General features: G+C 40.8%; 2 protein-coding genes across 2 annotated transcripts; both read right to left on the bottom strand.

Annotated features, from left to right (window-relative positions):
* Positions 1–17,322: 17,322 nt before the first annotated feature.
* Positions 17,323–20,628, bottom strand: FGF23 (fibroblast growth factor 23). Its single transcript, XM_013197209.3, has 3 exons — positions 20,262–20,628; positions 18,232–18,335; positions 17,323–17,760 (listed from the first exon to the last, which is right to left on the bottom strand). The coding sequence occupies exons 1-3, from the start codon at positions 20,482–20,484 to the stop codon at positions 17,323–17,325; spliced, it is 765 nt and encodes a 254-aa protein (XP_013052663.2). The 5' UTR covers positions 20,485–20,628.
* Positions 20,629–43,316: 22,688 nt separating this feature from the next.
* Positions 43,317–65,000, bottom strand: FGF6 (fibroblast growth factor 6). Its single transcript, XM_013197206.3, has 3 exons — positions 48,405–65,000; positions 47,519–47,622; positions 43,317–45,343 (listed from the first exon to the last, which is right to left on the bottom strand). The coding sequence occupies exons 1-3, from the start codon at positions 48,742–48,744 to the stop codon at positions 45,167–45,169; spliced, it is 621 nt and encodes a 206-aa protein (XP_013052660.2). The 5' UTR covers positions 48,745–65,000; the 3' UTR covers positions 43,317–45,166.
* Positions 65,001–72,089: the final 7,089 nt, after the last annotated feature.

Genomic DNA, 72,089 nt, shown 5'->3' with positions numbered 1-72,089 from the left:
TTTGTCCTGTAAGGCATTACATAATAAGAAGAACCGGACTCTTAAAGTTGGGTTGGTAAACTTAAATCAGAGGTGCATATTGAACTTCTGCATTGGTAAACCTTGTTGCTGATTGATCAACTGCTTTCTTTTATTTATAGGTAGAGAGGAAAACCTCTTCCTTATGGCTCTTATTTTCCAATTTGAGGCAGTTCATAAGTGTACAAGTATATCTGGGCACAGTTTTATGAGTAAGGTTGTTCCAGCAAAAAAGAAACCTTCATAATATATGATCCTGGAAAACTTAAGGTTTCTCAATAACACAAAAAAAAGCTTTAGTCAAAATGACTTTTATATAAGCAGTCTTTGTTCAAAACAAAGGTGTTCTTAAGTGTTTGGTTTCAGTGTTATTCAGAAGTAAAATTTTTTTGAATTCAGATTGTCACAGTAAAATGTTTAGAAAATAAATATTTTTTTTTCCCAGAAAGCCAGCCAACTGGAAAAACACTTGGTTACCTAGCCATTATTGAGATTATACATGAATACCACCTGAATGGTAAACTTGTATTTGTGAAATAAAGGGCCTGTTTCCAAAAAAAAAAAAAAATACAGATATGCCAGTGGTAGCTTGAGGAACTGCTCAAGACTCTTATTAAGTGTCCAAAGATTTTAAAAGAAATAGTTCCTGATTTCTTGTACACTGCATATTTCATTTAGTATGTCATATGGAAAAATGGGAATGTGGGCTTTTGCACAAATGCTTTTTGTGAAACGCATCTTTTTAGATGGCTCCTGAATACTAGATCATCACAACTGAAGAAGGTGGGCAAGTTTTAATTATGTTTACTAACAGAGTTTATGAAAGAGAGTAGAAGGAGAGTTCATTCTTAATTTGCTTGTCTCTGATAGTTCATGTTTATTTCAGAGAAGCTAGTTACATAGTGAGAGGCTATCCTATTGGTGCTTTAAATAGCTTGAACTTTTCTGTAATTGCCATGTCCTGAATTTTGTCAGCCATTTCGATTAATATTTCTTTGAACCAAAGTAACGAAGTTAAAAACGCACATCCTTCCACATCTAGGAAGTGACTGGGGACCCAATACACTTTCCTCCTAAAGTCAGTATGTTTTTTTGGGTGTTTTAAAATATGCTGGTGAGATGTGCTTTCCTTAGCCTAGAAAGGCTTCTTTTACTTTCTTGCTACCCCCAAGCTTAATTACATTATGCCTTTGCTGATGAGGTAATATCAGAAAATCTACTTACTGGTCAAATTCTTTGCTGCTACTTGTGTAATACTTTTCCCTTAGAGATTTTTGTCTCTATCTCTACAATATATTTTACCATCTTTAACGTATTTGCAGGTGTTTGAAATGTAGTCCCGTGCTGTTGTTGGACACAGGATACTGGCCTAGGTTATCCTATAGCCTGTCCAAATTGTGGAACCGTAGAATCAGATAATGGTTTGCCTTGGAAGGGACATTAAAGACCATCCAGTTCCAACCCCTGTGCTATGGGCAGGGACACCTCCCACTAGACCAGGTTGCCCAAAGCCCCATCCAGCCTGGTCTTGAACACCTCCAGGGATGGGGCATCCACAGCTTCTCTGGGCAACATGTTTCGGTGCCTCACCACCCTCTGAGTGAAGAGTTTCCTCCTAACATCTAATCTAAACATACCACCTCTTAGTTTAAAGCCATTATTCCTTGTCTTGTCACTACACCCCCTGACAAAGAGTACCTCCTCAGCTTTCCTGTTGGTCCCCTTTAGGTGTTGTAAGGCCGCTATAAGGTCTCCATGGAGCCTTCTCTTCTTCAGGCTGAACAACCCCAACTCCCTCAGCCTGTCTTCCTAGGAGAGGTGCTCCAGACCCTTGATCATCTTCATGGCCCTACTCTGGACTAGTTCCAACAGCTCTTTCTGGTGCTGGAGGCCCCAGAGCTGACTGCAGTGCTCCAGGTGGGGTCTCACAGGAGCAGAGTAGAGGGGGAGAATCACCTCCCTCAACCTGCTGGCCATGCTTCTTTTGATGCAGCCCAGGATACAGTTGGCTTTCTGGGCTGCAAGGGCATGTTGCTGGCTCATGTTGAGCTTCTCATCAACCAGCACCCTCAGGTCCTTCTCATCAGGGCAGCTTTCAGTCCTTTCTCTTTCTCTGTCCAGTCTGTATCTGTGTATATAATACAGCAATACTTTTTTTTCGCTGTTGTTACATTGAATGCATGCATTAAAAAGTAAATCAGTAATTTTGATAGCTTCTGAAGTAAATTCTAAACCTTTTATCTTTACATCTGTGTATAGTATTGGTCTTTTTAAGTCTTGAAATTGATGCTAAGGTTAAATCTTGTTTTTGTAAGAAAATCATTCTTGTACATTTGTACAGTAACTGTACAGTTTATTGGGGTAATGGGAAAGGAGAGTTGACGTTATAGATGGCTCCATTAGGAATACTAGCAGAACATAAATATTTGAGGGATTACTCAGTAGTGGAAAATGATGTTTTGTCTTTGTGAAATGCCAGTCTCTAATTAGCAGTGGGAGACAAGGCCTTAACTACAGGTTGGATTTTCAGTACTAGCTGCCAAGATGTAAGAGGGGCTGTGAAAACAGATTGAGCTATTAAAGAGGTTACTAGGATGATGAGAATTTCAAGTGATAAGGAAAAGTCACATTTTTAATACTTTTGTAGGAAAACAGAACTGAAATAAATGTCAGAAATATCTCAGCTTGCCCGTTTAATGGCCTTTAGTGAGCTCTGAGAGAACTGATGCTTATTTTATATTTATCTCTTAAACTGGTGAAGATTAAAATGAAAGCTGTCTTGGCAGCCTTTTCCAGTTGAACAACGGGAGAAGGAAAGGGTGACTACGGCAGTTGCCAAGATCAAGAAACTCAGTCCCCTCTTTAAGCTAATGTTTTATTTTGCTGTTTATTTGTTCAATGGTACTCTACTCCCAAGAAAGTGATGCTTCAAAATGTAGGGAGTCCCTTGTTCATGCTTAAGCATTGCTTTATGAGGCCAAGCTTGATGTGGAAAAGGTGACAGGAGAGACAAAGGTGAGTTCAGAGTTCCCTTATGAGTTCAAAGTTCCACTTATTCTTTAGTTTGGGCTCCAGCAACACCGTCTCCTAGCAGTTATGCTAAATGTCTAGCAGTCATCAGGCATGCACTTTGGCAGAGTGTGCTGATAGTATCACGGTTTCCTTCCTCTAAAGTAAAGACCTTTTTTCAAGATACTTGCTTTATTCCCACAGTTCTCTGTTGGTGTTGTTTTCCAGACATAGCGATGTCCTTGCAATAGTTTGGTTCTCTCTCTCTCTTTTTTTATTACAGAATTTAGATCAGATGCATTCTTTATCCAGGCTTTTGGTATTTCATGGGACTGCCTCAGATGCACAGCCCACATGCCTGGGCTTGAAATATGTCAAATTTTCCCTCGATGTGTCCCTCCTGTGAGCGCTTTGGCCATAAGCCTGAGGTTTTTGGATATATAGTAATCCCAGCAAATAACAGCTGCATGAGCACAAATCAACTGTGCAGTATGTGAACTGTTTCCCTGACATCTGTGGATATGACAAACCTGTGTGGATGATCTGTATGTGCGTGGTAAATCTAGCACTGTTCAGGCAGGTCTCATGCACTGAGATAGCTCTAATGTCACTTGTAAACATCTCTGGGATTCCCTAGCATGTAGAAGGCCATGTTTGAGTCTTAATATGTCCTACCTGAACACCAGAAGCTTGTAGTGGGACCCGTGAGAGCACAATCAGAGGTTAATAGCACAGGCCTTGAGAATACAGGCAGAGGGTGATACCAGGAGCCCCAAGGATAAAGAACATGAGTTGGGAATAGGTAATTACTTTCACTGAAGTAGCATGTTGAAGTCCAAGCAGAACCCATTTGGGAGCATGATGGGACATGCTAATCTTTTACAGCGGCACCAAGTTGGTTTATCAAGCCATAGCTAAACAGAAGTGTGATGTGGTAGACTTAGCACAGTTAAGTCATGTATGTAGCCTTGGAGACCTAACTGAATTCACTTAAATTAAAAGATGAGGTAAGGAAGATTTTATTTCAGAAAGGGAAACGTTGCAAAATTAGTGAGGTCAGCTTAATAGTTAAGAGCCTTAAATGGACATAATATGGAAGAAAGGGGAGAAAGTTCTGTTTAAATAAACTGAATGTAAAAATTACCTAGAACTTCTGTCCCAATTGTCAACAATTATGAGGAAGGTCTTTAGTCCCAATTAGATGAATAATCATTTCAGAAAGAGTTACTAATAGTGGGAAGAGACCCTATAAAGTGTAGGAAGAAAGCTGTATCATGCAGAAAGAGGTATCTTAGATATGAAATTATGAGAATTGGCATAATGCAACAAGTAGCAAAAAGAGCTTGAAATATGCATATATCTAAATATAGATCAAGGGAAGGAGTTTCAGAACTGTTGCAGCGTGTGGAATAGAGATTAGGTAGTTTTGAATTATATCTCCAAAATGCATTGGTTCATTTACAGTAGTGTTGAACACTAGTGTAAAAAAAAGATGGATAATGGGATTGAGGATAGGGAAAATACCACGTTTAAAGCCAAAAACTAAAGAATTTAGCATGCTTCTGTCAGGGGAAATGACTAATCTTTATTCCAGAATTCTGAAAGCACATTTAAAATTACATGTCTGAAAGCAAGAATTTTAAATAGATCTGTCAAGCTGGGTGTGGAACTGTATGACTAGAGAATAGGAAATAAAATATTTTTTATTAGAGAACAGAGGACAAAGTAATCCTACAGAACAGTTAGTTTGACCTTAACATCCAAAGCTTTAGAACAAATTCTGAAGAAGAATGTAATTACAAGCAGAGTGGTAAATGAAACCTGGGATATAATTAAATATGGTTTTGCCATAGGTAGGTCACATTAAACTGATAGTTCTTTGAAATAACTGATGTCTAGGCAAGGGAATAGTGATGGAATATGATCCAGGTGAATTTTAATTGAACACTTGATACAATGCAATGGTGTGAACCCTCAGCTCAACTGGAAAAAAATATATATATATTACTAGGGAAAGAAAGTGAAATAGGTATGCAAGCAATTTCCAGGCATATGATTAAGTAGTAACATTTGAGGTCAAGCACTGAGAGCCCCTCATGGGGCTTTTTTAAATGACTTTGAGTAAAAATATAGCAATGTGGAAATGTGGGGAGGCATTATTAATAAGTAAGTGGATCAGAATATCACGTAGGGGAAGAAATGATGAAATTGAGGAGTGGGGTTAAAGAAATGTCATAAAACCAGCTACAACAGACTGCAAGTTCATGCACTTTGAAACCAATGACAAGAATGTCCACTACGAGCTGGAAGTTGCTGAGAACAACAGAGGAGAATAATTTGTGTAATATAAATCTGACTTACTATGGGTAGTTGGTGGTGTTGCATTTAGAAAGATAAGCCTTATCCTGAAAGACGACTCCTTACCTTGACCAGAGACATTAATGCCATTGTATGAGCACTGATGAGATTGCACCTGCAACATTGATTTTTGTCACCTTTGAGGAGGAGGTGAGAAAGGTAACTCTACCTTGAAAATTCAAGCCAATGACCCAAGTTAAATCAAAACCCTTTTTTAATTAGATAAACACCAACAACTTTTCGTAAAAGTTTGCCTCTTATCAATAGGTCCGGGAGTTGGTGTTTAATGCATGGTTAGTTTTGGGAGCAGTGGGTAGACAATATTTTGCTCAGTCAGATAATGACAGGACTAGGGGAATGGTTTTGAATTAAAAGAGGAAAGATTTAGATGCGATGTTGGGAGGAAATCCCTAAATCCCTCACTCAGAGGGCGGTGAGGCACTGAAACAGGTTGCCCATAGAGGTTTTGGATACCCCATCCCTGGAGGTGTTCAAGACCAGGATGAGCCCCTGGGCAACCTGATCTAGTGGGTGGCATCCCTGCCTATGGCTATGGGGTGGGGGTGGAACTAGATAATTTTTAAGGGCCCTTCCAACCCAAGCCATTCTATGATTTCACATAAGAAAGCTCCTCTTTCTAAACTGGACCTTCCTAGGCAAGTTGCTTACCCTGAAAGCTAAGACAAGAATGAAATTCACTGATATGCAGATGAATATTACAAGTCTTGCATCTTGTTTACATGCTCAGAATAGGGTTGGAGGAGAGGCTTACTCTGCAGAAGGATTTCCAACAGTAAAGCATCAAAAACCATAGAAATTGAGGTTACCTTTAGTTATATTGCTGATCTTACTACTTCTTGTGTCTTAAAATCAGTTCTGAAAATATTTGTGCTGTGTCTAGGATTGTTCCTTTGCCTCAGCAAGTGGTCTCCTGGCTTATGCACCAGAGGTTGTTCAAATAAAGTGAAGAATTGTTGGGGATGAAGTTTTGCCCAGAGTTCTGGAACAGGTTTGTGCTTAGTCTGCTGTTTGCAGTGTGGAGCTTTCCCTTGCTTCAGCAAAATCACATTTTCCTCAATTAAGTTAATAATAAAATTCTCAGATTTCTGTAAGTTATTACCCAGATCAAGCATTTATCAATGCAAAGTAGAATGGGATGTGGTAGGTTAGTGAAGACTTGGAGAATTAAAAGAATAAAGGAAATACAAAAGGTCTAGTTGGGCTGTGAATCTAAATCTAATGCTTTAGGATCTAAAACAATGACAGGAGACTGAACCAGGTGTGAATTTTAATGCTTCGTCTTCCTCTGCTGGAAGGACAGCAACTCCAAGTAAAAAACTTCAGGGTTCTCGTATTTGATTGAGTAGCCTCATTACCTTCATTGGTATTGAATGAGGCCTGTGACTAGCAGGCTTTTTTATTTATGCTGCTCTTGTTTTTGATTAATAAAAATAAAACTTCATTCATCCCTGTGAAAATCACGTCTGCTTATGTGATAAGGCTGCAGAAATGTTTTTTGTCTTGCAACTTCAGCATAAATCCTCCCAAAAGCCTCTTCCTCCTAACTGTGGACTTTCTCAGAGGGTCTGTGGTGTTCTGAAAAGCACAGAATCAGGCAAGTAATCAAAAAAGGGAGTGAATCCCTGTTAGATCAAGGTAAGGGTGAAGACAAGGGTAGGGAAGACAACAGAATGGTGGGTGATGAAGAGAACTTAACCACAGCCTGCATAGCAGGCAGGAGAGCAGAAATAGTGGCTGCAGGAGCTTATGTTTCATGCTCCGCAGGTGTGACTCATGCTAGGAGGTACTTAGTGCTTCTTTATTAGTCCAGAACAGAGCCATGAAGACAATTAAGGGAGTGGAGCATCTCCCTTACGAGGAAAGGCTGAGGGAGCTGGGTCTCTAGCTTGGAGAAGAGGAGACTGAGGGGTGACCTCATTAATGTTTATAGATGTGTAAAGGGTGAGTGTCAGGAGGATGGAGCCAGGCTTTTCTCAGTGACACCCAGTGATAGCACAAGGGGCAGTGGGTGCAATCTGGAACATAGGAGGTTCTGCTTAATTATGAGACAAAACTCAATGCTGAGGGTGGCAGAACACTGGAACAGGCTGCCCAGGGTGGTTGTGGAGTTTCCTTCTCTGGAGATTCTCTGGAGACTTTCAAAACCTGCCTGGATGTGTTCCTGTGTGACATGATTTAGGTGTTCCTGCTCTGGCAGGGGGGTTGGACTAGATGATCTTTCAAGGTCCCTTCCAATCCCTAACAGTCTGTGATTCTGTGATTATACCTAAAGCAGTAACACCCTTTGATCTTGTGCTGGCAAGTCCACCAGCAGCCTAGCCCATACCAAAAGGAAACTGAGGGGCTTATCAATGTTTTGCAAAAACTTTTTGTTCTGGGCTTTATGCAACACTACTGTCTGTTATTATTATTAAACAAAGAATGAAGGAAAAATGTTGAAAGTCTTACAAGCCTGTTGCTGTATTCATGTTGAAAGTCTGGGAAGAGGAAAGGATTACAGGATTATTACTGAAGAGTAGTTTGTAAAATTACACAATTTGCATTCAGCAGTAGAGAGAATAGCTGGGGGCTGTGGAAGCGCCTAGCTTAATCCCCTCTGCTCCGCGCCCTTGCATCTGCGTCTGCTCTAGAGAAGAGAGCACTGGCCAAAGGCACTACGAGGACCTCTAGAGAGAAGGTAGAAGGTTACATCAAGCTACTGTAATTCCAAAACCCCACCCAGGCAAATGAAGTAGGCCACTTTATTTTTTTCTCTATAAAAGGGTACTTTAATGCAATACCAAATGTGAGATTCTGCCTGCTTTATTCTGGCATATCCATCTACTGGAAGCAGAGCCTGTACTGCAGACATTAATTTCATAACCCAATGTTGAGGTCACAACATGGACATTTGTGCATTTGTATTTCACTTTAAGTGGGTCCAGATTCATCCCAAACACTGTGGAACAGCTCAGAACATCAAATTTACTTTTTTTTTTTTTTTTTAAACCATCAGGTAATTACTTTTCCCTCTGGTGTATCAACTTAATTTTCCTCTGTGTTCAATAGCTTAGAAGAATTTTGCATCACACAGCACATCTGCAACTATCCTGTGATTTTCATCTAAATATTGGTCATTTATACTAAAAGGAGTCAAACCACAGAGAACAGTATGGACCTCAGCATGACTCTTATTTCGTGCATTCTTCTCAGCTGTGGTGATCTTGGATTGCAACAGATATTCCTGTCCATGTGCTCCTTATACCATAGTCCCTGACTACTGCACCCTTCTTGAATCTCTACAGCCTGCTGGTACTGATGCTGTGCGTTCCCTTCCTCAGATTTCCATGCTATTTCTCTCATTTCTGCTTTCCTGTCACACACTTACTTCATTCCTTCCTCCTCCTCTGCAAACTATTGTGCTCCAAAGGCAAATCCAGCTTGAAATTGTCGTGCTGTGACAAACTGCCAAGCTCTACGTAATACCGTGTGATCAGATGGACACCTGCCATTTGTCAGCCACTCCTCATTCTTCTCCTTTTTCTCCTTGTCTTTCACCATCATGTCAGCTCTGTAAGGAAGCAAGGGGTAACCTCACACCAGGGTGATCACGCCCTGTGGTCGATATGGGGTCAGGCTCCTTGATATCCTACTAAGCTGACAGCGTTTTTGCTGCAGGTGATAGTCTACACAGCAGTGGTATGTGGGGTCTTGTCCTACCAATATGCCCCGAAAGCACCCAGAGTACTGTAAAACCTGTGAAAATACTATCAAATATTTCAAGCCTGTAACAAAACTGTTTTAACTGATTCATACATGAGGAATAAAAACAGATGTAAACCACAGCCATAGGACATAGTCCTGAAGGAGCTGTTGACAAGAAACAGTATAAGCAACTGATGTCATCTATCCAGACTTGTGCAAATCATTTGACACAGTCCTGCATGGCACCCTTGTCTCCAATGTGGAGAGAAATGGATTTGACGGATGGACCACTCAGTAGAAAAGGAATGTGCTGAATAGCTGCACGCAAGGAGTTGCAGTCAACGGCTTTATGTCCAGGTAGAGATGAGTGATGAGTGGAAACCCCTCAGGGGTTTCTGTTGGTATTGGTATTAATTAACATCTTTGTTGGCAACTAGGACAGTAGGATTGACTGCACCTTCAGCAACCATGCAGACCATAGAATCATAGAACAGTTTGGGTTGGAAAGGACTGTAAAGATCATCCAGTTCCACCCCCCTCCCACTAGAATAGGTTGCTCAAAGCCCCATCCAGCTTGGCCTTGAACACCTCCAGGGATGGGGCATTCACAACCTCTCTGGGCAACCTGTTCCAGTGCCTCACCACTCTCTGAGTAAAGAATTTCCTCCTAATGTCAAATTTGAATCTTCCCTCTTTTAGTTTAAAACCACTCCCCCTTGTCCTGTCATTGTCTGCCTAAGCAAAATGTTGCTCTCCATTTTTTTTTATAACCCTCCTTTGAAAGGCAGCAATGAGGTCTGCCCAGAGCCTTCTCTTCTCCAGGCAGAACATCCCTAGCTCTCTCAGCCTTTCTTCACAGGAGAGGTACTCCAGCCCTCTGATCATCTTTGTGGCCCTCCTCTGGACACATTCTAACAGCTCTACAACCTTCTTGTGCTGGGGGCTCCAGAACTGGACGCAACACTCCAAGTGGGGCCTCATGAGGGCAGAGCAGAGGGGCACAATCCCCTCCCTCGACCTGCTGGCCACTCCTCTGTTGATGCAGCACAGGATGCAGTTGGCTTTCTGGGCTGCAAGCACACACTGGCTCATGTCGAGCTTTTCATCCACCAGAACCCCCAAGTCCTTCTCTGCAGGGCTGCTCTCAAGGAGTTCTTCACCCAGTTTGTACTCATGTTGGGATTGCCCCTACCCATTGCAGCACCTTGCACTTAGACTTGTTGAACCTCATTAAGTTCACGTGGGTGCACTTCTCAAGCTTGTCCAGGTCCCTTTGGATGGCATCCCTTCCTTCTGTTGCATTATCTGCACTACTCAGCTTGGTGTCATCTGCAAACCTGCTGAAGGTGCACTCAATCCCATTGTCTGTTGTTGATAAAGATTTCAAGAGTACCAGTCCCAAGACAGACCCCTGAGGGACACCACTTGTCACTGGCCTCCTCCTGGACATAAAGCCATTGACCACCACTCTCTGGGTGCAGCCTTCAAGCCTATCCTTATCCACTGAATGGTCCAACCATCAAATACATACCACTCCAATCTGGAGATCAGGATGTCATGTGAGACTGTGTCAAAGGCCTTACAGAAGTCCAGGTAGATGATATAAGTTAGTCTTCCCTTCTTATCTGATGTAGTCACTCCATCATAGAAGGCCACCAGAGTAGTCAGGCCCGTTGGGTTTGCTCAGCCTGAAGAAGGCTCCAGAGACACCTTATAGTGGTCTTCTGGCACCTAAATGGGGCCTATATGAGAGATGGAGAGGGACTCTTTATCAAGAAGTGTAGCAATAGACAAGGGGTAGTAGTTTTAAAGTAAAAGAGGGCAGAGTTAGATCGGATATCTGGAAGAAATTCTTAACCATGAGGGTGTTGAGGCACTGGCACAGGTTGCCCAGAGAAGCTGTGGATGCCCCATCCCTGGAGGTGTTCAAAGCCAGGCTGGATGGGGCTTTGAATAACCTGGTCTAGTGGGAGGTGTCCCTGCCCATAGCAGGGGGGTTGGAACTGGATGATCTTTAAGGTCCCTTCCAACCAACAGCATTCTATGTTATTCTAGTATTCTGTGATCTTATATGACTGTAAGAAAAACATAAGGGAAAAAAAAATGTTCTGCCTAAGATACGAAGATCTGAAAAACTACATTTCTTATCCACTGGCACACTCCTGCCTAGAACATTTTAGTGCTCTCCAGAGTGGGCTGCCAGGATCCAGCCTAGATTCTGGGGGGCTCTGTATCAGCAGCAATGGTGTTCACAGGAGGTTTGGATCTTCCTGTAGGACAACCCCACAGTGAGAGGCAGGGAGGGTAAGCAGCAGGGCTCCCTCCTTCCCCATGTTCTCACTGCCTTTATCATCTCTTTGCATCACCCCAGAGCCTAGGGGTCCTGTTCTGTGAACACTGTATGTTATGTTTGATTTGAAGCTACTTGGGACAACATGATAATCCATGGGAAGCATGTGGCACATTGACTCATATGACCTGACATGAGGCATGTTCTCTGTGCACATCTGTGTGACAGGTGGGAAAGTCAGGAGAAATACAGTTTAGATTAAAGCCACATTGGGTTAAATTTCCTTTCATCCTTACATAAGTAAATAGATGCTCCATTCCATTCACTGTTGTATAGAAGAAGATAAATCCACAGCTGAATTTATGTGGGAGCTTTTGTTCTATGTGGGCTTGTGAGTAATCAATAATGAACAGTGAGAAAAATGCTGTAAGACTAATTAGGTGATTATTGTGCCACGTTATCCTTCTCTGACACATCAAGGCTGAATTCTGCTGAGATCCGGAAATAACCCAGGGGGAACAAAAGACTGGGAACTGGCAGATGCCATAAACTACACAATATACCAGTGAGATGGTAAGCCTGAGGTGGGATGGGTTTCCTTCTCTGTGTCTGGTTTTAGAAAGAAAGTATGCATGGTGCTGCAAAAGGAAGGAAGGAACCGTGATGGGGGAGACGGTGTGAAAGAAGATTCTTTGAGAGCTGAAACAGTCACTGGTGAGTGCCTGTGGACATAGAATCACAGAATCCCTAATCCTCTGCCACACTATTCCTGATATAAGCCAGGATGCCATTGGCCTTCTTGGCCACCTGAGCACTGCTGGCTCGTGTTCAGCTGGCTATCAACCAATACCCCCAGGTCTTTTTCTGCCTGGCAACTTTCCAGCCACTCTTCCCCAAGCCTATACCACTGCATTGGGTTGTTATGACACAAGTGCAGGACCTGGCACTTAGCCTTGTTGAACACCATACAGTTGGACACAGCTCATTGATCCAGCCTATCCAGAGCCCTCTGCAAAGTCTTTCTACCCTCAAGAAGATTGTCAGTCCCACCTCACTTGTTATCGTCTGCAAACTTACTGAAGGAACACTCAATCCCTCATCAAGATTGTTGATAAAAATCTTAAAGAAAACTGTCCCTAGGACTGAGCCCTGGGGAACACCACTTGTCCCCCAGCTGGATATAACTCTATTCACAATGACCCTTTGGGCCCAGCCATCCTGCCATTTTTTTACCCAGCAAACAGTACATCCATCAGCAGCCAGTGAGCAGCCAGTTCCTCCATGAGAATGCTATGGGAAATAGTATCAGATGCTTTGCTAAAGTCTGAGTAAACACCAACCACACCTTTTCCCTTGTCCTGTAAGCATGTCATCTTATCATAGAAGAAGATCAGGTTCGTCAGATTTCCTCTTGGATTATAAAGGCTTCATTCTTCTCCCTGTCTCTTCCAGCTGAGTGGGCTGGGTACCACAAGAACAATTAGTCCTACTAATAAAGACTGATGCAAAGAAGGCATTAAGCACTACAGCCTTTTCCTCATCTCTCATCAATATATTTCTCCCCACAAACAATAAAGGATCTTTGTAGTCCTCCCATGTTGTCTGCAACCTTCTTCCAACTTTATTTTTCTTTCTGAGTTCCAAAAGAACTGCAAGGATGCTCTTCTTCCTCACCAGCTTGTCTTTTGGCACACAGGGACAGCCTGCTCCTATGCCTCCAAGATGTCATTCTTGAAGAATGTCCAGCCTTCCTGGATTCCTTTGCCCTTTAGAACTGCCTCCAAAGTGACTCTGTCAACAAGGTCCCTAAATAGGCCAAAAGCAGTCCTCCAAAAATCCAGAGTTCTGCTGACCACCTTCCTTGCTTTCCCAAGGATTGTGAATTTTTCATCTCCAGATCACTGTGCCCAAGATCACTTCCAGCCAACACACCCCCACAAGACCTTCCCTGTTAACAAACAACAGGTCAAGTGGAGCACCTTCCCTGGTTGATTCCCTCATCACCTGTGTGAAGAAGTTATCCTCCATACAATCCAGAAATCTCCTAGTCCATTTCTTCTTCACGGTATGGTTGCTCTGCAGCATGCTTCTTTTTATTTCGCTGTGCACACCTTACTGTGAATGAGCTCGAAGGGTCCCAAGTCAGTACTGAGATTTCAAATGTATGGGAAACTAAATGATACGAGCTGATTTTTTTATTAAGTTTCTATAAAGTTTCTCATGTGCTTCAATCCTTATTGAATATTTCTGCTGTGCTTCTTCCTCCTTTAAGTATACAGGCTTAAACTTATAGCAATGGGAGGAGAAAGGGGTCTTGGAGGAGAGAGGAGAGACCCCCACCTACCTGAGATCTCTCTCCCACTGAAGACCACTCTCTTCTTAGCCACAAAGTGCAACAGTACTGTGGTACATAGTAATGTGATGCTTCTCTTGGTATTGGCACCATGGAAGACGCAAAGGGTGCTGCTAATGACTATCACTAACACTGAATGTACAGTACAGAGAGCCACAGAGTGTCTGTGGCGAGGGAGCACTACAAGGAGATAATTTATCAGACCCATGGGCCCTTTGCCATTTTGAGGGTGTCTGTTAGGTCTTTGTGGGCCTGGATACCATTGCAGAAAGGGAGTATCTGCAATTTTTTCAATCTGTGACCTGTTTGCTGCAAAACAGCCTGATCATGGCCGTAGGAATGGAGAAAGAATACTTTGTATGAGCAGCAATAAGATAGAAGTAACAGTAATTTACCTAATGCCTTTTATTCTAAGATCGAGTCAGGATCACAAGCATTTCCCAGTAGGACTGAATTGCTAGACCAGCAGTTTTCCATTACTTTTGTGTTGCAGAAGCAGTTTCCCAGTAGAGGTGACAATCTCTTCACAGTCAGTTTAGACCCACTAAGGCTTTGTTTTTCTCATCATCTTTCACACAACTTTCACAGGTGTGGTGCATGAAACACCCAGGAACCTGTAATCTATGAAGCTGAGAATCACAGAGGACAGTAGGACTCACATTATCAGACACAGGCAGTACCATTTGTCCATTCAAGTTTTTTTCTGAATTGGGGACTTGAACAAACAATGCAAAATCCACCACTCTGAGAGAAGGAAAAGTTTATTGGTATTTTATAAAAGGAAATGGTCACTATAATACATTGTTATAAATATTTATAAATATTCTATGGGAATTCAGACCCACTCAAATAAATAAATAAATATTGAAATATTAAAATATAAAGTAATGCTTTCTTACTAGCTGGTGATGGCCAGCATCTCCTTTGAATAACTAATTCTTTTGACACATTTGCTACATTTCTTTGTAGTTACAAATATGTTTTTGATGCAAAAATTACTGTGCATTCACTCTTAGCATAGGGACTAAATCTCCTGGCTACTCGTGGAGTGAGCAACCCTTCTTTCTTTGTTACGATGCATGAATATAGAGATGGCATAAAGATATAACCCCACAGGATTTTGTCATTAAAGCTTGATATGGATTGAGACAGAATTTTTCATGATTAAAACTTGTAGATCTGTCGACTCGCAGTCCTGGAGAGCTCTCTGTAGCTTAAAACAATTTATGCAAAATTAAACTTTTGCTTGTGTAATTGCAGTCCAGAGTTCTCAAGGAGAAAAGCCAAGAAGAATGGTAAAGAAATCAAGTAAAAATATTAAACTAAAACACAAATAAAACAATACCTGTTCACCACATAAACAACAAGGTAGAAAGTCTTGTGGTATTTTGAACAAGCAAGAAAATACACAACTTATCCCCCTGCTCTTCAGTTCTCCCAGTCCATTAGAATCACTTATTTTCCTTAGAAACTAATTATAAATACGATGAGTTTAGAGGATGAAAAATAATAAATTGTGAGACACAGTTCTTGGTCTAATCCTAATCATTTGGATTGTCCTGTGCTCCTAGGTACTTGTATGAATTGAGAATCATGCCAAGTGGCAAAACTATTGTAGCAGCAGAATCAGGCCTTATGATTTTTCTAACATAACTACCTGGAGGTTGTAAATAAATAAATATTTTGTATGTATATCACTATATATGCATATATAAATAGGTTTTAAATGCTGTCAGTAGGACAGACCCTGTGCTAAATCCAGAATTTCCATGGAAAAAAAAAGAACTTAGTGGGTCTTACTTTGATCTTGTTACAGTGATGCAGTTCCAGTCACTTCAGTGAATTACTTCACCAGACAGTAGGAAGAACAGGACCAGAATCTAGCCTGACATCTTTTGTGTTATTGCCAAGAAAACTGGCCAAATGTACCATTTTCAGAATGGTATCAGACCGTTAAATATACTAAGTAAACAAAACAGAAGGTTCTGCAACTTGACAGAAAGCACATGCACAACAAAATGTAAAACCCTCCTCATATATCCACCACACTGGATTTTTGTCCAGCTGTTGATTTCTGATGCTATTGATTTCTGCTGGAGTACATCAAGAAAAGCTTTTTCAGAATTACTCAGATTTAGAATTCCAGGAAGATGGGATTAAAAGTAAAAGGAATAAAGGAGAAAAATAACTAAATATGTATACAATTTTCAGAGTCCTGAATATAGCTCCACTAAAACCAGTGAAGCTATACTGAATTCTACCAGTTAACAGTTTGACACCTAAATTACAACGAAAAGCTCTGCTCTGCAAATATCTCATCTTAACTAAAGATTTGTAAATGTCAAATGTATATATTGAGGTCATATTTTGACAAATAAACTTACCCATAACATATTCCAATCTAGATGTCTAAGTTTTGTCAACATTTAGAGATTTGATCATATTTAGGTAACTTCACTCTTACAGACATAAATCATCTGATACCTGCTCAGAATTAGAGAAAAACATTGATGCCAAACTTAGATTCTACTTTTCTAAATACACACCTCATTTTCACTTATTAGATGAGAGTCTTCATTAACTGTTAATAGTTTAATGTCTAAGAGGCATAATTTGCAGGGACTTTTTTCCCCAAAATTCAGCACTGTGCAGAGTTAAACACTGTGCAAAACAAAACAAAACAAAAAAACAGCCTGTCACTGTGAAAAAAAAACAACCCACAACCTATTTGACACACTATTGGTAATTAATATTTCTGTTACTTATCTCTCTGTTGGAAATATGCAAAATTAATGAATGTTTCTGCATTATATTTCTATAACACGTCATTACAGTTAAGTGAATAGAGAGGTGTGATAGAAAAGGACTTAAGAAATGGCGAAATCAGCTCTTCTTTTTCTAAACCTCAGCTTGGAATCAATATGTGTCAGAAATGACTCTTTCTACACAAAATTATTTGATCCTTGTTCTCCTGTCAGTTACTCCAGTTTTCCATGTGTGCTGTTTTTTTTTGTTGTTTGTTTGTTTGTTTTTTTAACACCAGAGTGGTCACTTTTTAGGCATGAAAAGAGATGAAGTTCCAATCTTAACAGCTAAAAATATATATCATAAGTTTTATATAATAATATAACACACCATTGGTTAGTTAGTCTGCTGTGCTTGCAAGTGAGCTGGTAAGAGGATTCTCTGCCTCTGCTGGAATCTCAGTTGCTCCAGGGCCCAAGTCTCTTCCAAGCTACATCAGTAATACAACATCAGTTTCCCATTCATTCCAGTGAATTTTGTTTCTCACTGATGCATACTAAAGGTAATTCAGACCCTAAAATATTTGGTTTCTATTCTTCTTTTTGAAAATATATCTTTTTTCCAGTAAAGCAGAGTGCAACTCTTTTTTCTTTTTTTTTTTTTCCTTTTTCTTTTTTTCAGTGAACTGTCATCTGTAAGGACAAAATTTGAAATAAAAGATTTTTTCCCAGTATCTTTCAGTTTTCTAACAGCTATCTTAAGAGTTAGAAATTGAGTGTGCTAGGCACCTCCTTTTGTCTATTATATTCACTCACGCACGTCATCAATTTGCAGGTGGCCCCAGTTATCTTGTAATATAAAAGCGAGGACTTGCGTACCTCCTGGCATCCATCATGGCATGTGGGTCATCTGGGTTGACCACATCATTCTGATTGATTCTCATGGGTTCCCTGGGCACGTGGGAAAAGTCTGTTTGTAGCTGCAGCTGAGATCCTAATGCAGAGACCTTTCTCTGTGGGACCAGGATCTGGTGAGGATCCATTGGATCAATATCTGCACTTCTAGTGTTTCTGTGGGGCTCAGGTGTGTTGAATCGAAACAAAGGGATTTCATTTCTCCTGGACAAAAACTGGGAGTACGGTGGTAGATTCATACCAGGGAAGAAAGCTTGTTTAACTCTGCCTAAGCTAACCAGAAAGTTGTGCTTGGGAGATTGGTACACATCATATCCATTTTCCAGTGTCCTATGGTTGAACACACAGTCCTCTTGACTGAAGTAGTGCTTAAAAAAAAAAAAAAAAGAAAAAAAAAAAGAATGACAACTGTGATCGAAGGCATTTGGTAAAGACAAGTGCCAATTAAAGATGGAAAGAGAAATGAGATCTTTCAGCAGGGTGTTTTCTTATCTGCCAGCTCTGTAAATCAGGCTCAGTTAAACGTGAATCTATTATGGATGCCTACATTTTCAACTTAGGTATTACTCAGATAACATTTCTTTCAGAGGGCTGCATTGTTTCAGCTACTCCCGACCTGTGGATCTACACTACAGCAAGATTGTAAGATCTCATTGGATCTCATTCTGCTCTCATTTATCCTGACAGGAATTCAAATTATTTTTGTCAGCCCTACAATTCAATACAATCAAAAAAGAAATTTTAATTTAAATGGCAGGTTGTCAGCTTTCTTTAGTCTGCATCCTCCTGCTGTAGTTATACAGATTTGCCCTAGCTGAGTCTTAGTAAAGGTGGCTCACCGATCCAAAGATGTTTCCTTTCATGTCCATGCATAGGTAGCGTCCACTCTTCACACCTGTGATTATTACACAGCCAGCACCCTCAGACTTGATCATTAAGGCACCTGTTTAAGAAAACAAAGATGTTAAATCCAGGACCCAGTTTGACACAGCACCCTTGCCTTACAGGTCCACAGAAATGGTGTCTGGAAGTGTCCTCTGAGGAGTCTGAACCCACTTCCCATGCGAATTGAGACTATTGTGCACCCTAGATATATCTGTGGCTTTGTCTGAGCCTTGGACAGCTCCCAGAGTGGAGATGCTACCACCTCTCTGGTTGCCCTGTTCCAGTGCTGCAGTAGAATCTCAAAGACATTTTTCTTCTAACATCCTAATTGAAGTCCCAAACCCCAGTCTGGGGCCTTTGCCCTTTCTTCTGTCACTGGCCATGACAGGGAGGAGTGTTGCAATACCAATTAAAGGGGGAAAAGTAACTTCACTTGATCCTCTCATCACAGTAGATGGTTTGTCATCTTCTCAAAAGGAGTGTGTTGTATTTGATTTGGTGCCTACTGCAACCCTTAGGTCCTACCCAGGAGAGCTGTATACACCCAGCCTCCGCCCAGTCTGTGCAGCACTTTGGACTTCTTATTTACCTGGCGTCTGAGTGGCACTGTGGTGACCTGACAGAGATTCAGTCACCTTCCCTTTCAGGACTTCTTTATCTGTCTGATTTCCACCTTCCTATTCTACCATTCCAAATATAGGTGGTTTTGTTTCATGGCAGAAATTGGCAAAACATCATATTTTGCTCGCTGTTATTGTCGACAATCTCTCCCTGGTTCTTGACCAACATACTTAAAAGTCAGTTTTATAAAACCTATAAATATGCAGGAAGAAGAGCAGCAAGACAGCACAGGCATTCTTACAAGTGTTTCATCAGTAATTCCTTACAAGAAAAAATAGTGAAACTTGGTCCTTTTTTCTCCTTAATAAATTACAACTTTTCAAAATACCTTTTTTTTTCCTTATATAATTCTACACAAATATCACAAGATATGTTTACATTTTTCATTGTGTTGGTGAAGAACATGCTATGTGGTAATGATATAAATGACTTTATGGTGCATAGCTAATTGTGATTTGAATGATGCTAGAAGAGAAGTAATTTTGGAATCCTATGAAATAACCCTGTGCCTTAAAAAAAAAAATAAATGTAATAAACAAATAAACAACAAAAGCAACAACATTTTTTAAGCTAGTTATGCTGTTTGGGCAGGCATTCAGCAAAGGATAGCTGAATTTTCCATGACAATAAACTGTGATAGAAGATTTTAGTTACAAAAGGGGATGTTTACTTCTCATGAACTCCAAAGGCATAACACTTCATTTATGACGGTCTGGCCTTCTGCAATTTCCCCCCATTTAATCAAATGTTTCATGCTTATTTACCCATGTTCTATGCACAGTTGTGTATGTGCCACGCACCTTCTTTGGACATAAGAATTTGAAGGTTGCCTTACAAACCAATTTCAAATAAAGAGAGCTACTGTTATATTTGAAAGGACATGACCTGGTTTTAGTATTTAGCAGCTCTCTACCCCAGAATAAAGATTCTACGGACACAATCAGTTCCCCAACCGGTACTGCAATGACTTTCTTCAGTAAAATGCTGTCACTGCAATGTGAAGTAGCTCTTTGGGACATATCACCAAATTCTAATAGGAACTTCCATAAGAAACTGTGGGTAAAATCATGCAGTGAAGGATAATTCAGGTCGTTTTTGCTTGAAGAGGATTACAACAACCATAGAAACGTAGTGCTCTGAGACAACAAAAGAAATTTCCCACCTGCTATATTTCTTTGAAGCAGTTGTATTTGTTATACAAAAGGAGCATTATAATTGTGTGTGTTTTCCATCCCATAGCTACACTCCTCTGTCCCAATACCTAACAAGAGGATGGAATTTTCTACAGGTAGCGACAAAGCAAAAGTCTTGTCCTCCCTCCCCTGTTCCCATGAAGACTGAGGGTCCATAGTAAGCTACTTACTGTATATGGTTTGATGAGGAACACCATCAATGTAGCCATCAGCATTGATTTGGAGATGGAAGCTGTTCCTCTCTGAAGATGTATACAGGTGCATCAGGCGATCTCCATTCCCCCAGCTGGGATTCAGCAGTGGAGAGGAGTTGGGAAAGGCGACTGTAGCCTTCAGGCTACAGAGTACAAGCAGCATGTGCTCCAGGCGGCTGTAGGGACTAGTCTGTGGCATGGCTCTCTGCTCGTAGTGGCTGGTTGGTATCTGAAACTTGATACTCCTCTGTGCTTCTTGCTTTCCCTTGTTTGCATGTGCCTGGAGTGAGAATTCTCGGATAGGTTCCCTTCTTCTTTGCAGGGGCTTATAAAGGGCAGCAAAATGACATCACACAGGAAAAACTTCTCCACATCCTTGATTTTTGTCAAAGCAACATTTTAAGTGTCCCAAAACCTCAAGGGAAGGAAAGCACGTAGGATCTCTGGGTAAGGTGCGGGGAGGAAAAATGTAAGGTTTCTAAAGACAGCTCACAAAAGCTAATCATATGTTCAAATGTTATCTACAACCCTGTGACATCTGAGAGCTTCCCACGCCCCTACTGTTAAATCCAGGAGGAGCACTTCACTGTACTTTCTGTGAAGAGAAGGGAATGGCCCTTTAAACTTGAGTTATCTTTTTTTTTTTTTTTTCTCAGAGATGTTTATTTAGATTCCCATCTCCCTCTCAGTTTCCAAATGACATTTTGATTTGGTGAAAATACCGAATGCTACTAAAAATTTCCACAGCTGTATCAAAAGCTGATATTAGGTTGGTCTGGACTTGATTCCCCTTTCATTGTAGTATAAGTTTAACAATGAGCTTTTGGACTGATATTTGTGTTTCCCCATTTAAGCAAGTGAAACTTGAAGTAAGTGGAGCCCATTTCAAATAAACTCTCCCTTTTATTTCTCCTATTTGAGTCACCTAATTAATTTGAAGTTGGCCAAACATTAGCTGCAAAACTAATTAAAAATTAGCTGCAAAACACTTAGAATCTTCAAGAACCTGCATTGCAAATCTAGCTGGCAGTCTTTTATAGAGCCATATTGGTTCGTATGGCCAGAAGATCTCAGATCTGAATCAAAACTAAAATCATTCATATTGTCACATTTTTATTACTTCAGGTACGGCAAGAAAGCTTGGAAGAACTACTTAGAGACATGACCAAACTGAAAAGTAATAAATGTAAAGCAATGTTAAAAAACACTCCAAGATATTAAACTTGCTTTTCAGTTGTCCTGCCAGCGTACTGTGGTTTTACAAAAAAATTTTCTGATTAAAAAATATATGGTTCTGTTTATTGTAAAAAAATGCTGTACTAATGGGAAACTGGATATACAGGTAAAACAATGATGATAGGAATAACAGGTCACGAAACTAGGCAGTGTTTAGATTTCTTTTTAAAATGAATATAGAACTGAAAAGAGTACTAAACAATAAATTGGTCACTTTTTTAAAGGAAACCCAAGGATTTTAAGTGTAGCAGTCTTAAGTTCACTAATTCCAAGCACAGATATCAGTGAGTTACTCTTTAGTTAGACACAGTGTGCAAAAATTTTAGTTCCATGAAGAACCTGTGGAACAGTGCCATCATCACAGAATACGTTATAGCTTGACACAACTGTAAAGGTTGATGTGATTTTTTTTTTTTTAATCAGCAAAATACTTCTGCCAAATACTTCTGTCACACCTGTGTAAATCTAGAAGCTTGCGTCATTGTATATACACCTGTGTAAATGACAGCATTTTTTAGCCAAAGTGTATAAGGGTCAAAGTGTATAAGGGTCTTAAGCTGAGTAGATTGACAAAACTGTCTTCACTGAGAGGCAATCTAGGCTACAAATCTTTCACTGGTTATAACATCTGAAATGCTTTGCCATTTAATTGAAAAAATAGCTTAGAAGGAAAGGAGGTGTTTTGTATGTTTTTTTTTTTTCCCCCTTTTTTTTTAAGTGATGCATCTGTTTAGTGTTGAAATTATCTGCTGAAGCTTTTCAGTCCAGCATTCAAACAAAAGTATTTTTTGTTTGTTCATTTGCCTTTTCCTCCCTTTCATTAGACTACCATGGAAATGTGGATATGGATACTTCAGAAGTAGTTGCAAGATTTTCCACAAGAGGCACATATAGGATCCTGTGTCCTCTTGGAAATTTTTGTGATTTTTTTGTTAATGCACTTTTTCTGGTTTGATATTTCATATTCATCGTGAAGTCTTCCTGTGTTTACCATTATGCACTCATCTGATCTCTCTCTGGTGTCTTAGCTACAGAGAAACGGTTCTCAGGAGTTTAAAAAATGTATTCAAGCCCTGTGGTAACACACAGCAGTTGTGAGAACCTGATTCTTTTTTTCAATGTCTCAAAGAAGCGAAGAGTTCTTTCATATGCTTAAATTGTTAGGCATTTTCAAAAGCTTCTTATAGAGTCAGCAAAACCCCTGAATTGGCTGAGTTGTGTATTAGCTGCTGGGCTAAAGTGAATATATTAAACTCTCTACTTTCGAGGGTGATAATGTAGGTTTTGCCTTTTCATTGACATTTCTGTTTTAAACCTATCAATGTACACTGTCAGAGATTTGTGCTTTTTTATTCCTGGTTGATTCGTTTATTTTTTCTTTTGGTATGCTGCTTAACTTCTCCTACCCATTCACCTGTTTGCTTGATTTTTCAGCTGCATCTGTTAGAAGTACTAACCACCTTATTTCTCTTTTATCATTATGCTGTTATATCAGTAGTAACAATATTTGTGCAACTTCCACCACATATATTGATATTGCTTTTTTAGCTCTCTGTATTGTTCTGAGATGTTTGACCAACCAAGACAGCTTTTGTCAGTGCCTACAGAATTAGCTTCAGTCTTAGATTTTTCTAGTTCTAGAGGAGAGAAAAAATGGAACTGAATTTGAAGACCAAAAACACTTCAGCAAACTTAGGACTGCTGTTCTTCTTGAGCTGCTTCTTTAATCCAACTGAATAATTCAGCTAGTGTTAAGTTTTGTTCAGCCGTGTCAATAGGCTAGTCCCTGCTCTGAGGAGCCTACACTTTTATGCAGATGGGAAGGAAAGTGGGTGCTCTGAAAACAACATCGTGAGCACATGTGGAGCTTAGGGTGTGCTGGTGGGAAAGAACAGGGCTGGCATATGCCTTAGAACAAAACGCAGTCGTTTCTACCATGAGGATGGCCACATCGTGCTTTCTACTCCTCACTGCAGGGATGCTACACAGCCAGTGTCAGGTGGCACGGGGATTTCCTTGGAAGCATCCTGCAAGGGCAGTCAGGAGACGCTGACATCCCAAGTTACCAGCTATCATGGATGCTGGGGACCACTAAGATAAAGTGAGGAAATTCTCACTTCGGAGCAAGATTAAAGAGAAGGGATGAAAACAGCAGGGCTCGGCTTGCAGGTGTTTGAGAAAATTGTTGATGCTCAGCACCTTACTGGGTCCCTTTCTCCTCCTTCCCTCTGCCATGCCTTCACCCCAGGCCTGCTCCTACTGCCTCCTTCCTGCAGAGGCAGCACGGGTTTGACTGTGCTAGGTGCCTCAGCTGTAACGCCTGAGTGCCTCACCGGTACAAAGTGTGCTCTAAGCGCGACACCAGCACATGCAGCAAACAGTAGACAGAAAACACTGGATATCTGTAAATGAACAAGATAACTTTCCGTCCTGAGTAAAGTAAATGTGTGGTGGAAAGTTCTGTAATTTAAGTAAATTATACACAAGACTGTAGGCAAAGGGAAGTCTGTTAGGTTCATGGGAGCATCCTAAACTCTGACTTCCCCTAGGTAAACGATGTCGTGTTTCAGCCTTAGGTATTTTTTTTTTAATCAAAATTTATGTGTTCAACTCTATAAAACCCTGATCTCAGCAGCTGTGTGTCATCTCTTCTATAGCTGCTACCAAAGTAACCCCTTTCCTTTATTGTTTACCGCTTCAGTCAACTGCAGAGGACTTTCAGGGGAAAGGCAAGCTTTTTATTACAAATTTAAGTTACTACAAATTATTTGCTCTCAGTTACCTTTTCCAGACACCTTGGAAGTGCTTTATGCACCATCAAAAATTTTCACATTAAAAAGAAGCTTTTTAAAAAAATCAACATAATGTGGTTGCCTTCCGGGACTCTCCTATAAGTAAAGAGGCATGTTCCCTCACAGTGCTAGACTACCTTGATCACGTAGGAGCACCTGTAGCACTGTTGCTTAATAAAGCATATTGACCCTTATTTAAACAGGTGTGTGGCTTGTCCCTTTGCAGAACTCTGGCTGTCTAGGGACAGAGGGATGTTGACCATCCCTATTCACAGTCAGCCTGTGCCCCTAGCTAGGAGCCACGTGGTAAGTGTGTGAGGCTGGGCAGGAATTGCCCTCGCAGTTCCCAGGTATCTCAGATGGCCTCAGAAAGCCTCTTGCTCTCTGCTGTTTCAAAGATTGCAAGGGAGTTTGAGTTGACAGATTTGAAACTACCTCTGCTTTTAACACTTTTATTTACATTGCATCACTTCAAAAAGGTGAGAAAAACTGGGGCCTCTTTTCCCTCCCTCCTCTTCCTAAAATCACTGTAATAACTGGCTCTGGGACAATCACATCTTCAGCATTGAAAGTACAAGGGTGGAGTGCCTCTGTAGTAGTTATTCTAGGAATAATGACGCACCAAGTCGACAGTATGTACAGTGGATGCTCTGTGAGTATGTGTATGCATGAGCCTTCGCCACAGACTTTACCCAGCATTGTTAAACACATCCTGAGGGACCTTATTTGGACATCCCATTCTTGTCACACTGCCCACGACTAAAGCAAACATCCTGGCCATCTTCACCTACGTGAAACAAATGAAGTAAGCACAGCCCACTGGGTCTGGGACCACAGCGTGTACTAGCAGTTTCTGCCATGTACTTCCAAATATATTGTCTTGGCTCTTCTATTTTTTCCCCTCAACCTTTTCTCTACATAGCAGACGTTTTCGAAATCCGTTTCCAGTTGCGGAAGTGCTAAGTCACGTGCGTCTGAAGCTCTGGAGCAGCTTCTTTGATGCCTGTGTCCACATGATGCAGGGTATATGGTCTTCATGAGGAGTGCCTGTTTTTTCCTCTAGCCTCTTTTCTTTCCAGTTAGACGGAAGGCTGGCATAAGCTTTCAGCTCTCATTCACAGTTCCCAAAGGGAGGTAGATTTTTACCAGTGGCTTTAGAGATTATGGGTTTTCAAAATGTAATGCTACAAAGATGGTCAGAAGCAGAAAGCCCCAGTACTTCACTATATTCTGAGGAGGAGGTCAATAAGAAATCAGACTTCCCAGTCTGTAAACATCCCAGATGGGCATTTGTGATGCTGTTTGTGCTGTTTTACTCTAACTGACTGAAATGAAGGGCCTCATTCCTCCCCCAGCTGAAATCATTGGCAGAGCTCCCAGTCAAAGCAGAACGAGTCCCTAAAAGGTTGTGTTTTCTGAACAGAGAGTGTTTCTGTCATTTTAAAGGGTCTGAATTTTCTTAGGTATTGCGGAATAGAGAGTGGTCCCAGTCTGAAATGACAGCTGCTGATACTCTCCATTTCCAACGAGATGCTTCCAGTTCCTGAAATGGAGTCTCTCAGGCTGTGGTATCTGTTCCTTTGGGGGTGGGAAGACCCTTCCGTATGCAGGGACCTGCTTCTGAACCTCAGGTCAGCACCTGGGCACAACCAACCCAGCTAATATTCCAGGTGGTAGGTAGATGAGAGGATGGACTTGGCCTAGGGTGAGAGACATCAGAAAAGTTGGTAGGGATTTGAGGGTGAGCCCCAGAACGGGAATATGTGGGAGGCAAGTGTTCAAAGTGAGCAGTACAAGTGTGAGGGGGTACACCGAGAAGGAGAAGGCAGAGAGCACAAAGACAGACCTCTTTTCATATTTGGCTGCAGGACCTGCTGCTCTTTCTCCATGAGCAAACTCTGAGGTGATCTGCTTGAAGGACACAGGTGGCCGAACTAGGTCTAGGTGTCCTTTCCCAGTGTCTTGTGGTAGTAACTTCTGATAACCTGTGGCTTGAAATACATATATATATATATATAATATATATATTTACTAAAGATATGTATTTTGATTCCTCAGTGTGCACCCTGTAATTTCATATAAAGTACCATAGCAGTGAAAGTCTTTCAAGTTAATGTTGTTCTGACACACATACTTGTAGTAGCTCTTGGGTGTTTTTTCTCCTCAAAACTAGACAGCTAAGTCATTTTGAGCTCTCACATGGAGATCTCTGCATGCTTCCACTGAGTGTCCTTGGATGGTTGCTCTTACTCGCTTCCTAGTCTGAATACTTATCTTCAGTTCAGACCACCCTCTATAAAACAAAATGCTCATGACCAGCAGTAAGAAACTGAAACATCTGTCCGTCCATCCCTTGTTTCACTTCACGTTCATTTCTTCCCAGGATACATCTTCGTTATTTCCTATATTCTCTACTACTCCAACTTAACTAAATACATGTTCTGGAGTAGCTGAGTACTCCAGGCAGTAATGCTCAGCCAAGAAAGCCTGAGCAGTCCAGGAATCCCAAGCAAAGCTGGAGCAGAGCTTTGTACATGTGAGACAAGACAGCAGAGTGCCATGGGCTGTGGGACCTGCACAGGTGGTCAAAAGAGCTCACCCGTGGGTGCAAACTGGGCTGGCTGTCGCTGGCAAGGAGGCAGTGAGGAGCTGAGGTGTGAGACGTGGCTGGAGGAGTAATAAAGCTGTCTTTGAGATACGCAGTTTTTAAGCTTAATTATAATTCCCCCATCCCCCACCTTCCCCCCCCCCCAGCACCCCCCCCCCCCCCCCCCCCCCCCCCCCAGATAATACAATAGCCTCCCTTTCATCTACTGGGGAGCAAAAACATACACAGCTGCCTCCAAAGGGCTCCTTTTGGATACACAATAGTTTAAAGGCTAGCGCTGAGCTCTTTGTGAAATGTTTTGCCCCCAAAGGCTGTTGGCTTTCACTTCCATTCTTCTTAGTACTGGAAACAAAATCAGTATAAATATAAATGCGCCCATGGAGAATCCTCCTTTTCCTGTGCCATTTTCCATACTTGATATAAAAGCATTTGGGTGCTCAGGGCTGAAGGGCTTTGTTGCTTGATGCAGTTATCACATTTAGTGTTTGATTACGGATGCTAAATTGAATTCAGATCCTCATAGCCAAATGCTACTGAAATAGTGTTGTTATTAAACTGGTCAAGGATTATTATTATTTTTTTTCCCCCTGCATATCAGCACACATGAAGTAGATAACTCAGTTTTCTGGATACTTGCTTTGAGGTGTGAACTCGTCTCTGTTGTAAAAACCTATTGGGGTTGCTGTCACTTAAGTTGGAGTCCAATGTTATAAAATGCAGTTTGCTAGCACAGCAAACTTTTTGTTGTCTTTGAAGAGCATTTGGATTCTCAGCTGCAATACAAGTTTACACTTGAGAAATGCATACTCTTGCACATGGGGCTAGGAAGGATGGAGATGGCAGCCTTATAAGCAGAAGCAAAAGTTTTAAAAGTGTTTGTGTTTTTTTTTTTAATGATAATTTCTTATTTTGTTTCTAAACCTGTTTCGGGGAGGAAAAAAATCAGCACACTATTCACAAGCCTTAAGGTTTCAGCTTTACAGCAACGATATTTGATCTAGACATAGCTGAAGGTAGTGTCTGGACTGCCCAAACTCACCATGTTATCTCTACAGATTTGCACCTGAGTTTTAGTGATTATGAAGGTTCTGATTTATATTTTTTTCCGGAAGAACAGCTAACATTTTAAAAATGGACCTAAAAATGGACCCAGCATCAGTTTGGTTTCAGATGTCAAGAAGCAAACAAGATCCTCTCAAAATTTAGAAGAAAAACTGATATTACAAAAGATTTTGACAAACAAATTTGAAATGCAACTATAAAGCATTTTTGAGTAGTGGTTGCAAACCGAACTAAGTAGCATTAGGTACTGAAAAGAGGAGGAATCAAAACTAAATAAACCAGGAACAGAACACACAATGTAATTTTTAATTTGGTCTAGAAAAAAAAAAAAAAGTAAATTAATGGATCCCGATGATCTCCATGAATAATGCTTTTTTTTTTTTTTTTTTTTTTTCAAATGGTCTTCTCTAACAGTCCTTTGTAATGGACAATTTCTGTACAAAAACTGCACATTAAAATCCATTAAGTTTCAGTCTATTATGGTAAAATATACTACAGAAGTTGCAAAAATGGAAATTTCACTTGGAGAGAAATTCAAAATTCTTCCCATAAGAGTGATGCAGCACTGGAGCAGATGCCCAGAGAGGCTGTAGCCCACAACCCTGGAGATATTCAAAAGTTGTCTGGGCAAGGTCCTAAGTGACCTGATTCAGCTTGGCAACTCACCATACTGTGATCTTGGGCTGGACTAGAAAGCTCCAGTGTCCCCTTCCCACCTAAATCTTTTTGTGATTCTGTGACATTGGGTATGCTAATGTATGCCATGACATTTAATGACAGCTTCAAATAATAGGATAATTTTCCTTTGTTATAAAGAAGACGAGAGTAGACAATAAATTGTGTTCTAACCTAGTTCTAAACTTACATCAGTCTCTTTGGTTCAGGGGTTTCATTCCATTGATTCTGCATTCTGGAAGAAGAGATGGAAAGGCTTAAGTCAAATAAATGACTGGAAAATGCAAAGAGGGAGGGGGGAGACCCTGAAACTGTCAAAAGACAAAATACGTAGACAACCTCATTGTCAGCCAAGGGCCTTTCTGCTGTGTGACAGTGATGACATGGCATGCGACTGATTTGGTTAGAATTGCTTCAACACAGTTCCATGTGTTGTTCTTTAGCTCTGAGACATATTTTTAGTGGGATCTCTTTGAAACTAAATGCTGGTTTAAGAAACATTTTTATTTTTTATTTTTTGTATAAGTTTTAAGAGTTATTTCTGAATCTGAAAACCTGAGCAGTAATTGATGAAAGTCATGACTGAGCAAATCATTGCTCTTGTACCCAGTATTTCTAATGCAGGGAAAATAGAAAGGCTTCACAAGCTACTGCAAGACTAATATACAGCTTTAGACTCCTTTATAGAAACATGAAGATCCAACTTCATGAACAGCAGGAAAAGATGTATAATAGTGACTTCATCTTTCTACTGGGAAAGTGCACATCAGTAGCACATAGGCAAGGACTAATTAGGTTGGATGGAAATCTGTCAAAGATGTGTCTTGAATGCTGTCCTGATTTGGGCTTTAAATCACAGAATGACTTTACAGGTAGATTTACACCTCTCTACAACCACAATATTTCTTCATGTTGCCTTCTCATCATGCTGCTGGCGAGGAGGAACTTGGTGCCCTGGATGCAGAGGTTCATCAGCTGCTGGGACACTGATCCTGCACCTGCCCCCTGCTGATCTTTAGCCATTTTCACAGCTGGCATGGTCTAGTGTCATGCCAGGGCTGGTTGGGAAATGCATTCTGTTTCAAAGAATAACAGCAAGCTGGTTTTTATCATCTTTATTGAAGTTTTGGCCTCTCACCAAACTGCTCAGTTTTCCAAAAACAAAGAATTGCTGGCTGATATGTTTTTTAAACTTAGAAATGTAACGTGGTTTTTTTTTTTTAATTAATTTTATTTTTTAATATTCTTTTTTTGCTTTTGTTATCTTTTCCTTTGCCCCAGTGAACCTTTTTACATGTCAGAGGCTGAGTAGCCCACTTGCCTAGCCCAAACATGACTGTGTGTCTGACACAGTGGTCCCTTCAAGACCCTTTGCTCCATGGTTCATTCACCTCTCTGACTTCACTTCTGGGGAAAGTGATGAAAATGAACTTAAAGGATGGAAACTTTAAAAAGGATGGAAATTAACTCAAGTTAGCACTTTGATGTCAGCTGATGACCAGCTCAACAAAAAATTGAAGTTGCGCAGAATACAAATATACATAAGAAATTTCAAACAAAAGAAATTTCACAGTAACCCAAGGGGCTTTTAGACCTGCATGTTGACTGTTATAGGGTTGTGAAAAATAAATTCTATTCAATATTACCCGTTTTCTTTTGAAATCTGCAAGTTTTTCATTAAAATCCACAATACATGTCCCATACATGTCATTTTCTTCGCAATGTGTTGTGTTTTGGTGAGTTGCCATGGACAGTCTGCAGCTTCTCTCTCTGAATTCTCTGATTCTGAAATTTGCCCTATAGTACAGTTTGTCTTTTACTGGCACATCCAGTATTGCTGACCTGCCTATCTAGGTAATGTGTCTCATCTAGAGAAGTATATTCAGTCTTCTTGTGTGCTTGCTTCTAGGGCCTCAGGAATACTAAAGATCCAGATATGCAGTCTCAACAAGAAAATCAGTTCATGCATTCATCCCCTAATGTACTGTGCTGCATAGAAGCTAAAGATAGGCTGACAGATTGCTTTGTTTTGGGAAAAAATCTTTGGTTTACTTAAAGTTTCCTAACATTGCTGTTCATTTAGCACCAGGATTTAGCACTTTTGCATAGGGTTAGCTACATGTTTATATTAAAGTGCAGAAGTACTTAACATTTCACAATAAGGGTCTCTGGATCAAGCCAGGCAAGATCATGAGGTTAGAGTCAAAGAATCTGCTTGTGCTACTTGTTATTCCCATCAGCTCAGCCTGAGATCTGAAGGCCTGGCTGCATGGAAACATTGCCAAGAGCCAAGGTAGGGTAAGGATCTGTCAAGTGCCCTGCTTGTATTTTGACCCTGGGGTAAATGTAAGCTAACTTGTTCCTCACTGGATAACTGAGATACTTAAAATGCTTTTGAAAAAAGATGATGATCTCACTGAATGACACCTATGCTAGCTATCATAACTACCTTCTATATATTTTAGCAGCACATCTCTTGTCCATTGAATAAACTGGAGGATTTTTATTGGCCTGGTGAGCTCTGGATCATGTCACAGATGGAGTAACCCCAGAAAAAAACAGGCTCTGATCACCTGGAATGACTCAGAATATATCAGTTCTCCTAAGGAATATTTAAGAGAAAGTTAAGTGCTTTTATCCAGGCAGCCCTGCAAAAATATAACTGCAAACAACTTTGTTGTTTTATACATTATCCCTAATGATTTCTCATCTGACGTAAGTTGGTATGGTTGTATTGTCCTTGGAGGAGCTATTCTAGTACTATGATTTCTGGCCCATGAAATCACAAGCACACAGTAAAATTCAGGACTGTAAACAGTTGAGTTAGGGGACAGAAATTTAGACCCAATCAAGGCATTTTACTCCACACCTTGTAACAAAAAATAACGAATTATATGCATGCATGCAATAAAGGATTGAATAATATGTTCTTCTCATGATCCAAGGGCACAGCTTGTTCAGCTCATCTGGACTTATTCGCCCCTTGGATTTTGGCCAAACTCTTTTCAGCAGACTATGTCTTCCAAAACAAACATGCTTTTGGGTTGAGCTGGATGCAGAGGTTGGCTGCAGAGAAAAAAAGAACTCTCTGCTTGTGGCTGCATACTTAGTTGTTTGTTTTTAGGATTTTTTTCCAGTGACAGCTCTTTCATCAGCCAGGATTGGTCACTGCAATTAAATGTACATCCAGTTTACATTATGTGTAATAAACCTAGAGATTCCCACACTGCTTGTCTTATCCTCACTCTCTTCCTCAGTTACCCAACAACTAGAAGAGATTCTTATTTCTTCTTTCAGTCTTGCATTCTGGCAAGGAAACCAAATATCCTCTTTGCTTCTGCTGAGTCATTTGTGACTCCAAACCTGAGGCACAAGAGTTTGCACTTGGGTCATTTTCCCAAAGAACAAAGTCCTCCTAAGTTAAATACCTGGGACGTAATTCTGTCCTTCTTTGGTTAAACTGATGCAGAACATTCAGCAAATGACACAAGTAAAACTAGGGGTGGGGGTGGGTAGAGAATAAAAAAAAAAAAAAAGAAAAAAAGGAAATGCAAAAGAGATTTGAGGCTGGTTTTTTGTTTGTTTGTTTGTTTGTTCGTTTGTTTTCCTTTTTTGAGCATAGCTTGTTACATGGCCATTACTGACCAGCATTCTTGAGTCACTGAAAGATCACGGCCTGCAAATTTCTGTCAAAGATCCTCTGCTTTCCTTAGCAACGGTGGGAGCAGAGCAGATCGTTGCTAACCCTCATGGGGACTGGATTGTTTCACAACAGTTTAATTTCTGTTTGCAAATTGCCTTATGAAATCCAGACACTAACCTCACCCCATTGTCATGCTCCTGCACTGAACTGTCTTAAATGAATGTCTGGTGATTCCCTTGAGAGGCTGGAGGGGGAATCCCCAGTTTATAGACTCTCTGCCTTTACCAGCCCATACCCTCTGAGACTCCTTAGTTTAAGCAAGACTATCAACCCAACCATTAAAAAAACAATGGCATATTGGGTTGCATTAGAAAAAGCATAACCAACAGATTGAAGGAAGTGTTTATTTCCCTTTTGTGAGGCCACGTCTAAAACGGTGTCTGGTTTGGGGCTCCATGTTGCAAGAGAAATGTTAACAGATGGGAGCACATACAGTGAAGATCCACTAAAATTTATGTGGACTGGAGAATGATACACAAGGACAGGCTGTTAGAGCTGGATTTGTTTGGCCTGGAGAAGGAAAGGGCTGAAATCTAGTTGGAGTTTCAGTACTTGAGGGGCAATATACAGAAGACGGAAATGATATTGTTAGTATGTGAAAAATAGATGGCTGAGGTAGTTGTCATACACCATTTAGATCTCGCAAAGGCTACTCCAGAATACTATAAACCTTTCCCTGTTGCCTCTTCAACTACAAATCTCCATGACGGACCTTCTCCCAGAGTTGTCTTTCTCCTCCATTTTTGGAACCAGAAATGCAATTTGTACAGAGTTGTGAAAATTCATGGTAATCTCTCTAATACTGCTAATTTCTGCAGAAACATTGTTTTTTAGAATGATGGTGATGCATCTCAATCCAGCTTTTACATTTGTGTCTCATATGTCTGTGCATGTGTGTGGCACGGAGTATCTGGAAAATGCTTTTTCTGTTGTGTGGAACACTGGATACTTTGCCAAATGCATCATCAGAAGATACTAAGAAGGAAATTTCTTTTCTCTGAAGCATCTGGCATAGAATCCTGCTAGGACACAACCACCAGTTTAAAAGAACGAAGCACATCTCTTTTCTGTGGATCACTCACTAGAAGTCACTGTGGTAAACAAGTGTCAGGGACCACTGTGGGCTGGGTCTGCTCTCTAGGGGAAGAGGAGATGAGAGCTGAGAGGAAAAAATAAAATAAAATAAAATAAAATAAAATAAAATAAAATAAAATAAAATAAAATAAAATAAAATATAATATAATATAATATAATATAAAAATATAATATAATAAATATAAATAAAAATAAAATAATATAATATAATATAATATAATATAATATAATATAATATAATATAATATAATATAATATAATATAATAAATCACAGGCATAGCAAGTCAAGGCCTCACCAGCCAGCAGCTGTCCCACAGTACCCAAGCTGGGGCATAGAGCAGACACAGAGATGGTGGCCAGGCGCAGACAAAAGCCCAGATCACAAGACACCATGGTGACAAGAAAGGTCTGGGACCTAGACCTGATCTTCCCATCAGAATCAGGTCCAGTGAAATCCAGGCAGGCCCATGTGGCGACAGTGCTGTGCTAAGGCCAGGCTGGGAAGTCAGCCCATGACTGGGGTAAAGATCAGTGGGTGCCATGGCTGAGCTGAAGATGAGCACTCTGCTGGGGCAGTTCAGACATGCAGTGTGTGATGCGTTTCTCTCATCCTAAGCTCTGCTGTTGTGACTAGGTAGGAGATGAAGACTGATCCTGCCAGCCTCACCGGGCAGCAAGACCATTGAGTGGGCAGTCCTAACCTAGTTCTGACAAGATATGCCCAGAATCATAGAATCATTCAGGTTGGAAAACACCTCTAAGATCATGTAGTGCAACTTTTAATCTAGTAGTGAAAAGTCCACCACTAAATCATGTTACTAAGTTCTACATCTACATGTTTTTTGAAGACGTCCAGGGATGGTGACTCAACCTTTTCCCTGGGCAGCCTGTTCCAATGCTGCACAACCCTTTCAGTGAAGACATTTCTCCTAATATTCAACCTAAACCTCCCCTGGCACAACGGGAAACCATTTTGTCTTGTCCTATCACTTGTTGCTTGGGAGAAGAGCCTGATCCTCACCTTGCTGCACTCTTCTTTAAGGTAATTGTAAAGTGCAGTAAGTCTCCCCAGAGCCTCTGTCATCTATTCTAGATCATTGCTAAAGATATTGAAGAGAACTGGCCCTAGTACTGAGCCCTGGGGGACACCACTAGTGACTGGCCTCCAGCTGGATTTAACTCCATTCACCACAAGTCTTTGGGCCTGGCTACCCAGCCAGTTTTTAACCCAACAAAGCATACACCCACCCAAGCCTTGACCTGCCAGCTTCTTTAGGAGAATGCTATGGGAAATGATGACAAAATCCTTACCAAAGTCTAGGTAGACTACAGCAAGTCTTTCCCTTGTCCTGACACCCTGTGTGTGTTCTGTTGGCAGGCACATTTGCAAGGCTGAGTTTAGCTGACCCACAGCAGACTCAAGGAATCCTGTTGCCTGTGCAGGACTTTCTTGATCTGTGAGAAACTGGGTCTAGCTCTCACCTTTGCTTTGGTTTCTCATTGTGGTTCCTAGAAGACAGGCTCTTCAGAACAGCTGGAGACTCTGAGACTCCCTTGACTTGAGTCTCCGGACTTGTACACCAAGATTAACTGAGAAGGAAAAGAGGACCAGGAAGCAACTAGGCAGGTCCCATGGGATTTCAGGATTGCATTCCAACCTCTTATCCTGCTCCTAGGATCAGTGCTGGGATCCTGTGCAGAAACTCACAGAGGCTGTACTTTGGGCTTAGATTAAGTACACCAGGCAAGCCTGGACCTGCTTCCTACCTTGATTATAGCAGCATAGGTAAGCTCAGGTAAGAGAGTTCATCCTGGCCCTTTCCTCTCAGACTGTCACAGACTCACAGAATCACACAACGGCTGAGGTTGGCAGGGACCCCTGGAGTTCATCTGGCCCAACCCCTGCTCAGGCAGGGTCACCTAGAGCAGGGTGCCCAGGACCATGTCCTGGTAGCTTTTGAAAATCTCCAAGCAGAGAAATTCCACAACCTCTCTGAGCAAGTTGCAACAGTCTGTCACTTCCTGTCGGATTCACTTTTAAAACAACAACAACAGCCAAACCAAAACAAAAAGGGTAAGCACTAAAATATCTCACGTATCTATGGTTTAAATTTGGTGGGTTTTTTTTTGTTTTTGTTTTTTTTTTTTTTTTGTAAAACAGAGAAAATATGAAACTATTAAATGAAACTTTGTTTTCTGCCATAAACTTTCTTGATCTGAAAAAAAAAAATGTCTGAAAACTTTTGAAAATCAAAATGTTTTCAGGTATCATCTTTCCAATGTACCCATTCATGTGTTCTAAAGAAAGTAAATATCTTATCAGAAAGTTTAAATTGAAAGTATATTTTTATTCCTTGAGCAAAAGATCTAGTTACACATTTTTATGGAACTCTACAGTATGAAACTACAGTACGAAACTCTACTGGACTCTATAGTGTGAAACTACAGTACCTGTCACTATTCTAGAAAAAAAATTGGTCTGGCTCAGTAGTTGGTAGAAAGTGGCTAACTTTTCTATGACATTATAAATTTTACTGGCGAGATAAATCTCTGCTTGGTATATTTCTTAACAGCATACTTCAAAATAATTGTTTCTAAGTGTATGAGTGACCCCTCCTGTTTTTTGTTTTTTTTTTTTTTTTTTTTTCTCGAGTTGTCGTTTCTGCAGGTGGCACACTGCCCCCTGGCATTCGGAGCATCAACATCTTCCCTGGGGCTCCTTGTGATGCAAAGAGCGTCTCTGGTAGCAGATGGACACTGTATCTATCATGAACACTTATGGCCCCACAGCACTATGTTAAATAATGTGCTCAGTGAGATAATGGAAGGAAATGTTTTCTCAATATGCTTTCAAATTTCTGCCTTCAATATAATTTGGAAAAGGATGATGTATTGTGCTTTCCTCCTGAAGGTGCTCCATGCTGCTAAACGGTATTTCTTGTCACAGGTATCTTCTGGGACAGCAGGGGTGTACAATCAACCTTGTCATTTTATGTCTTTTAAACTGTACCTTCTGGCATTGCTTTTGATGTGTAGGATCAGGCTTCACATTTGCAAAAACCTTGGTAAATCATCATGTTAGAAAAAATTGAGAAAAAGTAGTTTTCATGATCAATTTACACGTCTTGTGTTATGAAAAGTCATTCATCAGTAAGATACCTGAATCCCAAATACTGTGTTCTGTTGCATCCCAGTTAAAATTTTGACTTTCCTGTACATGGATGCAACAGATGCTGATACGCTGAAGGCCAGTCCAGGAGGTCCTAGCTTCCTTTTCTCCTGTGTCCAGGCTCATGGTACAGAACCTATGTCAGGTCTCTGACATCTCACTGCTAAATAACAGAATAGCCACCAGAGGGCAATAATAATAACCGCCAATAAAAAGAATGTAGTAATCAGCCTCAGGAGGTCAGACTTTCTGCCTGTCTCCATAGGTGTTACATGGCACGCATATATTGCAATAGCACTGCTGCTGCTATTTTCTCTGAAAGTGAGTTGGAGGTGTGCTGAAGCCAGGCAGTTGATGTACCCGTGTCCTCCTCTAAATCTTGTGTACCTACAACTGAGGCAACCTTGCATCCCTGAGTTGTCAGAAAGCTCTGAATTTTTTTATCTTCAGGGGACTGAAGCCTTCAGACAATTTCTGCAGCAATTTGTGTTGGTAAGAGTGAGTTCCAGTAGGAAAGCTATTTTCTGCTTGATGTACAGGCCAGATGTGGCTTGTGTCAAGACCTGATAGGGAGATGCTGCCAGCCCTGAGAGTGGCTTCCAGCAAAGCATGAGCAGCACTGATGACCCCTTTGAGACATTTCTCTGTGATTGAACTCTGTAGATGTGCTATCCAGAAGCTAATGAATAATGAGGCTATCACAGAGGCTGTTGGAGGTGGTGGATAGAGGGGATTCTCCCTGATGAAACCTCCCCTAGCTTTGAAGTTGGTCTTGCTTTGAGCTAGAGGTTGAGTGGAGTCCTCCAGCAGTTCCTTCCAGTTTAAATATCTCCGATTCAATGACCAGGATGTTTCCAGGGCAACACCTATATAAACCTGAGCTTTCATAGAGTAGGAAATATTTCCTGCTCTTTCATATATATTTATATATGTTTACTTTTAGATATCGCTACCATGGCTGAGCAAATTTAGCTGGCTTCAGGAAGGTGCAGTGCTCTCTGTTCTCACCCGCGCTGCTCACAGTGTGAACTTCTGTCAGTCAGGAACTACTGACAACACAGGGTCATGAAGCTAATGAAAACAGCACCTGCTGCCTCATATAGAGGGTGGGACATCAGAGAAGACAAAGTCCAAGTAAATGGGCAGATTATGAGCCTCTGCCAGTGGCTTCAGGCCAGGGGACGCTGAAGGCAGCGTGACTTGGGGGAGAGGGAGAGCGAAGAGACATACTGGGAGACTCTGCTCTGCTCTGCCTGCACGAAGAGACATTTCAGATAAGCAGTCATATTTTCAGTGACAGGTCAAAGAAAAAGAATTGGAGGGAAGAAGAGGCTAGTGGGCCAGAATTAGTGCAAGGAGCTCAGAGAGGAACACTTTATAAGCCATTTGATTAATTTTTCTGTTTCAATTACATTAGTCCTTGTCTGTTAAAACTTCTCCTTCCCTGACAAACATTCAGTGTCATAGGTGTACCCATTGGAACAGATACAGAAATACATTTCAAATGATCTGGAGAAGGAAGAAAATGATGTAAGTGGAGTAGAGCAGCTTTTTTTTTTTTTTTTTTTTCCCCTACTCTTCGTAGGGATTTGGGGCTTAGTCATCTTTTATTTTTTTTTTTTTTTTTCCAGAAAAATTCCCTGCAGATTTTTGGGCACCTGAGATGACAGGACACGAGGATAAGGGACCACCAGACCCATCTTTGCCTCCCTGGGCACCAAGGCACTCATCTAGGTGTTTCTAACCAGCTTCACAATTCAAAAGGCAAACTGTGATACAGGAGCTGAAACTAGCCTATTTATGAGGTGCTGTGAGGTGCTGTCTCATGAGCTGGCCATATGTAGCTTTTCCCTAGCCTCTGCAGATGAACTCCTTACCAGGTCTTTGAATTTTCTTTTTGCTGGGACTAGGTTGGTTTGTCCTGTTGTTTTCAGTTACTTCATGTCAGCTTTGTAGATTTTTCTGTTCCAACTTCTGCCTACAGCAACTGGCATTCAGAGCTGTTAACAAGGCACTACAGTAGCAGACAGAAGCGTTGCTTAATCCACCTGCGAAACGTAGTCCTCCCACAGGTGAAATTCAGCACATGCACTAAGCAACAATATGCAAGAAATTTATGAATATTTGTATGCAAAGGGATCTATTGCATGGGAGTGTATGCAGCCAAAATACAAATGCAGGAATGCCGTTTAGTGAGAGTGCTGGTGCTGATGTTCTCAGGCTCCTGAGGAAGGTCGATCAGCAAGCAGAACCTTGAAGACTTGGCCACTCTATGATACCTTCAGTGGTCTTCTATGATGGAGTGACTGCATCAGATAAAAGGGAAGACCAACTGATGTCATCTACCTGGATTTCTGTAAGGCCTTTGACATAATCTCACATGACATGCTCATCTCCAAATTGGAGAGAGATGGATTTGATGGGTGGACCATTCAGTGGATAAGGATGGGCTTGAAGGCTGCACCCAGAGAGTGGTGGTCAATGGCTCTATGTCCAGGTGGAGTCTGGTGACAAGCAGTATTCCTCAGGAGTCTGCCCTGGGACTGGTGCTCTTTAATATCTTTATCAGTGTCCTGGTTCCAGTTAGGACAGAGTTAATTTTCCCTGGTGGTCTAGTGGCTAGGATTCGGCGCTTTCACCGCCGCGGCCCGGGTATTGTGCATCACTTGTTTTCTTACACATTATTATTATTAATACTATTATCGTTATCACTATTATTATTATTATTGTTATTATTACATTCCTGTCTTAATAAACTGTCTTTATCTCAACTCACGAGCTTCACTTTCCCGTTTCTCTCCCCCATCCCAGAGAGGGAGGGGGGAGGGTGAGCGAACGGCTGTGTGGTGTTTAGCTGCCAGCCGGGTTAAACCACAACAAACAGTGACATGGACGATGGGATTGAGTGCACCCTCAGCAAGTCTGCAGATGACACCAAGCTGAGTGGTGCAGACAATGCAACAGAAGGAAGGGATGCCATCCAAAGGGACCTGGACAAGCTTGAGAAGTGCACCCACGTGAACCTTCAACAAGTCCAAGTGCAAGGTGCTGCACATGGGTTGGGGCAATCCCAACATGAGTACAAACTGGGTGAAGAACTCCTTGAGAGCAGCCCTGCAGAGAAGGACTTGGGGGTTCTGGTGGACAAAAAAGGCTCAACATGAGCCAGCAGTGTGTGCTTGCAGCCCAGAAGGCCAACTGCATCCTGTGCTGCATCAACAGAGGAGTGGCCAGCAGGTCGAGGGAGGGCATTGTCCCCCTCTGCTCTGCCCTCGTGAGGCCCCACTTGGAGTGTTGCGTCCAGGGTTGGGGGCCCCAGCACAAGAAGAATGTGGAGCTGTTAGAGTGGGTCCAGAGGAGGGCCACAAAGATGATCAGAGGGCTGGGGTACCTCTGCTGTGAAGAAAGGTTGAGAGAGCTGGAGCTTTTCTGCCTGGAGAAGAGAAAGCTCCAGGATGACCACATTGCAGCATTTCAGTACTCAAAGGGGGCTTATAAAGAAGGTGGAGAGCAAATTTTTTGATTGAGCATTGACAGGACAAGGGGGAGTGGTTTTAAACTAAAAGAGGGAACATTTATATTTGATGTTCAGAGGAAATTCTTCACTCAGAGAGTGGCGAGGCACTGGAACAGGTTGCCCAGAGAGGTTGTGGATGCCCAGTCCCTGGAAGTGTTCAAGGCCAGGCTGGATGGGGCTTCGAGCAACCTGGTCTAGTGGGAGGTGTCCCTGCCCACGGCAGGGGGGTTGGAACTGGATGATCTTTAAGGTCCCTTCCAACCCAAACCATTCTGTGATTCTATGATTCTATACCATGCTGGCTAAGGATTAAACAGTGCATTTGAACTAAAAAGCAGGCAGCAGATTCCCAGCTATTGATCTCTAATATCTTAGTGCCAGTTCCCAGACTGGGAAATGTATGCCTCTTCATTTAACTGAATGAAAAGCTGATTAAATGACAACATGGTAGGGTAGGGAGGGAGAGTAATCTTAGCAAATAATTGAAACTTACCAAATCACTGAAACATGTGCCCAGATTTGAGGGATAGTGAGGCCAAAAACCTTCAGAGGTGGCTGCAGGAAGTTGCCCTCCCAAATTAATTCCAAGCAAGAAGTAAAAAATAAAATAAAATAAAAAAAAATAATAATAATAATAATAAAAGATTCTTCCTTATTTAATGAAGTAAAGGATATACTGAAGAGCTTTAACAACAAGAGAGTAGCACTAGACCCTCCCCAGGAAAAAAAGCATGGGAATTTAGGCAGGTGAATATGATAGCTCATCTTTAGTCAGATTAGAGTTTTATTTTCCTTCTCTTCTGTGAAACTTCTCCTCAACAAGAATGATTTCCTTATGCCTTCCAAGGGAAGAAGTCTGAAGAATACAAAATTTTAACACAATTTTAAGTGTACAAATATGTTCTCTGGTTCTAGAGGTGAATTAAAACTGTGTGTTTTGTTTCTCTGTTTGAATATGGCAGCTCTGAAGTAAGGGAGAAAAAAAAGAAACACACACACAAAAAAAAAAAACAAACAAAAATAAAAATGACAACAACAACAAAACCCACAAATGTTAGATGGATTTGGAGTCAAAACACTTCCAAAAATGTATAAAACTTTATTTTATGAATACATTAAACTATTGTGCGCAGCACATACATATAAAAATAGAAGCAATTTCACAAACAATTGATTGGAAAAGTTTTGTGTTTCTTGCAAATTTACAGTCTCAATTATGAGCCCATATTGAGTCAGAATATGAGGTATATTTTTGTGACAAAAAATAATGCGAGAACTTTGGCACCATTTTACTGTGCAAATAAAATTTTGGAATTGCAATATTTAGTGAGGTATACATAAATTACTCTGCTTTTCCACTGTGTATGAATGTCCATATCTCTGCCTGTTTAGGGAAAAATGGATTATTTAAGAGCATGATGCAGTGGCAGTAAAGGCTATTTTCTAACAGAGGTGGATTAGGTCTTAAATTATCATGGGCTTTGCCTGTAGTGGAAGAAACTTTGAAAATAGGTTTCAAGTCCCTGGGAGAATATCATGTGCAAAATCTAAGCCACAAAGGCCCACGTGGTGAATTCATAACAATACTTTCAAAGTTTGCAGCTCATTTCATGGCTTTGTGCTAATGCACTCTGAGATGACATATGCTTTGAAAGGGACCACCAAAAAAACCTGTCGGAAATTGGTTTCTTAGCTCTGACTTGGGAAATTGTTTTACTTTCATGAGTTTGTCTTTACGTAGTCACATATCCATGGAACTGTTCTTTTGAAGATAGCCTTGCTTGAGTTTGCCAGATCATGCCCATATTCTCTCTATAACTTCCATATGATGCAAATTCAGCTTATGATTTTTTTTTTCTTCTGTACCAGCTCAATAAACTTATTCTGAAGTGTCTAAAGTGAGTGGTGGTCTTTCTAAGCCCTCCTTCCATGAAAATGACAACAGAGGAAGGAGGCGGAATTTAGCTAATTGAGCAAGAGGAAGAACAGAGTCCTGCTATTTTTGAGGCTGTGTAAATTCTTGAATTCTACCACAGTGAATTCTGCTATTGTGGGCTGCCCCTAGACTGCTTGCACATGCACTGCAATGTGTCAGCAGACATCTTAACTCCTCTAGTGAACGTAGCCAGGCATTCACTGAAGAAGAACCTCTGTCAAAGTCACATCCAACTAGCCTAAAACTGCACAATGCTGCAGTACCACACTAGTTGTGCTGGAGGGGCTTCCTGCCAGTTACCACACCTGACAATGTCATCGTTCATTCTTGTATTAATCATGGCTACTGACACTGCAGAACTTTTTATGGTTTCAGTGTTGACTTCAGTGTTGATCTGGCGTTATGATCTGGATACGTAATATGGACAAAGCAGTGGTGTAGAGTAACTCAGCAGAGTGAATGGTGAGAATTTCCAAATGCCGACCAAAACTGCATCCACGGGGGTCTGCAGTTCTTAAGAACAAGTTCAGCTCAGCTTGCCGCATCTAAACAGACTTCTTGTGACCTGGTCTATGTTTTTTTTGTTGTTGACCAGTATGCATAAAATGGAGTCAGTGAGTCTGATTCTCATCTTTTTATGCCAGCTATCCTATTACTTATCAGTACTGCCAACAACAAATTAATTCAAACTGTGTTGGTTTAAGAGGGAACAGACTTCGTCCTAACCTAATGACACTGGTGTAAGCTGTAATCAGAAACAAATGTGTCAGCATTCAAACTATGATTTCTTCTATGTCCATGCACTCTTCCACCCTTCTTCAAATTTCATTTCAGAAGACAATTAGGAATATAACACAAGAATACAGATTGTCAGCTAATGTATTTCAATACAGCTGTGGTCTGCCTATCAACACTATTAGGGACTCTATGTCAGTGTAACTGTCTGATATCAACCAAACTTTTCTTTGGGGCAATCTCCCCACTCAAAACATCCTACTTTTTCTCTTAAAATGATTTTTTTCCCAAAGCAAACTGCTGCACACATTGTAGATGAACAACAGGTGCCAACTTGGCTTCTTTCTACATACTGCAAGACCAGAAAATTAAGTGTAACTCCTACCCTTTGCCATATCCAAAATGTCCCCTTAATGTAATGTAAGCAGTGTTCCATTCTTTTTACTCTTCCTTTACACTGTGATCACCACTTACATTTAAGAAAAATAAATTCAAGTATAAATTACACAAAAGTAGTGGAAAATTGTATTATGTCCACAAAACAGTTGTCTTGACAATAAGTCAGAAAGTATGGCTGCAGATGCACCCTTGTAGGCACGCTCTTTGGGCCAAATCTTCTGCAGCTATAAACCGATAGTCCAGTTTGGCTGCTTTACTCCATCTGAGGATCTGGCCCTGAACAGTGTTTTTCTTACATGTCAGAAGGCTCAAATTCATTATGAATAGACACCCCCTGCAAATAGAATGGCATGTCAAGGCTGGACATAGTCACATTTTGGCTGCACATGGGATATTATCTTGCACTCAGATGTTCACTTCTGCAGCAGCACGGTCCATCTATGCTGAAAATGCTCATGCTCTGACATTGCATTGAATCTAGTTTCAAATTTAGGAGCACGCCATCAATGCAGGAATCCCAAGGCTTCTGGTAACTGACATTTATAGTGACTATTGACTTTGGACATCTTAAAATACTCTTTCAAAGACACAGAGAATCGTGGTATGGAAAAAGGTTGTCAAAATAGTAAGGCAAGGTTATGCACCATTTGTATGGCTTCTAGGAGAGATTTGGAGAATATTTCATATAGCTTGCCATGATGTCTTTGAATGTGATGCTTTGCAATTGACAGAAATTCTAATTATAGTTTAAATTCCTCTGCACCAACATTGGAATGTGTGCTTACAAAAATTCTTTCTTCCTCTGTACTTGGTACCTCAGTGAGGTATCATAGAAAAGAACCAAATATACTTAAAGCAGTAAATAGAATTGAATTCAAAACAGAGACATTTTCTACAATAACCCTTTGATGGAAGCTTTCATGAATTCCATACATCTTATATTATACAATTAAATAATGCATCCTGCAGACTGGTTTCAGTTCTTAAGAGATAAATATGGTACAGCTAAAAGTGAAAACATTGCTGTTAAATATTTATGATTGTATATGTGTATGCATATCAGAGCACCTGGGCATCTAGAGACTGGGATGACTGATGTGTTAAAAGTATGTAATTACTTAGATACACAAACACACATACCATGTCTATATATATATTTATATTAAAGATATACACTTCTATATTGGAGGTAGGTCTAAACTTAAGTAGCTCACAAAATGCCACATGGGTGGCATTCAACATCCTAATCTCCTGATGCATTTTGTATTTGGGACTCATCTCTGATATAGCCCATGGCCCTTCCCAAGGGAAATTGATTGTAGGTCTTAATTTTGCCAACAAGCCCATGTGAGGAGGTCCTGCAGAATTCCTTCAGAGAAAGAGGGACTCTGGGGGTAGGCAATTTGCTTGTGTGGAAACAGTTGTGGAATGGGCACCATCATGGTCAAAATAGTCTGAGGACTTCACAAGACAGGACACAAGTGTACTTGTAGAAGGGGAGGTGCAGGCAGATATTCAGATGGAGTAAACTGCTCGAAGTTCTGGTGAAGCAAATTCATCTGATGGTTTGGCCCATGATATGTAAACAACTCACCATGTAGGGTTTTTATCTGAGGTAATTAATATTAACTAGTAAATAATCAATGGTTGATTAGATAATTATCACAGCCATTCTATATCTTCCTAATATTTTTTCTCTTTGCACTCCAACTTGCATTTTTCTCTGTTCAGCACCAAAGGAGGCACACAGCCATGTAAAATTTGTACAGAGTAGAAGAGAAGCAGCATAATATTACATATGCCATATGATGAACCTAGTACAAATAATTTTCCCAAATATACACATATAGATTTTTTTTCAATGAACAGTATAAATACTTTACCTGGGAGATTATTCCCATGTGCAAAATGAAAGAGTTTTTCCTGGGATTAAGTCTTCTGCTTTGTTCATGTTCATATTCTTGGTAAAAAGTGGGTCACTGTCATAGCTGGAGAAACTTTATTTCCTCTCTTCACTCTCCCATGTTTGCTGAGTGCTATATAAGCACCGTGGTAAGCATTTGATTCATATGCATTGTAGTTATTGGGCAGCAAGGTTTCTTTGAATTTGCATTCATCTTGGAAAACAGCCTATAGAATAGGAAGGAGGGGGGGGGGGGGTGTGGGGAAAGGAGGGAGGGGGGTGGTGCAAGGAAGAGCAAAGCAGTTGTAATAAGTATTTTGGGAAGACCCAAGTCACTTTTCTTACTAGCATTTTTACCGAAGAAGAGCATGTTACAGTGTGCAACAGGTGGTGCCGTAGTGTCTGCATCCAACAATAAATCTCCCTCCGCAGTGCTAGTTTGGTGTCAGATGAACTCAGATACCACCTGCCCAGATAATGAACTGTGGACTTCCTGTGACAGATCAAGTTAATTCATCATAAATCATGGATGTCTCCATTTTCTTTGTAAGCAATAATTTGTCATCATCATGCCCTTTTGCCCAATTGATGTAGCTTTATTTCATACCTCCCCTCTGCAAGAGGTCCTGTCATTTATGAAAGAATTATATGCTGCCTGTCAAAACATTCAGTTCTCTCACAAACAGCAGTGTTCAGGGAGAACTGGTTGTTTGAATAAGGCATTTGAAAAAAGCCTTTGATTAGCACCAAACCTTCTTTTTTGTTACATCATTAGTGATGCTATATTTTGTTACATCTTTAGTGATGTTATATTTATCTGTTAGTGAGATATGATGTTCCAGCTTCTAAGCCAGGTAAACAGTTTAAGTTATCTTCATATGGTGTCACTTCAATCCAAGGAAATAGAGTTATCTGGGAGAGAAAGTGACAGGATAAGCAGGATACAAATGCAGAGCACCAAGGAAATTAAAAAAGAAAGCTGAATAATTCTCTGACATCAAATGTCTGGTATATGAGACACCACCAGTGCAGTTCTATTTGGGCATCTTTGTAATAAAACAATTCAAAGTTTATAAGAGTTTAACTCAGGGCATTGCATTGTGCAAGGGGGAATGCACGTCTATTTCAGCATTTAAAAATGTCTTTGAAAATAAGCAAGATTGAACAGAAACTGTAAAATATAATCCAAAGGAGCTCTGGATTTCTTTAGAAAGACCTAGCTAAGCAAAGCATTTGGGCTTCTGGCAATTCTAGGTGCTTGAAATCAGACATGAGTGAACTAATATTCCAAGAGTGGAACCTTAAGATGCCCCACTACCATTATCTGTGTGAGCAGGAAACAGCCAGATTAGTAATGGCTACGTGTCCTTCACAACATTTGGTATTTTATTAAGCAGTGAAATGCTTTGTTGAAATTACAGCTGTTTCAAAGGAACTGACTTTATTGTTTCTTGACAAAAAAAAAAAAAAAAAAAAAAAAGATTAGTTCTGTCAGTATCATTCATTATTGTGAGATGGGCTGGTTTGCTTATTGCCCAGAGCCAGACTCTCAAACGAGCTTCCTAACAGGTGCCTTTTCTACTCAGCGTTGAGACTGAGGACGCCTTGCTCAGGTCTCAGAGATTAAATTGCATTTAAAAAGCATTGCTAGCACTTTCTAGATGAGGATGATGGTGATGATGTTTCAGTATGACTTGCATACCATTGTTAATAGCTATTACTGTTTCTTCGCTCTTTGGGACTGATCCCACAAAACTGATCCTTAAAATAGCCCCAGTCACATATGTGGGCTCTGTAGGGTAGAGTTCCTATTTATTCTCCATGCTGTGTTTGTTTGTAGTAGGGAGAGGCATGTTGTCATGATTTTACTAACAGCAGCTAGCACTGATATAGCTCTAATTCTCTCTCTCTTACACGCTCATGTATGCGCATACAGGAGCACATTGTTACACACACACACTTTAGGTTCTAGCAGTTTTTCCAAAGCACACCCTTTCATTTTAAGTGTAATGAAGTGTTGGTATCAGCAGGATTCACTCTTACTACAACGTTTGCAGTGCTGAGCCCTTAGAAGAAGCTATCTAATTAATCTGTACTATTTGCAAAATGCATTCATTTTCCTAGGGTGCTTTCTGTACAGTGCTATTGGAAAGCTTTAAAATAACAGTCCACCAACAGACACAACACTTGTTGCACTGAATAACACTGATGACTCCAGGCCGGGTACATTCCCTGTAATTGAAAGGCTGTGTTCTCTGCTTGAAAGTAGAGATTTTCAAGAGGAAAAAATAAAAAACTAACAAACAAACAAACAAAACACCAAAACTCAGAACCTTTGCAGTTTTTGTTTAAGTCTTGAATTATTTATTTTAATTATTAAAATTATTTGCACTTGTACTCACCGTTCCATATAGCTTCCCCTTGTTGTTCATTGCAATGAAGAGAGTACTTTTCACACCGAACAGGCTAACAACACCTCTCTCTACAGTGGATATTTCAAAGAGACCTAAAAAATAAGAAGTTAATAGAAACATTATCACAGAATTTGTAGCTAATCAAAGGCAATTCAGATATGACTATTTTAAAACCCTAATGAACATAATTTTTATTAGAACTATGTCCCTAGTTGGGCATAATAAAAGTACACAGAAAAGATGATGTTTTTTCTATATGCCAAAGGATCTTATAATAATTCTTCCAGAATCATATTCATACCCTACAGAATACTTTTGCTCTTATATCTATCAAACTCTCTTGGACTTTTTAATATGTAACTTATTTTTATGTTACTGTTACTGTCTTCTATGAAAAAATCAAGTCCAAAGGACTAAAGCTTTTCCTTTAGTCTTATAGTTACAGAACAGCAGCCATAAGAACAAGCACACCAGGAACAGCAAGTCCCTTCCATTACTGAGTGTCCCAAATGTAGAATTCCAAAATCATTCTTTGGCTCTGTGAGCTTGGTGACAACCTCCCAGATTCAAAAGGCAAATGAGAAGGTGAGGAGTGAGCAAATGCAGCAGAGAGAAAGTTTTCAACCTGTTTTGTCTTTTCTCATCTGTGCAGTAAAGCAAAGTAAAAATAAATTGTATATAAATTTGTCTAAGCATTTGTGACATGTTTCAGCCTGGAGGTTTCTAATGTTTATTGATCCCAGAGACTTTTAAAAGGCAACAGATGTAGCACAGATTAGCAATAACAAGTAATAACATTTGCATTCTATGAAGGGTAATTACTAGAGTTCACAGCAATTAAGTGACATCTATTTCATTTCTGGATGCAACTCACTGTATTGGTTTTCATTGTGAACTCCGCTTATCCTTCCGTCTGGGAGGATTTGAAGGTGAAACCCGATGCCCACGTTGCAATAAAGCCTCCGCTGCCTCTTGATTCCTAGCAAATAGTCACTCTCCCAGTTCACATCTGACTTCTCCCCTGACATCCCAGCAATGGACCTGGACAACAGAGATTGCCATCCTCTTTCCAGCAATGTGCCATTAGTTCTGCTTACAACTGGATATGTTGAAGCAATCCCAGCTAAAAAAAACAGGAGAATGAAAGCAGACAACGTCCGATGAATGCTGGCTTTGGAGAACATAGTGATGAGAAGTCTTTGTGCAGTGGTCATCCGGTTCACCTCCTGGGCACGTGGTCAGAATTAATGGCCCTAAAAATACCGCCCTTCTTGTTTTTCTCCCTTCAGCATGGTGGCAGAAGCTTATTTTTGGAAAGCAAATAGAGATTGCTGACATGAAACTAAAGCCTGAGAGCAGTTGGGTTGGAAGCAGAGAGAGGCCAGCAGGACTCAAACTGGTGGGGACCATGTTTTGGAGGTCCTGCTCTCCGGTGGGCAGCCTCGGTTGTATTTGATTGACCCATCTTTATAGTGCAGAGGCTGTCCCTCCCCACTTCATCACTCTGACATCAACAGCTTGCCAGAGGTAAGCTTGCCATGGCTGTAACACTAACCTGCCGTCCTCCCAGGCTGGCTGGGGTTTGATGAGTGCTGTCATCCAAGACCAGAGGTAGGAGTGAGGTTTCATTGGCTGCGCAAAGCAAAGGAATCAAATTGGTTGGGCAGTCAGAGGCCTCGCAGGCAGCTTCCTTATTTAGAGAAGAAGGTGTAAAAACAGTCATGGACCTCATCAGAGAGCAATGAAGACTTTGCAGTCACTTCCTTAGCTGCATGATCGCTGGGTGTACATCAGGGTAGCTCAGCATTTGGGGAGAATTGGCTTGAAGTGGCCGTTTCTCTTTTAGTGCATGCCCAGCAAATCCAGGGCACCCTTTACGACAGCGGCCCATGCACTAACAGCTTTTCTGTGCCTCTAAAAGGAGTGCTCCTGCTCTGTTAACACAGAGGTAAGCCATGTGGAAAGTGGGGTTTGTTTCTACTGTTTTTACTCAAACATGCTTCTGCTGTTTGCAGTTGCAATTCTGCTAAGCCAGGCATGCAGGCACAAGCTTGCAGTTGCTGGTAGCAAGGGGACATTACTAATGTTCTTAAGTGTTTGTGGTTTTCACTGAGGTGACTTCCAAATGATCCCATTTATTTGTGAAGGACATGGGCCTTAATACAGTGAACAAATCTTGGATCTGTGCTGCTCTAGAATACATTTGCAGGTGTGCAATTGTATTTGCAAGACAGGGGCTTAGCAATGCATTAAAGAGAGAGGGAAATGGCCACTCCTTCCTACCTTTTCACTGTCTCTTTTCCTCAAGCCCAAGTGCTCCTTTACCTTTATTATTTACTTTTGTAAATGACAAGCATCTTCATTTTCCTCTTCTTCCTCAGACTGCCTTACTTATTTCCCCTCATATAATACACTAATACAGTAGGCGGTAGAAAATGGCTGAGATATCAGCAAATATTTTTGCCAATATGTCTGGCAGCTTTTCACAGCACAGAACTTGTGTTGTCCATGTCATTTGAGATGTCTGCATGCTACTAAGGAGAATACCTGGAAGTGCAGTGGAACCAAGCACATCAGGCATGACATACAGTTTCACATTCACTGGGCTGTAATATGAGGCCATGGACGCAGCAGACACACGAGCGATGGGGAGGAGATGGTAAACTTGAAGCAGGTGAGCAGATAGATTCGGTGACGTGTGAAATACTGATTACTCTCTTGAGAGGTGCTCAGCTATAAAAAGACTGGGAACCACTGGACTAGCCCCCCGGCTTGTGCCAGGTGGCATTTCAGAAGCTCTATGTCTTGGTCAAAGCAGCATTCAGGTTATCTTCTGCCTTTTGCTCATGATGGAAAAAAAAAATCATATCACTTTCTCTGCTGCTGTCTACTTTATCTCATGATTTTTCCGGGGTGTGAACTGCATATATAATTTTTAGCAATTACCTGCATTTTTCACCCTCTTGGCACAGCTGCAGTGTCTCTATGGGAGGCCAGTGCTGACAGGAAAAAAGGCTCATGGTTATAGGGATGTTACAGGGATGAAGCATCGACTTCCTAGATTGTTTTATAGTACAGTCTGAAGTCCTGCTCATTCCCAATGCATGTGACTCCAAGAAAAAAGCTTAATATCTCGGAGCCATCCCTGTCTGTAAAATATGCATTGTAATATTCACTTCTAAAGTGTTGTTTTCTTCTCCCTAAGGAATGCTTGAAGTGTAATTCTGCAGCTTTCTTGTGATCAGTGTCCTAAGAGGAAAAGCAGAATACAGCTGTCAATCATCAAGCAAAACAGCAGTTGGTGGTTTCACGGGTTGAGGGAGGAGGGTGCAGAGCTGGCTTTCCATCACCAGCTTTCAATCACCTTTGTCTTATTTGTCAGTTTTCTCACAACAGGACCAAGGCATAGGCTAAAACAGCTTCTCTAACTTTTGCTGGCATATCTGCCACTGCTACTTTTGCTTGATCTGGTAACTAAAACAATAGCTAAAAATTGTCACTTCACTGGGATGTTTGACAGTCCTCAGAGAGAGATTCTTGGTACCCAGCCTAAGACCGAGTGGTGAATGGTGTGCAGCTGAGAGATGAGGGGTATACTATAGTCTTGTACTACTCGGCAGTTCTGCATCAGAGCTGAAATGAGTCTTCAACCACCTCACAGTCTGATCATAGCCAGAAGGTTGCTGAGTTTTGGTGTATTAGGAAAGATGTCTGAAGACGAACTTTTGTGTAAGTTCTAGAGTTTCTGATTCAATTAGATAATCCTTGTCTCCTTTACAATGTATTTTGTTGTGGTTAAACTTGTCTTCTTGGCCTGTGAATTAACTGTCTCCAGAAAATTGACTGAAATCTTTTTGATTTTTCAGATAGCACATTGTTCTGGCATCATGTGTCCAGCAGAATTTGGAAGGTGTCAAGGGAGATAACTGTAAAAAGCTGTAAAATAGAAATTTACAGTAAAATTAATCCCATGAACTCCATAATGGTAAAAATTTACCTCAGCAATCAACCTCTTCTTACTCAAAGTCCTAAGACCCAGGATGACGGGGGTTGCCACCTAATTAAAGTAACAGGCTTTCATTGTCAGTATTTCAGTGCGATATTAAAATAAGGCCCCTTTGGAACACAGCAATACAGATCCACTTTCAGATAGTCTAGGAAAAGCCAGGCAGCTGAGCAGTAACGTGATACAGATTCAGAGCACGTCTTTCAAAAATGCACGATGACCTAGGCTCCAGGGTTCCATTTTCAAATCTCTAAAAAGTCTCTCCCTATTTTAAGGCACGGAAAGAGCTGTCCCTCATTCGAAAGCAGAAAGTCAAACTAAAATTTTTCACCTTGCCTGTGCTGAAGATCCAGGCTGGTTGTGGAACAGAGGAGGAAGGAGATTGCTGGGTCACAGATCTGACTGCTATGGCAGGGCATTGCAGGCTCTGGATAACTCGCACAGGACTTTTATACCCAGTATGAACATAGAGCCCCATCAGACCATCTTTAGGCACAGGGGGGGTTGCTGAAGTGAGTTGGCCAGCACATAGAGAATTGTAACAAAAATACTATTATGAATGAAAGACATAAATCACAGAATGTGTGTATGAAAGCAAAACCAAAAGAAAATATAGCAAGGGTTATGAAAATGACTTGTATTAATACCCAAGGACCCAGCTAACAGAAATAAAACTGGTAAACACTGGGTGTGTTGTTGACATTAAGATCAGACAGCCCACATTGGATAGGGCTACAGCACAAATCAGTAGAAACCCAGAATCAGTAGAAAACCAGAAGGCTGATGGCAGAACAATGACAAAGAGGGTTATAGCACTCTGCATTTGTTATTCTTCTTCCTGTTATCCCACAGGGAAGGCAGATGTGTAGCCATTTATACCCAGAGTGAATAAGCAAGAAAATAGACAGCAACCTTGTGTAAGACACTTAGAGGCTGAAGCAAACAAGCTTCTGAAACGAAAGTGTCACCTTGTTACAGCTGCTGACTTCTAAAGCATGTAAAAGGCATATTCAAAAACCAGCTTATCGACACCAGTCAAAGTGAAACCAAGACACAGACTGAGGATGTAACAGCTGGCTTCCCTCATCTTCCATGTCACAAGCAGCGGTCCTGGCCAGGACACTCAGGCACATATGTCTTGGTGCATGTGAACATGTGAGTAGGAGAAAACAACTTAGAGATTTGTTTATAATAAGTATCACCTTCCCATTCCACCACAAGGCCTCTCGCTGAGGTTTTACATGCTAGTTTCCTACAGGTAGGTACAAATGACAGAACACCTTCCTGGCTTTTTTTTTTTTTTTGACAAAGTAGAGGAAAGATCCACTCCCAAAGGAAGCCATAGAAGAGTCAGGAATATATAAGTATTCTAACTTACTTGGAAAAATTTTGGTTTACAGATCATTCAAGCTAAATTCATAAGCTAAATGAATAAGCTAAATTCATATTCATAATCTAAAGAAGGCATGTCAAACATAGATATGCCAAACAGATTAATCTTTTTCCCCCAAGGCATTAGCACAGAAATTAGTTCGTAGGGACACAGAGTTCATAGGGACACAGAGTAACTTTGCTGCGTTTGCACACAGACAGGATTATGGGCAAATCTTGCTCTTTATGACATGAACACAAATTCCTTCTTGCAACAGAGTTGTTCTTGGGGTACCATGACGTAACAGAGCAGAGCTTGCATCTTACCTTTATAGTTTTCCGCACAAGAGCTGTCCTAGGCTTATCCTGGTTTAAAGCTTGGCATAGAAACCCAGAGCCTGGAAGACCTCTGGGAAAAGAAACTGTGTTTCAACTTCTCGTCTGTTCTAGGGACTGTGAGGACAAGGTAGCCCACATAGGCTGCAGAAGTGGTTGGTGTTGAGTAGGAAATGGAGTGCCCAAAGCAGCTGGTGATTGCACTGGCTCCCCTGTAGAGCTCTTGCTGGTGCAGCCTGGAGGACACCTGAAGATTTGGGACTGCTCTCTGAAAGCACGGGAAAAGATTTCTGTGGTGCAGAGTTGTCAGTAAGAGATGTATTCCAGTGCAGCTGGCCCGGTCCTTCTCTACATTTCTGGGCACAATAAAATCCCACCAACAACAGTTTTGAGGTGGCTAAATCTGCCTCTCCATATTTTACAGAGATTGAAATGACTTTCAGAAGACAGAGCATTGAATCCATGGTGAACCTTTTGCTTCCCAAGCCAGTGCTCTGCACACCAACTCACTGCCTCTCTCATCACCTCCTCAGCTGTTCCCACTCCGCAAGGACAGGCAGTCCGAGGGCAAAACACTGAGCTTAAAAAAGTGACAGCCACCAGCCCCCACAGAGATCTCTTCAGTGATATTTATTAGAAGAGTAGAATGATGTGGGACATGTTTAATTTGGTTTTAGTTTATTACACACAGGGTTTTATCATTACAGCAGGAGCAAGGACAATGCAGGGATAGGGACACTAAATGGCCCATTCAGGCAGCATCATCAATAGGAAAGCAAAACTAACAATTTTTTGTTGGTGGTAGTGGTGAGGTTTTGTACAAGAGGCCAACTGACAAAGTCTTTGGGTTATTCCTGATTGTGGAAGCCATTCAGATGATTTGCAGTAATCCAGTTTTGAAGATTGAAGGCAATTTCTGCCACTTGCCAGGTAAATGTGTCTACCTTGTTTTGTGTTCCATTAGTTCAGGTGAGGGCTTTCTCTTGCATGTCAATTCTGTATCTCTTGGTCTTGATCCCTCATGTTTCAGAGAAGAAATATGAATCATGGGGCCTTTGTGGGGCCACCTGAACTCTTTCCTGGTTTCTTGCAAGGTAGGCAACACTGAAGGTCTAAAGCTTGGAACCCAGCTTTGATAATAGTTATAATTTATTGCTGAATTTCACCAGGAAAGGAACCGATCTTTGACTTCTCCTCCCAGCCTCTTCCTTTTTTCCATTCTCACTGCTGTATTGGTGGGGGAAGAGAAGGTACTCACCACACCTGAGGATTTCAAAATCCTGTAAGAAATACAGGTGTGTAACCCTTGTCATGTTGCTCATTCACAGGGGAAGGCTGAATTAGTTAGAGTCAGTCCTGGAAGGGGTCAAAACCCAGGGTGTCCCACTGCAAGAGGAGAGCAGAAGAGAAACCAGTTCTGGCAAGAGTCCCTGGGCAATTTTGTGTGAGCAACTGCTCTGTGTTCATACATGGGTGTGAAGGTGCCTACACTACAGTGAGTCCATGTTCTCCAAGGGTCTAAGCTTGCAGTACAGTCAGGGAGGGATCTAGTTAACACAGTCGAGAAGTGCAGAAACTGACTCAACTCACGAGCCAGGAGGTGTCTTCCCCAGGGTGAGCTGAAGCCTTCTCAGGACCCCACTACCTTCACTGACAAGGTCTTCGTGTAACAGGAGCTGAGGCTCACACACATTGACTCCTACATGGAAGTTTTTTAATCTGGAGATGAATCCCCTCCCTGGTGCCCAGCAACTGGCCCAGGAACAGAGCAGCAGACAGACTGCAAGTAAATGTGTGTGAGCTGGTCACAACCAGGTTATGTTGTGTTTGATCCAGCAGCATTTGCAGCGATGGTGTCTGCTTGGAAATCTTTTGCACTTTTCTCCCAACAGCACAGACATGTTTCTTCACTGAGCTCTGAAAAGCTATCTCAAGCCTATTATCTGAAGTCCTACAAAGTCTTCACACATACTTGTGTCAGGAGGGTGTCTCAGCCACAGGCTGCATTGTACGGGATGCTCTAGGTATATTCAAAGACCGCATGACTTTGTTTTGTGCTACAGCATTTGCACATTCCCAGCTACATAAGAGTGGGTGTAGAGTTGCTGCACAGCGTGTCCCTTTAACATCCCACTTTCTTTCAGATCTATACTTGGGTGAAATTTTTAAAGGACATCAAAACTCCAGACTGATCTAAGTGACTCAGGCAGGGTTTCAGAAACCCCTGGCTTCTGGTGTCAGCTGCATGTGCTTTCCGCATGATTAGGCCTCCTAGGGCTACCTAGCTATAAGGAGGTCAGGGACACAAGTCTCACCAGCCTCACCAAATGCTGGCTCATGTTCAGAATATGTTGTGGAATAAGAGCAAGAAAAACAGATTCTCCAAACTCTTTATGCTTCTGAAATTAAATCACAGCAGCCATGGGATGCCAGTTCCCTTTTACTGCCCCTCTTATGCCCTTGGCAGATTTTTCAGGCTAAGCCTTACCCCACCCATGGAAGAAACTCCTTGTTTCTTTCTTGGGTGTTTCTTTTATTTGGTCTCAATGTTGTTCCGCAGTGTTCCTATCATGTTATTGCACGTACAAAAATAGCAACAACTTAATACTTCACATAGGGAGGAAATCTGGTGTGCCAACGATATTACTGAAGATCTCAACAAGTCTTCTCCTGCCCTTTCTCACTAAACTAAACTAACCCCCTGAGTGAGTCACAGAGTCATTGAAACATGTATATTAGAAGGGACCTAAGGAGTTCAAGTTCAGCCTCCTGCTCCAAGTAGTGCTAACTCCAATGCAAGAGCAGCCTGACCAGTCAAATACTTAACATTATCAGGCAGCAGCAAGAAAGGAAGAGAAGCCAGCAGCTGAGGAAGACCACAGCGTGGGCTTGGGCTGTGCCTTCAGTGTTGTGCCAAGGGCAAATAATTTTTCCTTATAACATGCTGTCCTCAAAAATGTCCAAAAGATAGTAGATAGTATGCTCTGCCTTCAAGCTCTAGGAATATAAATCAGACAGCTGTTGCTTGAACTTTTTGATTGCTTGAAAACGTCATTTGTGCTGAAAGATGGAGCTAGTATTTTCCTTTCATGTTGTTCTTTATGTGAAGCTCTTAGAAACAAGAAAATGAAGGTAAGAGAGCAAGGGATTTGTCCTTCCTTTTATTTCTTTGTTATTTAATATAAATTAATCAGTTCCTGGGACTGATTGAAAGGGACCTGCACTTAAACAGGATCTATAGGAGTAACTGAAGATTTTTCATTCACTCTTTAAAAATGTGCATCTAAAACTATATCTTGTTCTCATCATCAGGGGTCTAGTAAAGCTCCAGGCTGCATTCTCAGACAGCTATCTAGATGGGTAGCTAAAACTCAGCCACCAGAAAATCATCCAAAAAGAAAGTTCATCAGCCAAACTGGGACATTTCAGAAGTGATCTATGCTCTATCTGGTCAGATTTGCTGGCTAAAACAAGCCAAATCAATTTTCACGCACAATTGCAATAATTCAGTTTTTGTTCCTATAGCTCCTTTTCTGAACAGGAGAAAGTGAACATGATATCCTTCAGCTTCTCAACAGCAGGACAAATGATACAGAAAAGAGGGTTCAAACTATGTCAGAGTCTGCTGAGAAGCTCAAAATTTGTATAGAACTTGCAAGGGATCAGGAACGCACAATGAGAGAGTTGGTACGAGCCCTCACTGAGTTCAACTACCCAGATCAATACGATTGTAACATAGATGCTTTCATTGCCAAGGGTGAAGAAAGAAAAAGATTTATTTCATTGATGGGTGAAGAAAGAAAAAGACGGATCATCCTGTGGTTGTTGTAGAGAGAAGAGTGTTTTTGTTTGGCACAGCATGGGAAGTGCTCTGTGATAAGTAGGCCACAGTTTCTGTGAGATTTTGATTTTAGCTTCTTCCCAAGGCTCAAGCCAGGTTGTTTGTTATAAAATTGCTAGCTATTCATTTAGGCCTATGACTAAATTCTAGCTTGAACAATAAATTAGTCTGGTAAAGGTAAAGCTTTATTCTAGACAGAAGCATGAGTGCTTGCACACAAAAAGCAAGGAGCAGGGAAAGTAAGCAAGGTCTCACTACTCATCCATTTGGTTAGCATACGGCAGAATATTTGCTTAGCTCATCTGAACTATTGTCCAGCAGAGCTCTTTATCCAGTGAACAGCTAAATGAAATGATGTTACTGAACTTTAAACAGGATTTACAAAAGGAGGAGTGGAAGACACTGAATTAGAATACAAGAATGGATTAAAAAATGAGCTACTCTAACACAGACTTTTTGTAGATTTTGCATCATTAACAAAGAGTCAGATATACAGAACTTGCTATTATAGTCTTTGTAGGAATGGGATAATCAGTTTTTGCTCTGAATAAATCCTTACCCAATTATTACAGAGAATACCCAAGTTGGAAGGAACCCACAAGGATCATCAAGTCCAACATTTTTTTCAGAAGATTGATCTCTGAGAACAGGATCCATACAGCTCTCGGTGAAGGAAAAAAAAGAGAGAGAGAGGGAGTATTAAAATTGTTGACTAGTAAGGAACAGGTAAAAGTTATTATAATTTTGGAGATACCATGATGTAATCTCCAGGGACTCCCTTTCTACTCTTTAAGTCCCTATAAATGATAAGATTTAGTTCTACAAGGACACTTTGGTAGGAAAGATGGGAAGGTGGAAATAATTCTCTCCAGGAAGTGGAGAAGAAAGGAAAAGAGCAAAATCACATCATTTTGAGACAGAAAGGTGATGAAGTGGTATTTAAAGATACCAATGTATCTGGAAGGAATTTTGCATGTATATGTGGAAATTTGTCTTAGAAATTGTGGGAAGCATATCAGATCTGCAGGGGCATACAGGAAAAAAATATAAGATTGGAGTGTGGAGCAAGCACTAATAAAACATATGCAGAACAGGTAGCTAGTAAGTATTCTGGCTTACATCACTAAAAGCCAAAGATATGTAGCAGGTGGCTGGGATCAACCAGTAGAAAACTCTGAGCAAGTTTCAATTCTTAAGTCTGTGGTCTTTGTTTCCTGTGGACCCTTGGACTGTTCACACACTCAAAATTAGGCACATGCTACTGCAGATGGCTGAACTGGCCTGATTTACAGTAGTAAACGTAGGTACATGTAGAAGCAGTTTGAAGATCAGAGCATTAATGAGCAGAGGGTGCAAAATAAGCGGAGTCAGTGAACCTTTCTTTGATATCAGTATTAGGTAAGAGGTGATGGATATGGAGTGGCCTGTACCTCCATGGTATAAGAGGTTATAAAAGAAACATGGAAAAAAAAATATGGAATTCAAAAAAGTAGAATTGGACCAGAATTTGAGCTCTGGTTATTCTCTGACCTATACCTCTCCTGTGGAGAGCTACTAGATTTGGACTGCATTGGTTTCTTCTTTGCTTGAAACAAACATTTATTACACACATGCAGCATTCAAATTTTATGAATTCTCCATAGGATGACAGAATGACTTCATGGATAATATCCAGGACCCTATTCAAAAAGCATCTTTCTGAGACAAATGGACACATTTTTACTTTGCTAGAAGGCTAAAGCTCAAAAAAATACAGACAGCTGAGCAGTTACCTTGATCCTTGGTATGTTGCCAACAGTACCCTCAGCCTCTCCTTGAACATCAAGTGCTTCAGCCCCCTGTGCATCCTAGTGGCTCCCCATTGTACTCTCTCTAATCTGTTGACCTCTCTCTTGTGCTCAGATGCCCCAAACTGGATTTAGCACACCAGATGTGGCTTCACCAGGGCCAGTTACACGGAAATAATTGTTTCCCTTGAACTCTAGGCTACATTCTTGCTAATGCAGTGGGATATAGCTGTCCTTCCTCACCACAACTGCTGCCTCAGGTTCATCTTGCTCTCTTCCAGGACCCCCAGCCCCTTCTAAAAGTGAAGCTGCACCCCCATCAGCCAGTGCCCAGCCAGTGTTGTGAGAAATTATGTCTTGCCAGGGGGCAGGTCTTTTCATTTGTTAATGTTGGACTGCATGAGAGCCCTGTCAACACACTCCTCCACCTTTTCAGGGTCCTATCCTCTTTGTATCAACTTTTCCCGTGCTTTGTTGTCGACGGCAAACATCTGAGTCAGTGAAAGGAAACTAACCTGGTGCTAGTGTTGGATTCTTCTACTGATGTGTCATGTTGTTTATTCTCTCCAAATTAATGCATTGTGATTGAACACTATGTAGTACCCACAGTAAAGAGAAAAAAAAAAAAGAAAAAAAATTTTTTTTTTTTTTTTGCATAAAAGGCAGGCAGCCAGTAAGGCTCTTTTATTTTTTCTCTGACTTTTAACATGTTCTTTTTAATGTGAATTATTCTAGATGTATTGCTACTAAACCATGACTGTACTATACATTTAGACTGACTGAAGCACGACCCAAAGACAAACTGAGATTAGTAAACCCAGAGTTTTAATCTGATTGATTATCATGATCATCATGTAATATTCTTAATGTCTGCAAGTCCCATTTTTCAGAAAGGAAACCATTTCTTTTTATCAGAATATCCTCTGCTCCCAGTGCATTGAGGGTCCTAAATACAAGTACCATTTTTCACAGTGGAGCCTCAGAGTTTTTGAAGAGCTGTCTGTGAGTAATGGGAACATTGGTGCCCTCTCTCCAAACAACATGCAGGTTTGCAAGGTTATTTGGCTCAAGACTGCCTCCTTGCTTACCTTGAAATGATCATTTCTGATACCTACTCTGATAAGAGTAGCAAACCTGAACATAAAATAAATGCTTTTTATTTCAGGCTGCAGCCACCTTGTTATATCTTCCTCAGGAGCCACAATGCAAGGTATTTGTTGTGATGGTTTTTAACACATGGAAGATCAAGATCAGATTCCTAAAATATTCTGAAAAACAGTTATAGCTTTAACACTGACTGTGGTTAAATATAAAACCCAAGCAATTTGTTCTATTAAAAAGCCAGAGTCTTATTTTTATCAAGCGATGTTATGAGGGCATGTTCTAAATCAGCCAGAAGCTCTTGCAGTTATAAGAGCTTCACTTCTGAAATTTTTAACAGCCCAGTTAAGTTGGTGTAGGTTCTTAGTGCATTTTGTCAGCACAGGATTCTTCCTCTGACACTGACCAGATCAGAGTAGCTCCAGAAGATTAAACATTTAAAGACACAGACAAGGGAAATACAAGAACTGAGTTTAATTTTCCCTTGCAAAGATGATTCTCACTTGGACAGGGTCAGGTTATGGTGGGAACACAGGACTAAGAAATAAAAACACACATTTAATGCTTTCATACAACACCTCTCCTCGTGACATCCCTCTCCCTGCTGTCATGCACTTTTCCATATGCATGAGCCCAGTTTAAGATTGCTCTACTAATGATGATATGCAACTATTCCAAGCATCTTTTAACAGAATGTGTATTGCATGCAGGATTAGAGAACAGTTTGTCTGATGCACACTAGACAGGCGGTATGGAGCAGGGTCAAGGCAAGCATGTAGCAGAGCTCTGAAATTTCCTTTTTGATCAAGCAAGTAGTCAGCATATGTTCGCAGCTGGAATGTGTGCTCAACTTACTTTAGCGAAGTTTCAGCACTGACCTTTTGCTGCATTCCTCCAGCAGCAGTAAAATGGTTCTGCTTAAGTAAACTGACATATACCAAGTGCAAGTCCAGCTGTCTCCTCCAGCCCACCATTTCTCCTACTGTTACAAAAAGCCCGAAGGCATGGGAATGCTGTCATATAATGTGTAATAACTAATCATGAAAATAGTGTTGTGTAAAATGATTGTGTTGATGGCACAATGAAAGCCTCTTATACATCTCCTGCTTAATCCTGTTGTTGTGTCCAGCTTGACTGATCCCTAACTCTCTTTGGTTGTGTTTGCCACCTTTGCTCTTGTTCTACTTGTTTTCAAAGTGTCTGGAAGGTCTGGCTTGTGTATGACTCCAAAGTAAAAATTAAGGTAGTTTATGCAGCAAGTAGGTAATCGAGCAGGCTCATATTACTGTGCAAAATGCTTCTTACAGAGAACAATTTCATTCACAGAGCTTCTCATGATAGCAAGCACTGCCACTGGTGTGAGCACTGCACAGGTGACAGCCAGATTTTGTTCTCATGTTGTTTCATTTGCACTGTGTGCAGGTCAAGACTTTCCCAGATGACTTGTTATTCCAATTACCCCTATTTTTGAGATGTATTAAACTTTAGATGCATGGGCTTGGCTTTCAGAAAGTGCTGAATATCTCATTTGAAAGTCAGCCTGCTTAAGCTGCCTTAGTTTGTGTACTCAAAAATGAAGACATTGCCCAGCATTTGGATAGACAGGGAAGAGCTTTCCTTTATGTGCATAGCCTGAGGTTCCTGAAAGTCACATCTGAATGTGTCTTTCCTTATAAAAATGCAGCAAATTTGAAGGTGATAAGGATCCAGCATGTACTGTATACAGCCTGCACTGCCACATTCTTTCTGACTTCTTTCTTTTCTTGATGATTTCTTTCTTTTGGAAGCTGGTGAAAAATGCTGATGAACGCCACTAGCAGTGAGGAAAGGTTCAAAGATCTCTTTTTTCCCCCTTTCTCATAGGAGTTAAGGTGCTGTCTCCATTACCCTCCTCAAATAAATATCTCAGCCTTGATCGAGTTTTCTTCCCACTGCCATGACATCAGCTGAAAGATTATCACCTCCTGCTGCTCCTCGCTGCTGCCTTTCACTCAAACTGTGGTGGGTCAGTTAACACAGGGCAACTGAGGGGCTCTTCTGACCCACTTCTTTCTGCCTACAGAGCTCAAATTGCATTTTGAGGAGTGTCTCACCCAGTGGAGGTAAAGATGGGGGTGGTGACCTTCAGCAGGGCAGGATGGCCAGCTGGTGGAAGTTACCCTCTCAGTGAACAGAGCTGCAGGCAGAGAATGGAGAGGGTCCTGAGCTCCTCCAGTTTTCCAGCCTCCCTAGATCAAGCCTCCTTTCCTCCTGATGCATTCACTCAGGCCCGTGCCCACAAACATGTTCAGTATGGTAGCACTTCACTTTCTGAATCCAGAGCCCTTTCTGGTTCTGCAGCACCAGAGGAGCATTAGTCACCCCGGAATGACAGCAGCCAGCACAGTCACCATAGAAGCACTGTCTACTTCAGTCATAAGGGAACACTAAATGATGCCTTCAAAGTCCAGCATCTTTTTCTGGATTCAAGCCCTTATCTCAGGTCTGAATTCTTAGCCTCAAACAGTTTTTGGAGGTTAAGCACCAAAGAGGAAAGAAGGTCAGCCTGCTGTTTTCTTCCATGTCGGGAATGCCCTACATTTGGACATATTTACCAGTGCAAAAGACTGTATCAATCTCTTTGAAGCAGGAAACTCAGATACCAGGCCCACACTGACATAAAGAAGTTCAAATCCATCTCTCTCCTGAGAATGGCTTGACCACCAAGGGCAAAGACTGTGGTAAGAAGATGTGCTTGGCTAGAATTAGGGATGAAAGAGAAAAAAGCCACCACTCTTACCACATGTCCCAAAAGCCAGGGAATATGTGGATGGCACATGTGTCCTCACCGCATGGCAGTCTGACAAAGAGCCCTGTGTGAAGTTTAGTCCATACACTCCAAAAGACACCGAACATAAGTTGGAAGCACTACTAAATACTGGGTTGTTTTGGACAGAAGCAAAGTTAAAGACTACACTCTTGACTATCACCTCAGCCATGATGATAAATCCCTGCTGACATAAAATCTGATTAAAGAGGTACTTAAATATAACTTAAAGTCTTGGTAAAATTGATATGTCTGCAATTAGACAAATATTTGTTTTCTGAATTAGGGCCTGACACAGTTCTGTAGAGCTGTAAACATAAGTAAATCAGTTCTCCATCTTAAGTTGGTATACGTGGTGGGCCTGACCGATTTTAGCTGTGAGACAGCTAAAGTGTTAAGTTATGTACATATTTAAGCATATGCTATCTGTCAGCCTAAAAGGGCTTTAGGGATTCAGAGGATTTGGGGAGCCAGAGGATTCCAGAGCGCTGGGGGTTGCCAAATCCAGCCTGACAGAGCTGGGGCTGCTTCAGCTCCTTGCCCCCACGTCCAGCGGGGCTGAGTGTGTATTTCCAGTAGGCACACGTGCACACAATTCATACATACATCTCTACATGGCTGATCCTACAGATCAGCACAGACAGAAAACACAGCAGGCAAGGAAACACAGTCAGTTCCAATGGCTTCATCCTGTTACCTTCTCAGACTGACTGGAGAGTGGAAAATATAAGTCATTATCAGGGAGTGTAGTGATAGGACAAGAAGTAATGGTTCTAAACTAAAAGAGGGTAGATTTAGATTAAACATTAGGAAGAAATTCTTCACTCAGAGGGTGGTGAGGCACTGGAACAGGTTGCCTAAAGAAGTTGTGGATGCCCCGTCCCTGGAAGGGTTCAAGGCCAGGTTGAATGGGGTTTTGTGCAACCTGGTCTGGTGGGAGGTGTCCCTGCCTATGGCAGGGGGGTTGGAATTATGTGATCTTTGAGGTCCCTTCCAACCCAAACTATTCTATGATTCTACATGTATGTATGTATACATATGCATATATGTGTACATAATACAATATGTATCCTTCCAGTAGCTGATGTGCTCTTATACACACTGTCTGTACTGTAACTTCCCCACAATCTTGCATCTCCCCAGTGGCTGGCACTTGGACATATAAGCCCCACAGGCCTGCAAACCCACTTCAGCTACTTCCTTGCACACATACACAAACACATGCCGTATGGATGTTATTTCACTGCAAATTATTTCTTACTGCCAGCCAGAACTAAAATATGCTGTTGTTGTCTAAAGCATGATGTACAAAGATAAAGAATCAACATGATGGAAACTTCCTTCAAGCTCTTTCTATAGGAATAGTTGAAATCAGCTCTGCACATCTCAAAGACTTAAAAAAAAAATAAGATGGTCCCTTTAACTGCAATATAGGCATGAGATCATACTATCATAGAAATGTTTGTTGGAAGGGAACTCTGGAAGTCATCTAGTTTAACCTCCCACTTCAAGTGGGAGTGTTGCCAGCTCTAGAAAAGATCAAGTCATGGCTGACCTTCATGCCATATTTCTAGCTGTAGAGAGATACCCATCTAACTTAACGTTTGAAGATTATTATAGGGCTAAGAATAATTCTCTGACTAAGGTGCTCGTTTGAATAAACTGGATGGTATCTGACCTTTTGCAGTGGATTTTTTTCCTTCTATTTTTTTCCTTTTTTAATAACTGCACTTTCAGAGTTTAAATATTCACAGCTTTCCCTTTTTCTACCTTTTTTTTTGACTAGATCTCAAGAAAAGTTGAATAACACCTGAATAGCATTACTGATGTGAATACAACATGTAAAAGTTTGTTCATTTTTTTGCTTTTTCATGAGGTTTACACTACCTACACCAATATACCACAAAAGGGAGCTATGCGAAGTATATACTTGAATGGTGAGGAGTTGTATATATTATTACCAGAAAACCATGTGTCTACATGACCTTTAAGTATATTATGACATTCATCCAGCAAGCTTTTGCTGTATATCTCAGTTTTGCATTGCTGAGTTTCATAACTCATGATTTTCAAATGAAGGAGTTGAAAGGGGATATGTTGGCAAAAGATGCCATGAGGCACTGGTGACACTGAGGTGTCCAGTCTGGATTTTGGGCTGTTAGATCTGGCTACTAGACATCTTCTGTTTAGAAGAGTCACAAATATTTGATGTATTACACATTTTGCACACAAAATTATTAATTATTATTATATTTATTTTAATTTAATATATATTAATTTAATTTAATTATATTAATTAGATTAATTATTACTTAACCACTGTGTGTTTCTAGAGCTATACTGGGAAGTGATATCCTGGCCTTACTGAAGTCAATACCAAAACTTTGTCAAAGTTCATCAAGGCAAGGATTTAACATTACTATTGCATATGAAGCCCTAAATTTGACTTGAGCATGTAACTGAGTCGAGAAGACTGACTGCAAACTCAGCTTGTACAATGCATCCAGCAAAGATACATCATGTGAAGGCTTTGTGCTTTAGCTTTCCAAATTCTGTGGTTTCAGTGTAAACAGCTTTGATAGTGCTCTTTACAGAGGAAAGAAATTTAAACAGATTTTCTAGGAACAGTCGGGTAAGATTGTTCTCTGATTTCATCACCCCACATTAAGTAAAGGCTACTTGAAAGCCTTCCCTTAGCATTTTGAGTCATCCTCTTGAGCATAGTATTTTATTTTTTATATCCACTATTCAGTTGATCAGCAGTCAGCAGAGAATTTTCATGTCTTCACAAGGTTTTCCTATTTTTTATTTGTGTGTGTGTGTGACAGGGAAATTAATCTTAAATTAAATTCCCCTTTTAAATTCCCCTAGATTGTATTTCATATATGTCAGAATTAAGACAGGCTCATGAACTGAACTGTAGTTAATCTGGTAGGTCAGAGATAATAGTCATGACAGAAAAAATGAGCAATTCAGGTTCAAATCTTGCTCTTTCTAGGGGGAGAGAGAATGACTGCTTAAGTACATTGGTTTGACTGGAAGTCTCTTGCAAAGGTCTTGCTTCTGGTATGGGACTGCAATTATATGTAATTAGCTTAATTTGTCCTGTTGGTGCTACTGTTCTTTTCTGAGGCTTTATCAGAGTTTGGACATGTTACTTACCCCACTGCAGGCCACAATGGTCTAAACACCAGTGATAGCTGGTGCTTTTTGCTATACAAGCATAAAGGCCAAGGTTGTGATGAAAGTCTGGCTAGACTGAAATGTACTTATTAATAAAGGTTTGCTATTTCTCTACTGAGAATTGATTTTGCTCCGGAGTCACTGGCTTTTCATTTTCACTAATTCTAATGCCCTTTGAGTGAGTACTTTGGTGTCCCAGAACATGTAATGGACTCTACTGTCACAGAACGCGGTGTCCAGCAGACAGTGAATTAAACATTAGAAACAATCAACTAACCAACCAACCAACCAACCAACCAATCCAGAAACAACCAGCAAGCTACCTTCCTGCTCAGAGTACCTGCGGTGTGGTTGACATGAACCTAGGGCTCATGAGAAGGCTGCGGGAATGAGGAATGGCCTCGAAGTTTCACAGAGAGGAAAGCTGCTCTTATCTCTGTATGACAGCATCTAGTCCATTGGCTATGTGATTTTTAATGCCCAGGTGATTTTAATTAATTTTAACTTTTCTAAAGCCTGATAGTGTTCCCAGGCAGTAAAGTTTTCCTGGTCAGCTACATTTTGTCCTCAAATAATTTATTCTACCATTACCTGGCACACAGTATATAGTTTCAGTGCCAAAAATGAACCTTTAAAGTCTGCTGCCTGTCTTCTGTGTGACTGTCAACCAAATATCATTCAATCACTTGAGTCCTCATTTTTTTTTTAAAAAAAATCAACTTAGAATAATTTGCTTGACCCAATGCCAGGAGTTTTACAAGGACTAGATAATTTGACACATAGGGAGTTTGACTTCCCTGGGCCTACATCCATCACTTAGCTTTGCTTGCACACCATCATCTTTGTTGGGATCCATGATAACTTCCAGCTATCAAGTGACTCACAGGCAGGAAGGACACAGGACTTTGCCTTTCCTGAGGACTCCAGGTAGTGCCTGGAGTTATTGAAGGCAGAACTGAAGAATCAGTAGACTGATCTGCACAGCAAATTCCATCTGCTGAAACACAGCAGAAACTGACACTAGTAAAAGCATGTGCACCAAGGAAAGTTAAATATCCTGCATTTTTAGGCAGCACTTCCCTGAATTATTGTGAAGGTTTAGAAATCAAGTGAATCTTGGGAGAGATGCAGCAATCACCAACAATTTTTATCTTCATATTTTATCTCTTAACGGGAAGGTTCAGTAAGCAGAGCTGAACAGGGCTACCTATCAACACAAGAGTGTTATGTACCATTTTCCATTTAGTAACATCAGCTTGCAAGACTTGCCCATGATTTATGGACTGCTTAAAAGAAAGAACAACTTCCACAGGCAGGGAGAATTGCCCAAAATTGCTAAAAACATATCCAAGATAACAACTGGTTGTCAGACAGCGGTTTCCAAACAACTACTCAACAGAAGCACTCACATCCTCTCGTATAGCTCGTCAAGCTTGAGGGAAAGCTCATGTCATTGGCCCACTGCAATTTCCACCTTATATTGTTGAATGAGGAAAGATTCATTTCTCAAAAAAGGAGGCTTGGCTGGCTTGTGCTGGTAGGGTTTCCGCTGTGGAAATAGGCACGCAGAAGACTGATAATGTGGATGTTGCACACAAAGCGTGGCGGAAGGAAGCAGGCCCCTGTTTGTGGAGTGATGCTATTTCTGCCTGGATTTGAAAGTGTTCATTGGAACAAAGTTGAAACAGTCACTATAAATTACTTGTATGAGTGAGTACAGAGCATTTTGGAGGATTATAATTTATGCCAGGCAGATGCTGTTATGGTTCAGTTTAAGGCATTTAAAATAAAACTTTTGGGAACCAACCAAACCAGCTTCAAGTCTGGTAACTTCCCATTTCAAGACACTAAATTTATATGTACAGGGTCCATTCCTGCACCATGAGCCCTGAACTCCTATTGAAACAACCAGGTTTCAAAGATGCTCTGATGATATTTGATGTAAATGAACCAATGCCCATTAGGAAAGAGCCAACAACGTCATGTAGCATGTGACTTTTCTTGTCCGAACCTGAATTAATCCAACTAAGTGATCTAAGTGATTTGCTCCCCAAGGTTTTGTCTTTCACAGGAAGTATGTCTTGAAAGAGTGGGGAATTTTTCTCCATGGCATGCTTCTTCGTGCACATTTAAAACTGGTTGGCATATTCAGCCAACTGGGACCAAACCATGCCTGCTGGATCCAGATGGTTATGCATGTGTTTCCCAAAGATGGAATGGCAGGAGAAAGAAATCGGTTTCATCTGAGCAGTAAGAAAGGCAGACACGAAGCCCCATTTTGGCCTCTCACAGGCAGCTTAAGAGCACTTTTTAACATAACAGCATAGCTGCAGCCTCGCGTCATTTTGTAAATTATAGTGGATGTCACTCCATTCACTGACAAATTTTTATAAATTATCAGACCGATCTCTAAGTTTTTAGAAATATTACTTCCATAATTCTTATGTATTTTTCTTTGCTCAGTTTTATTGCTGTAGGTTAAGTTAAAACCCTTCTTGGAATACATAGTACAACTCCGCCTCCTCTTTAATCTTTGCACACGTTAAATATTTACAGATGGTTTTCATATTCCCCTTCAGTTGTCATTTAGCCAGTGTTACTCTGTATCTGCTCAAACTTAGCACCCTTGGAAGGGCACACAAGGCCAAATTCTGCTCTCAGTTGCATCTGTGTAATTTTGGAGTAAGTCAGTGAACTTTAGTAGACTGAATTTACACCAGGAAAACACAGAGCAGAGGGCGACTCCTAAATAAAGGTGACTGCTAAATAAAAACTAGGAAGAATATCAAAGTTAACATCATATCCAGGCTCTGGACTGCAGAAGATTGGCAGCTTTTGTATGACAATACCTTTTGCTGTATTTCCAGTGATTGGAATGAAGATTTAGGAGACATGAAATGCAACAGCCTTCTGAAAGATGTCAGTACCAACTGTAGCTCTTCTAAGTGCAGACATAGTGCATTAGTAGTCTGTTTTGAGTTATTTCATGATTTAATGCTGCTAGCTTTCTTTTCTTTTTTTCTGTGTTGCAGATAATATTTGATACTAGTTATATTCATAGCTATATGTGTTACAAATATGACCCAAGATTGTTTTGTTCTGGGACTTACTTTCCCCAGGGGGTATTGATATTTATGCACACTGGAGAAAATTTATCAGACTTCTCTCAAAATTGCATAAGACTGGTCGAATGCACTGTTCCACATCTATTCTGAAAGTCAAGAAACTGATGAGACAAAACCCATGCATCACGTACTTTAGTCATTTTCTGATTAAAAATAAATAAATAAATAAATAAATCCACATGAGGAGAAAGTACCCAGAGGAAGATTTGCTTGCTAATGTGTTTTTTGTTTGTTTGTTTGTTTTTCATCTGTTGGTTATTCTGACAGATGTGGGAATGGAAACAAAGGACTAAGAACCACCTTTATTTTCCCAGAATCTGGACTAATCTCCAGGAACTAATCTTGGAACGAGCTTTGGAGGCTTCTTATGGGTTCCTTTGTAACCTAAAGTCACCAGGGCAGCCTGGACCGTGTGCAAAGAAAGAAGTTAGTACATTCCAAATTGGAAATAAGTTGTAATTTATATGCCTGCTTCAGAAGATGAGACGCTGCCATCCATGCCTAGCTGCTACCCGTCTACAGAAATATTTGGGAATGTAAATTTTAACAGGAACTTCAAAGCACCGCTTATGAGTATTCATAAATCAATCTTAATTTCAAGAATAACAAGCTCATAGTCAATTGGCTATCTCTGAGCTCATTCACATCACCAGCTGGGTTGTCTTCACTACACATGCCCTCTGGGGCCCAATCTGGTTCATGTGCTGAGAATTCGACAGAGATCCTGACAAACAAGGTCACTGTTTAAAGATTCCCACAAAATATAAAAGCCCATCAATCTGAGCACTTGCTTGACCTGTTCAAGACCCAGTTCATTTTTTGTTTATTATTATTTATTTATTATCTGTAGGAATTCAAAGTCACATTTCCTATCGAGCTACAAACTTCACCAATCTAGGGGTATTACCCCATTCTTCTTGTTGGAACTGTTTGTTGCTAAAAATGAGTAAGGTTCTTTTGCCAACAGAACACAGTTTATGACAGATGAACTGAACCCACCTGCCTGACCCTGCTAGCTATAATTACAATGCTTCTTTGCCTTCAGGGTTCAGCTGAGCTTTCAAAAGTATTGGACTATTGTAGAAGGAAAGATCTCTGATACAATTCTTATCCCTCCAGGCAGTACCAACACTTACATTTCTAGCAGTGTAAAAAAAAAAAAAAAAGTATTTTACAGCAGTGTAAAAAAGGTCTGGTCTGACCTACAACTCTAAATCTGTTCCTCAACTGCCTGCATGCTTTGCCTTGATTGTCATCAGTGATCATGGAAGCAAACTGCCCGAGATTGTATAGCTGAAGACAGTGGGTTTGAAAGTCAGCTCGGGATGTCCTTGACAAACTGAGACTTTAAACCTCGGTTCAGATTTTGCTAAAGGTACCTGCAGTTTATATCAACCACCATAAGCACATTCAAAAACCTGTACAATGTCATGTCTTCCACATTTCTCTTCAGAGCAATTTATTTAATACAAGCGCAGCCACATACACAATTTTACACAACATCTTTAAGGTATTCGGCACTGTCATCCTTCCAAGGAATGCTGCTGTGCATATACAAATAGAAAACCTCATGCCTATTGAGTCATTTTCCTCTTAATCTCAAATAGCTTCTCACAGCCCCAGTAGGATTTCTCACGTGGCTTTATTTCATAAATTGCAGTCTGTATACTACTGGTCTGTACAGTTGCCAGGTACAGATCAAATAGAAAGGAGAGTCGAGGTCACCTCAGCTCTGTATTCTGTTTTTCTACAAAGAAAGACAGCTAAAACTTGCTGTTAACACTACTTCCTGGGAACAGATGAAAAGCAGGAATAATAGATGATGTATCAAGAATTCTTTTGACAAAGTCTGGCAAGCCCAATCAGCGCTTACAAGGGCCAAGCTTCAGAACAATTTAAGCGTAACTAATAGTTTAGTACCATTTCTTCCCTTTAGACTTTCCAAAACCTCACCCCTGGAGTTTGTTTGCTCATTTTTGTATCAAAGATGGTTATGAGGGTGAAAAGTTCATATATAATCCACTTTCTGAGGACTGAAAATACACAGCTTCAAAAACTTAAAGGCACTAGGACTTATCACAAAGAGGAAGTAATTTTTTTTTTTGAAACTATTTGCAGTTTTACACAAGTGTTACTAAATTAGATATGTCTTGGGGTTTTGGCATAATAAAAGAATTTGTGTGGAATTTTTATTAAAAGGCTGAAGTACAAGACAGATAACTTGCTCAAGGATTTTTGGTGTTCCACGGGTTACTTCGTGGTAGATTTACTGACGGGGGGGGGGGGGGGGGGGGGGGGCAATTATGTAACACACATCTCTCTTATAAAACAGATCAAGTCTTACAACTTACAAAAAGGAATACTTCTGCTACCACATCTTTCACAAACAGAATCTTGGTTAGAGCACTTGATTTTCTGGGACTGGAGTTTGACTTCATCTTAGGAGTAGCAATGAGCTTTAACAGGATTAATCCAGATCATTCTAGATGAATTTAAATCCTTCTATTCTGGAACACCAAATGAGGTCACATTACTTTCATGATTCTTCTTTAGAAGCTGCTGGCACAGGAAAAGAAAGCATTTGACAGTTCAGCAATAGATAGTTGCTGTGTCACTTAGGTGGACTCTGTACAGCATGAAGGATTCAATAAAAAAAGTTAAGAGTTTATGCCATTTATAAACATCATGAGCTTATTAATATTGTTTTGATTCTCTAAGAATTTTAATTATACTTATAATTCATATTTAAGTTTTATATAAATTATAGTTTGTTATAATTTTTAAATTACAGTTTCCCCAGTACAAAGCTTTACACTCTTCACATTCATCGAACTAAATAAAACAATAATAAAGTCACAATGAAGATAGTAAATCACCTCATTTTTAGCTGGTTTTCAAGCACAGAACTTGGGCAATCTGTAGAAAGATATAGAGTCAAACCCATCTCTGCCAGGATCCCAGTGTATCCTACAGAACAGAACTATGGGCTTCAAAAAGCTCCCT

Source organism: Anser cygnoides, chromosome 1, assembly GCF_040182565.1.
Source record: "Anser cygnoides isolate HZ-2024a breed goose chromosome 1, Taihu_goose_T2T_genome, whole genome shotgun sequence".
Taxonomy (NCBI): domain Eukaryota; kingdom Metazoa; phylum Chordata; class Aves; order Anseriformes; family Anatidae; genus Anser; species Anser cygnoides.
Note: the sequence above shows the minus strand (reverse complement) of the source record. Positions and strands in the feature narration are given on the sequence as shown.

Bases quoted from the DNA above. Each gene is read 5' to 3' on its own strand.
- FGF23 (XM_013197209.3), bottom strand. From the start codon at position 20,484: ATGCCACAGACTAGTCCCTACAGCCGCCTGGAGCACATGCTGCTTGTA. The intron at 18,336-20,261 runs GTAAGTAGCTTA...TTTCTTAAACAG, and splicing joins TCCTCATCAAACCATATACA to GTGCCTTAATGATCAAGTCT. The intron at 17,761-18,231 runs GTGAGCCACCTT...TTTTTTTTTAAG, and splicing joins AAGGAAACATCTTTGGATCG to CACTACTTCAGTCAAGAGGA.
- FGF6 (XM_013197206.3), bottom strand. From the start codon at position 48,744: ATGACCACTGCACAAAGACTTCTCATCACTATGTTCTCCAAAGCCAGC. The intron at 47,623-48,404 runs GTGAGTTGCATC...CTTATTTTTTAG, and splicing joins TCACAATGAAAACCAATACA to GTCTCTTTGAAATATCCACT. The intron at 45,344-47,518 runs GTGAGTACAAGT...CCTATTCTATAG, and splicing joins AGGGGAAGCTATATGGAACG to GCTGTTTTCCAAGATGAATG.